This window comes from Amblyomma maculatum, chromosome 11 (genome assembly GCF_055883805.1).
Source record: "Amblyomma maculatum isolate TAMU_Amacu chromosome 11, ASM5588380v1, whole genome shotgun sequence".
Taxonomy (NCBI): Eukaryota; Metazoa; Arthropoda; class Arachnida; order Ixodida; family Ixodidae; genus Amblyomma; species Amblyomma maculatum.
The window spans coordinates 48,904,991-48,977,079 of NC_139354.1; the positions used below are offsets into that span (position 1 = coordinate 48,904,991).

Below are 72,089 nucleotides of genomic sequence, written 5' to 3' on the forward strand. Positions count from 1 at the left end.
ACTGTACCATTTTTATTTTGTGCGCCTTCGGATACTGTTTCGAAACATTTCTTCTACTAAAGCATCCCATGCCAAAAAAGAAGAAAAAGGATACATTCACTTGCAATTGTTTACTCGATTAACGGCGAAAGTTCTAACCATTATTCTTTATTTCTTTTTTAGAGAAATCTATTTACACTTAAAATTCCATAAATATTCTATTTATTGGACTTTGTAGTCGGCGTCCCTAACTTCGTTTAACAAGTATAAGGCGTGGAAAGAAGTAGCAAAGCTGTTTCATTGTTCATCATCATCATCATCATCAGCCTGACTATACCCACTGCAGGGCGAAGGCCTCTCGCATATTTCTCCAATTAACCCGGTTCTGTGCTAGCTTCATCCACTTGACCCCTGCGACCCCTGTTTCACTGTTAGCCATGTTTAACAACGTAAGCCCCCTTAAAGCTCGAAACGAATGAAACTGTAGAAGAATATCAATGCGCCTCTTCTGAGCAATATTTGTAATAAGGGGTGACATAAAAGCTAGATTACACTGCTGCAAAGAAAACGCGTCATCTGAATAATTCTGGCTGGAAAGGTACAAAATTTAGCATTTTTTACAGGAAAAGCTGTTCCACACACCACTCCGGTAACTAAATTAGGGCATGTTTGATCTGTTATCAGGTGATAAAAGCAAACACGCTTTTTCGGATATAATTTCAGCTCCTAAGGCAGCGTCGTTGGGATGTTAATAACGATGAGTATCGCTATGCCGTTGTCATCATAGATTGGTACTGAAAGCCACTCGCCCATAAAATAGGTCGGCGACATCCGGCTCAGTGATCTTGTCTGTGGACAAGACAATTTATTTTTTTACTGCAGAACATCTTTCGTGAACAGCATCTGTACCGAATAACGCATACATCCATCCTCTTCCATCCAGCGACTGAGTTTTCTGCAGTTTTCACATTTATGGCAGGCTCTCGCTCGCCACTTGCAGTGACTACGGCAGTTCTTCGTTCTTGAAGCTCATTTCGGCAGATCATCATCATCATCATTATCATCATCATCAGCCTGACAATACCCACTGCAGGGCGAAGGCCTCTCCCATATTTCTCCCCCTGACCCGGTTCTGTGCTAGCTGCATCCACTTGACCCCTGCGAACTTCTTAACCTCATCCGCCCCCCTAACTTTCTGCCGCCCCCTGCTACGCTTTCCTTCCCTTGGAATCCAGTTTGTTACCCTCAATGACAATCGGTTGGCAGATAGTCTAGAGCATATAGGGCTTGAAAAACACAGCCTCTGAAGCTTTGTGTGCGGCTCTGCGCTCAAAATTTTCCAGGCTTTGTTTTGAGAGTATGTGCCAACTCCACAAGTCAGCTTTTGCCCCAGTCTCGTCATCGAAGTGAAATCAACTAAAAGACCTAGTCAATAAGCGATGATCATTCTTTTCCGAAATGTTGAGGCACTGGCTACTTATTCAGCGTCAACTTCAGATGGAACTCAAGCGGCTTCATGAGCAAGGGACCGAACCACCCACCTTCTGTTTCATCTCCAAGTATATATATTTTTTTTCTGCGGGTAAGAGACTGTGTCACTAAGCACTACACGGTTTGAGTACCGCTCTAGGTTAACCGTCCTGTTTTTACAGAAGGGAGCACGCAGCGCTTTTCTTTTTTTACGAAGAATGGGAGGGTGCCTCGCCTTGAAGCTAGACGAATTCTTAGATTAGTTTGTTATATTATATCGCGGTTTTTATTTCCATTATCCCAGGTTATAGTTCTTGTCGCTTTTTTTTATTTCCTAGCCCCCATGCCCCAGGGTTAAAATTTTCTACGTGCGGTCAGCATAGCACACGGAGTTCGAGAGCCGTGCTCTGGGGTATCACGCTGCTCTGTGCGAGAGCAGTATATGCGGGATTGGAAGCAGTGATTTGGTTCTCTCCGTGACAAAGTGAAAGAATACCCGAATATGAATGTTTCGCTGTAGTATTTGAGTATTATTCATTAAGAGGCTATAATCTATTGTTCTAGAACGTAAGTATTTTCCCATATGCGTGCTCTTGCGATGTCAGTTTGACTGTTTCTGCACATTCCGCTGTGGGTGGGTGTAACGGTTCAGACAATGAACCTATTAACCATAGTGCCATCTAGGAGAGCATGAGGTATCTGAATTGCATCGCAATTCATTGTACCAAAGGGCTTATGTTATCTGAAGGGAAAACGACCAAGTAGATAACAAAGATTCTTCTTGTATTTTTGAACTAGAAAATGACACAATACCAGACTTGTTCAGGCTTTTTGTGCCCATATTGCTATGAACTGCTTCACTGCGGGTACTTGTCTTTATTTTGTTTTAGTTCTATGCGCATAAAGATAAGAAAAGAAGGCCCTGTCTCTCGGAATCTGTTCTGAGTAACAATCTTTAACGAAAAATTGTCTTCATGTAGTTCCGAAGAAAACTATGATGTGGGCTTTACGTGGCTGAACGCAAGATTTGAAGCAGGCTAGAAAAACAGCTCGCAATTTAAATGCAAGGACATATTGAAAAGATTTAGCCTTACTCGATCTGATTTAAATTCGGCTAGATATGCGTTAGCAAGGTCTGAGGAGAACGATTTTACATCAGGGCGGACATTATGTGCGTCATCCCGATCAAAATGATTATAAAGCTAAGGGAACTAACCAACATCTTACGTTTTGTGTTAGAAATACTGCTACATTGTTATATTGTGGGCGGGAAGAATGAGGGTTCATACTTATTTATATTTCATTAATTGCCATTGTGTCTCATAGCACCTAAAGTAAAAAAATGAAATACATCAGAAATCTCGTTTTGTTATCTTCACGAAATGTGTAATTTTTTAAATGACGTTGCTTTCATTTTTATGCATAAAATGCAAACGCTCTTTGTTTATGTTCTGTTAGGTGACACGTACTATAACACAAAATATTAGTTTTTTCAAAAGAAAGATATTTAGCATTTCACTTTCACAATGTGCGTCTTTTATTCTAGAATATTTTCATTCCCTCAATACTCTACTGCAAACATTTTATTAGATGCGCTTAGAGAACTTGTACTCATTGGAGATATTGAGAAAACGCAATGCCGGCCCTCAATTGATCACCCCTGCCTGGTGCGTAATTTTATTATATCTTGCTCAGTTACTTTGGCAGCACTAAAATACAAGCATCGATTATTTAGCCTACACATACAGTTTTCTATAGAGACGAACGTTGATGCTGGAGTCGTTGAGAAGAAATGACATCCCTTCCTAATGCACTTAGTTTTCCTGCGCAAATGTATAGCAATTTAGAAATAACATTGGAAGTTCAAACGGATCGATAGCGACATAAATTATTTGGCGCATGCCTTTGTTGATCTTCAAACTAAATCAGTGACGTTCCCAGCTAATTCATCTAGAGAATAGAAAGTTCCGGTTAGAATATCGGCGTAGGTTTAGAAAATATGACTCGATGTCATTGAAAACACAGGCTGCTCAATTCTTGAAGTGCTCTTACTGGTAAAAACACAAATTTCTGCTGTATGTAAATTATGAGAAGCTGCGTATACAACTTTTATGTTTAGATCGCACAAGCGCCTCTTGCAGTTCCTTCTGTAGTGGATATTTAGCATTTTCAGTTTAAACCAAAGCAACTGAAAGTTTTTTAGGGTATGATGCTTTTGTAATGATTACTACGAGGTATTCATATTAAACATGACTTTCGTTTTTCATTGTGCCTTTATTTTCCGCTTTGTTTTTCCACTAGGACAGCACTCCTGCCCAAGCCGTCCTGCGGGTCCATGGACCTTGGCCTTTGCGAACGGTGAACACTGGACCTGACGTTTTTGGGGCAAGCGATCTTCCAATCTTCGCATTCATTGTGGTGGCAAGCGTTTCATCTCCTAATTCTCACCCTGTGTTCATCGTCACATCAGACATTGGATTCCAAGCAATCGATCGGTACGATCGCTCAGTGACACGAGGTCATGCTAAGAAGACGACGAAGAGGGCAGGGTCGCGGGGCGGAGCGCTCGCACCCGGCCCTCTGGCCATAAAAGCATATTTCATTGTAATGCCTTCACGTCGTTCTGTCTCTGTAGTGTCGCCATGTTTCAACGCTTGACATATTCCACTACGTAAAAATATAACTCTAATAGCGTGCTTTAGGCATCCATGGGAAAGATATCACTTTCATGACTAGGGTTAGTTCTCTGTCGTCCACTGTTGTCACATGAGCATGTGAGGGAGAGTCGAGTTCGCGACAGCAACATTTTATTCAGCACTCAATTACTTGTGAAAAATTAAATAACGCAGCGGCCGCGCGACAATTTGTACACTGTACAGGAAGGATCCCGAAGTTGGCTCCTCTTCATTCTTCATTGTGTGAAATCACTGACATACGCCGTTAATGCATTTCTGCAAAGAAAAAAAATGAACCAAATAATTATTAATAAAACCATGCAAACAAGTAAAAAACGCTAGTTTAGGGACTAACGCCCCAAGATTTTACGAAGTGCGCGAGATTCTAGGGGCGCCGCTGATAACAAATAAGCAGAAGTTGAGACCGCCCAGGTTCTTAAACAAGCCCTTATAATGCGCAGACACGGCGTTTGATTTTCTACAGATCTTCATCGAAACACCGCCGTCACATCCTGGACTGAATCGCATTGCAGTGCGGAACACCATACTGCCGTAGCCATAGATCTTCCAAAATTGGTGCGCACTCAAATGGCAAGTTTCACCTTCAACTTTTACACCATGCAGAACCTAACAAGGAATAAGCTTACACGATTTCTCCCATAAGGTCTGGCAAACGCGAACTCAACTCCTACCTGCAATACGAGCGGAAATATTGGGAAAAATATTTTGCTCCTTCCCCTTGCTGAATATACAAATAAGCTCTTTAAGGGAAGAATATATATATAAAAAAATAATGATTACACGAAGTCTGAGTGCAATATTAGGTGTGATATCAAATATTTCTGCTGTTTAATGCAGGAGTAAAAAACTAAAACTTTCTGCCATGCAAGAACTGGTGGTGAGTTGCAGAAATTCTACTTGGTTTAAAATATTCATCTGATACAGCTTGTGAAGAAAATGTTACAAAGCTAAATGACCCTGGGGTGTATAGGGTGCAAGGCTTAAAAGAAGTGAAACTGACCCGGCCCTTGCCACGAACATTCAAGCATTGCTACCACTCTGCTCATATCAACGTCAAGCTGATGCAGAATGTAGCCGTCCTTCCTCCTCTGCTGATACTACTCATACAATGACCGTTGTTTCATTTGGATTAAACGTGTAGTTCAGACTAGTACATAATATGAAATTATGTTCCATGTTACATTAATTACTCTTTTGGTGCGCTTCGCCAAAGAATGCTTTCGGGTTTGTCTTATAGGGCCTGAATAAAAAAGGTTATCCATACTGAATTGCAATCAAGCACCATTAGTGTTAAAGAAATTAACAATCTGAAACATTCTATGGAGTCTGCATCTCACGAATGCCACACAGAGCTTTCTGCATTTTGTCTCATTGGGACATAAATATTTTGGTACTCTCTCCCTGCGCAGATATTTTAAAGCATGTTTCTTGCGTCACTGACATGCCGAACACAAAAAAATATTAAACGTATCAAGTGAGCTAAGAAAGTTTGAAGTTCTTTTTTTATAAGCCTCTTTTATTTTCGCAAATATTACCGCCATGCGTGAAGCCTCATGCTTCTTGATGAGTAATGCATTGTCTTTAGTACATATAGAACAAAGTCTTCAAGTGAAAATGAATACTTACTCTGCCTTCGGCGCAGGTCGTTCCGTCCAGTACGTTCGCTAGTCGGTATACGTAGAGGCCTGTGTACGGATTGACTGGGTAGCTGCATCGTATCTTGCAGGTCATCAAGTCTTCCTGATTCTGGAGCAAATGATAAAACAATCTCGAAAATCGTCGCAAATTAGCGATCATCTATCGGTACAAGTGTACTAGGTTTGTCTTCTTCTCTTTTTCTTATACTAGGTAAACCTATGCAAGATTCCTTAAATAATAAACATGGCTATAGTATTGCCGTCTTCCAGACTATGTACCACCTTCGCAAAGGCAAGAACCGAGTTTTTCTTTTTTTATATAACTTTTCATTGTTTCAGTGGATGAAATGCACAAAACTGATATAACACAGTGAAATGAGCAGTCAGTACGAGAACCGATATCAAGCCCTATGCTGCAATTATATGTTAATTGCGATTTTGACCTGGCTTGACAGTAATGAGCTAGCGCAGTTTCAAATTATATTTAGTGATCCTGAAACAGCACTGAACAAGTGTGGAAGGAATGCCTTAGTTCGCAACCCAAGCCAAAGTTGCGACAAGGAGACTTGTCAACGTTGTCCTGGCTTGCGAACTGAGGCTTTTTTCCTTCTACCCTTGTGCAGTGCTCGTTCATACTGTGCACCCAACTACTACCTCTTGTTTTAATTTCGTGATCCTGGTGTTGCGGGGCCAGCACATTCGACCCTGTATGTAAATATCCGGGCCGCTATTAGTAGGGCAGTAACAGAGCACTAGCACTCCTGAATTTGTCTCGCGTGCTCATGTTTTAAATAAAGAAAGCCCAGCATCAGCAGTTTTACAGGCCTAATTTTGCAACCATTTTTTTTTGCAAACCTGCACGTGGCTTGTGGCCGAAGCGACTTGCAAAAATAAAGTTCTTTGCTGAAAAACTCTTCCGTTACTCACTCCGTCAGTCCACACATATGGGATTTCGGGGAAACGTATCCGGCAGTAATCGATTGGTTGAAGTGCTTCCCCAGGAAGACGTTTGTCGAGCTTAAGTGGATAGTTGTACTCTTCCAACAGGCAGTTATGGCTTCCACGCCTAAACAAACGAGAAAGAAACAGCAATGTGTAATTGGAAAATAATTAGTATTGCTTTTATCAAAACATTCCTGCTCTAAATAACCACTTTGCCCAGTTGGCGCAACGTCAGCGTTTAAATCAAAACGTAACATATTCAAGACGTCTTAGTTAAAAGCATTGCTGAATTATTGAAAAAAAAAAACAAACGACAGAGTATTCCTTCCCATAAAAGCATCCTCCCAGATTGTGGCAACACTTCACTGAGAAATCAACCGTAGCAAGATATACGCTGATCACGGCCCTAAAAATTAAGCTTGGTTACTGGTTGGCGAAGCGTTACGAGCGCAGGTTATTCTAATAAACTGTTATTATCCTACATTCGTACCCTAGCATTTGATGATTGGCAGTTCCGACCATCTAATGAACTGAACTGTCTGTGATCCAATGTTTCCACTTTCAAAGGAGTCAGCTTTGCTTGTCCACTATAGCACTGTCGGGAAGGGCGCGCTGGCAACAATTCACTAGTACATGCATGCCTACCTAAGGACGTGCATGATTTGTCGAATGCAGCACTGGGAGAACATGTACTTGTTGAGACCTCCATCCTTGTAGCTCATTATGAATCCGTCATCCCACGGGCAGTCTGTGGCGCCTGGTGAATCCGCCAGGTAGTCGGGTGGCGGGTCTCCGTCGTGCACGCAGCCCATTCTGAAAACAGGCAAGATACGGCAATCGAGGTTATTATGTAATAATAATAATGTCGTCAGAAATAAACACTTCAAAATTTGTACAGTGTTTATGTCTCGCTCGTTCACGGTAATGCTAAGAGCAGACATGCGTAAGCTTAAGATTACTATTTTATAGTGGTAACAACTTACAAGTGAGCCAGTTCATGTGTAGCAACCTGCACGCCATCGTATGTCCCAGGAATGTCTTCGCCTAATCCCGCTCTTTGCGCAGTGCAGGCACCTCCAATATAGGCGACACCTGCAAGTACAGAAATTTTAATGTAACAAAGAAGCAATCTGCATCAATTGTTTTGAGTATTTCAGTGCGCACAATTACTACTATTTGCACTACTTTTTATCTAACATGCATTCCCTCCCCTCCCCCCCCCCCCAAGTATTATGAATATCATCAAAATGTTCACTTTTGCGATAGCAGAGAATGATAAAGAAATAATACAAATAGAAAAACAGCTTACCGGCAACAGCAACATGAAGGGAGTTTGATGGTGTCACCTGCGCAATGTCTCGCCTGGAAAGAGAAATCGTTTTTAGCGACGCTCAACATTTCACTGTTCGGCTAATTTTCCGGCGGAATCTGCGCATTCATTAGGCCATGTGGAAATGTCCGCTTTTGGTCACATGGTTGTGTCCCTCTGACATTGGGTGTTATGATGGACGGACGCAAGATGCCAACATACCAGTCATGGCGCAGCGATCAACTAGCCCCTAATTTTTATTTATATGCACAATGCTGGAAACTCCTACAGAAAGTGGGAACATTAAAATGAGTCCAGAAAGATGCATATTTTAAGGTTGCAAATGTACTAAAAGTATTCACGTATGTAACGACCAGTTAACCGCATTTTAGTACAACTCAAATCTTCTCGTTGAGCGCGTTCCAAAACTTGGCGCTCGCTGAGACCAGTTGGAAATCGAATAAAGAATATCTGTAAGCCTGCGGCAACTTGGCTACTTCTTTGTTTGGACGTCTCTTAGATGTGAATTCCAAAAGTGCAACTCTGTTTCCATTCGTTTCCTAGCTAAAAAGTGAAAAACCAAATTTGGCTTCAATGCACTCAAAACCGCGAGCAATTTCCTCTTCCCATCCATGCGTCGAGCCCAGCACACACGTAATAAACGCACCATGCGCGCAGGCATTCGCAGAATTTCTTAGAACGTGCTAGAGACGCCATAGCATCATTCACTGAAATCCACTAAGCGATATGTCCGAAATAAATCAAACGCTTCATTTTATAAGATAAATTAGAAATAAAAGAGCTCATTACTTTTTAAAGCAATAGACCTAAAAGAAGCCGTGTAACAATTAACCGTCATCGCATCGAGCAGCTTATCAACATGGTTTTGTTCAGGGGAGCGCGAGCTGCTCAGGTTACGTCGCCTTTTACAAGAACCGCTTGGGAAAGACGGCCGTTACAGGGTTCTGTACTGCGGCTCGTTATGCTTGGACAACTAACTTCTAGAAAGGTACGGAGGTTATTTCTTTTGTAGCCATTTGTGTGCTCTATATTAAGCTACAGGAGTAAGCATTTCTTTTTCGAGCCTAAAAGTTCTATCTTCTGTTCGGGAAACTGAAATTATAAATGAGACTTTTTCTGTTTGTTTGTATGATTATAGGTCACTAAATAAGCATTTTCTATATAACTCAGTAAACATTTATTATCACCAGGCTCAGCCATCTCTATATTACCATTTAAGAGCAGCTTTAATTGGATAGTATTCTACGTTTTTCAGTCCCATTGTAGATTGTGAAAAAGACCACAAGACTCTACTCGCGCTGATGTAAAATGACCTTATTAAAACTGTTGTGCATGAGAGAAGACCTACAATGGTGTCTTACCCTGTCAGCAGGTACGCCATGTCATAGTTTCCTGGAATATATCCTGAAGCCAGCCTTAGTGTCAGCCCTGCTATTGTCTGATCAGCGTTGACGTAGTTTCCAGCACTCTTGATGTAAGTCTCTTGATCTGGCTGAAGGGTAAGAAAAATATTTCCTGACGTTTCCAAAGAAGTGCTGCGAACGCTTCCATTTTCCTACTACAGACGTAAACCTACTCACCGTGCTTACAACAATGGCCGTCAACTTCATCTTGATGTCTAGTCCTGTTGCAGTTGCGTACCGAAGATTGACCTGCAAAAACGTTGCCAATCAAAATATCAGGTCATTTGCGACAGAGTTGTACAAAAGCAAAATGTTTAGTGAAATCAGTATACCATCTCTGTTAAATGAACTCTTTCACAACGAAATTGCTACTCACAGCATTCATGAAGATTCCTATGTAGCGGATAAGGTCCCCTCGGGTCTTGAAGTTCCGGTTGTGCATAGAGTCCGATATAATGACCACTTCTGGTCGAATCGTGAGAGTTTTGTTGTCTAAAAAACAGCAATGCACCACTTTTACATACTGCTTGAAGCTCTTACGGGACAATAATTAGTTTCATTTTCAGTCTGTCTAGCCGGAGAGCAATGATGCTAACAAGGTGTAGTAAGCCTTTAATGGTTCATGCTCAAGACCGCGATTTTGTCTGTCCGTGCGTCCACCTTAACGCGTTCTTTAAGTGAGAGGCGATAGCTTGCAGCTGACATGGCCGAGCACTGACTTGACATAGGGGTTCCTGACATTACGTTTGGCAGGAGCAGCCAACTCGGGCCTCTCCTTTCATATAGGAGGGTGATATAAAAATCAGCCTGCCAAGACCCTTGCATTCACGTTATCCCTAGGCCACGCTACCACGTTTACGCGGCTGGGTAAAAAGCAGGGCTTTATATGTTGGCTGGTAAACTGTGCTGTCGCGTCATACCAATCCAGGCGCTTTCTCGAACGCCGCACCACACAGCATACAAAACAGACACAGTGCATACAGCAGGCATCAATGGAGTTTCAAATCGATTAACAGCAAACAAAAGGCGCAGTATCTGTCACAATTTTCTGCAGACACCTTAACTGTACCATAAGGACAATGAGGAAAGTGGGAGTGAACAGAGAGAGAGAGATGCCGTAGTCGTGGTCATCGGACCACCGCGATATGCAGGCTTTCGCCTCATCGCACTTTTGTGATCCAAAATGTCCTTACAATTTTTTAGCTTAGTTTTGGATTGAGAAATAGTATTAGAACCAGTATCAATAACTCAAAATGCTTGAAGTAATTTTGTTCGGGATAATATTCATGCGCCTGTGGTATCGGTCCTCTGCATGTCGCGTGACTGCAATCACTGACATCCCGCTTGTTTTCTTCCTTCCCCCCATTCCTCACTACCTAAAAAAAGTTTGAAATCAGCAAGGTTTTATTTTAAGCTCTTCCGGCTCATTGTCTACGCCTTGAAAAAATATTATCCCTGCAAACATAATACATAGGCATTTGAAATGACTTACCCATCTCACGTTTAACGACTTCGTTTGTCTCGATGTCATCGGCTAACGTGGCGTTGTTGGAAAGAACTGGTTGGTTGGATTAAAAAGAAACAAAATATTAGAGACTCTTGCCAGACTAAAAAAATAACAGTGCGAGAACCGTGTGCGTTAAAAAAAGGGAAGTTGAGTTTTTAGTCAAAGAAGAAATCTTAAAATGGCTGAATAAAAAATTTATGATCATGCTTTTAACTTTTAAGTATCATTTCATAAGAACCATCAGTTACAAAAGATTGATTAGTTTATATTTTTACGTTACTATATAATGTGGGCCAAATAATATATAATCAACACTAGCGCTTCAGACATGAGCCGCTTAGAAAAAGTTGATTACCACTGAATCCCCTTTTATTCAAAACAAACAAACATCGACACACTTTTATTTCATCCATACGAGTTCGCAGAAATATATATATCTAAAGATATCTGAAGATGCGAAGCCGTACGCGTATTACCCATTGCAAATTCAAGCTTGAGGAGCATGTAGGGAGCCCTCGCTTAGGTTTTTGGGGTGAGTATCGATTGGAAGCTTAATACGAATAATATTTTTCTTTAATTCTGCGAGCCCTAAATTATTCGAAAATTTGAAATAAAATAACATATACTCACGCGAGTCTAAAACATGGGTTGACTTGTCCTTTACTCTGAAAATTTTGTGCGCATTCTCCTTTCCTTCTTCATTCAGTGGCACAATGCGGAGATCAGTATCGAGAATACCTTCCTGCAACGCACAAAGTGGACAAATGGGCCTTTTTTATCGAGCGTAGGATTTCTATTCTATTTTATTTCAATTTCTAATTAAATAAAAATAAAGTTATCTCGTTGCATGCAGGCAGTAATTCCTGTCCAAATTGTCACGATTTACTGGAAGATAAGGCTAGAATATAAGAAATCCTGCAACACCGGTACAGGTTTCTAAGACGACGCACTGACTGTCCCGATGTGAATCAATGGCCTGCATTTCGCAAAGCCTTAAAATGATAGATTCAAGACCATTTCAGTTTTACTCCGGTTATCGAAGTGAAGCCTGCGTTATTACTCCGTTGAAAATATAATCATACTTTATTCAAACACTTTCTAGGAGAGACCGCAAGCGGTTCTAGAAGCCAAGACCTCATTTAGTATGTGTCACAACAACTGCACTTTAGGCCTAGGCGCACAGCTGGACTTCGGCTGAAGAATTGCACGTTAATGAATTTTATACTCCGCCCTCTAGATAATTCGCGATATCAATCTACCGAAAGTTGCCGATTGGTTGAAATGACGGCTGAACCTGGAACTGCGTTACGGAACAAATTGTAAATTGCCGAATAGCAATTTTTCATGATTTCTGGCGCAATCAGTGAGCCTACACATTGAGCTCACACTCAGGGTTAGTTTTTATCACGCCTACTATGGACTGGAAGTGCACTGGCCTAGAAACTCTCCGACTCGTTTGAAGAGAAGTAAAAACTTAAAAACCGCACAGCGGGGCGCCACCGGAGAACAGGGTTGAAGGAGGACAATCTGTGGCCGCATCTCCCTTCAGCTTGCGAGAGGCGCATCAGGAAAGGTTAGATATGAGAGCCTTAATTAAAACTCCGTGCCGAATATTACGCCGCACGCTGGCGGACTCCGAATTTACCGTACTTTCCCTGCTTGCCGGCTTTTTTTCCATTTCGGTCGCTGCAAACAGCTTCCGGTGAAACTCAGTGGAGCCCGCTTGACTCGTATCGCAACCGAACGGGGCCATGGAAACTTCGTCTCCCGCAAGATCATAAAAACCGAACTGCTCCTGTGATTGGATCAATTTCACTTTTGTACTTTGCTTTCTACCCTATCCCCGCCAGGCAAGGAGCGACTTGAGAGGAAGAAGTGTCTGTTATTTATCACTTGTCTCGTTAGGTCCTTTTTTATGTTTGTTCAGTGTCGACGCCGCCGCTGCCTTACGTACCACGGTCGTGCGATTGGTATCTCGGTTCCGCCGGATCATGACGGTCGCCGCTCCGTGCTCGTCCGAGAAGATGGTTTTGCCGATTTTTGTGGTCCGCATCTGTGGAAGGAAAGCAGCATCGTAAAGGTTTAGTATTGCCGTTACGTGGGTACGACTGGAACCATAGCGAGAATCGCCACGCATTCGGCGAGGATTATCGCCGCGAGAAACTAAACACCCGTTATTTCCGAAGTGCCGCAGGTAGGATAATTTTGCCGCCATCAGGTGGGAACGTCGAGGAGTAAAGAAATAGTGCACTGTTAATCTACTTATAAACTTTTATTAATTACAACCTCGTATGAAATATGTAATGACTCGAACACGGAGTAAACGATCAAAACGCTGCGTTCAAACTTGTATGCCCGAATCAGCAGCAAGTTTAACCATGTAAGATCAGTACCAATTGGTGCAACGTTGCAGATTGTGTAGCTATTGAAACAATTAGTATCAGCAGTCAAAACACTTTAGCCACTAAGCTTCATTCTCGTTCATTGCCGCGTATCTTAATGATTACGTTTACCATTGACCAAACAGCACATCGCGGACACAATAATATCGACCCCATTTTATCCTTCCAGCTGCTCTTTTTTAGCAAGTAATAAAAACAGAAACTTTGTAATTTATAAACTAAAGCAAAAAGGTAGGAAGTGCAATCATTTTATGGCAACAAATTATAGCTACTTGACTCCCCACAGTCATGTGACTGCAGAATAAGGGCCCTTATTATTATGTTTGCGGCTTTATGTCGGAGGGGTAGGATTATTTTTCGACTGCTTGTATGTTGCACTTGATAGCATTTGAACTTAGTTCACGCCTTTATTTTTTGCTATTGTTGGAAATCAATAGCTGCATAATCTCACACTAGAGTCCACTCCTTTCAATCTATGCGCCTGCAAGCTAAACTTCTACTAAACAATAAACTTCATGACATCATACTAAGCGATTTACGTTTGATTTTGAAATTATAACATACTAAAACCTTGAAAGGCAAAATTAATAGTTTGTTACCCTGACCTTGCCTGCATAAAACTAGTTTGTTTTTTGCTTAACATTTACAGAGGTGCAAAGAAACAATACTTAAACTGATATGCACGGAAAGCGCTTCCATGCCTCCAAACTGTTTTTTTTTTTCACCCAACCGCAACAGAAAAAAGTAAGCCTCAGAGTTTAAAATCATAGAATTTCTTATATTTTGAACATGTGCATGCAAACAGCATCATTTTTGAAGTTTGAGTACTTTACGATACGCATCGACATGAAGCTTACTTTTTCTGTTTGAAATATAGGAGTCGAGTACGCTAACAGAGACCACGCTAGCTTGTTGGTAATTCATAGCGACATTCAATAGAAATAATGGCCCAACAACTAAAATAAAAAGGAAGAGGAAGAAATTTTATGACTGAGAGTAACTGTTCTTTGCTCCGTTAGGGCACTGTATGCATGTTATAAAGTGCATTGGAAGGATGAGCTTGTATTTAACTGCCTTGCCAAGACACAAAGACAGAAAGGAAGTGGCGGTAATAATAGGGCGTTCTGTGATAACAAATGTAATCAATAATTCCAGAGGCATAGGATAAAGCACGAATGATGTACAAGATCGAAAGGGCCAAGTAACTGAAAGGCTCTACACCTAATGCATAAAAATGTTAGACGCGATTAGTTTGTGTTGAAAATGAATACGTGACTGAACGAGTAACTCAATGTCACTGTGCCGTTTCATTCAATATTTGAGTACATACTCTATTTGGAGCAGCGTGATTGGTGTTTTCGAAATACTTGCCACAGTCATGCCTTTATTTGAGATTGTTGTGATTATAAATTATAACTAGGTCATTGTCAATTATTAGCAAATTTATGGACTATTTGTTTACTGAGCGGTTTAGGCACTTTAAACTCAATTTTAAGAAGTTCCTACCCACTTCATTGTAGATTGTTGCACTGCTCTAAGATTCTATTTTCTCTTCCCGTACTGGTCGTTCCGAAAGGTTAGATCAGTTTACTAGAGGGATCGTGCATGCGTGCTACAAATGCATGAGACTGACTTTTAACAAAATGTTTCAACAAAGGGATACTTAGCGGCAGCGGAAACTTCTTCTACACGGGTATTTTGCTTTCCTATTTGAACGTGGAGAGAACCACAACAACTAACGTGTCATTTAACGCAATTTGGTGACTATAGGTTAGCTCAGGAGAATATACAACAATTGTTACCGAAGGGGCATACTTATATATATATGCACTATTTAAGGTTCGAGCGGGCTGCGTTCTAACAATAACAGATGAATGAATTATCCTCATAGAGAATTCATAGTAATTGACCCGCACACACTCACTATTGCGAAGCAAACGCTTAAACTGTCCACCGACCACCTTTAAAAACCACGAATTAGTATACCTAAAAAAAATATATATATATATATATATATATATATATATATATATATATATATATATATATATATATATATATATATATATATATATATATATACACACACACCCCGCCGTGGTGGCGCAGTGGTTACGGCGCTCGACTACTGTTCCCAAGGACGCTGCATCGAATCCCGGCCTCACGGCCGCTTTTCGATTGAGGCGAAAAGCAAGGCACCCGTATGCTGTGCGATGTCAGTGCACGTGTTATATATATATAACGAAATCTGTTACTATGGCATCGCTGTTCGTATAGTAATTTGTATTCACAATTCGCTAAGCATAAGTTCGTTGATTTTATCGCTAGTAATTTGTAGCTTATTAAACGTTTCTCAGATTTACAGTTTTTATCATTTTACTTTATTGCCTTCGATGCGGCGACATTTATATAGTCGTTGTTGTTTTCAGTTTTTATGGTGGTTGACGTACTATTTCCGTCTCTGTGTTTTTCAGGTCCCGGAACTTTGTAAACAAAGGACACTGCGGTTCGTTGATCTTGATATATATAGTTTTTTTTTTACCTGTATGTTGCCGTAGTCAAAGTAAAAAAATTGTCGAAGAATGTAGCAGCAGTAGTGATTATCTATTATGGCTGTTAATGTGCTCGGCTCTGTTCTTTAAGGCGAAAACCTTTAATGGCTCATGCTGTCGGGAACAAAATGTGTCCTGCTTTTGCGGCGGCTCCGATTGGCCGAAGCGGAATGACGTCATATAGGTCTCAAATAATCACAGAGCACCACCACAGTATGCGCGAAGGCGTGCCTTATATAGCCATATGCCAATCAAATATCAATTACTAATTAGTGACTAATTACTTGAATACCTATATCTATATAATTACTACAGAAATAGTTCAATAAGTAACTAAATACTGGCTAATCTTTTATGTAATTAATTATTTATCCACCTAATTACTAACGCACTAAGTAATAAATAATGACTAATTAGTACTTAACATTTAAACAGTGTCAGCTAAGTAGCAGTATGCGGCACTCAGGCGCTCGCCTTTCACTTCTTTAGTCGCTAACATCCTTCATAATTTTGTTTACCTAAAGATTTATTGATTAGCTTAAATATTTATTGACAATGTTCAAGCAAATTTTGCTTTGATTGCTTCGACGAATCTTAGGCAACGGCTATTTCAGCGAAAGCTGCGGTTAATTTGGTTCGAATAGTACTTTCGCGCAGCCCTTGTCACCATCTATATTGTTTTCTTCCGGGAATAAAATTACGCATAAGGAAAATGCGAGGCGTTCGATGAAAGGAGGTTAAAAATACACCTCCAACACTTTTTCACTAGCACGTCCATACAGCAATGTTCTTGCAACTTGCAATTAATACTTTAGTGGCATTAGCATATAAGCTTGGCTGACACTTATTTCGTTTCGTCATTACATTTTGCTCAGTTAGGTCTCCACTCGGCTATAAATGAGACATTATTGCATACTTACAATTCTGTCCACAGGTTCGCCATTTTCAAATGTCCTGATGAGTACACGAGGAGCCAGAACGGAGTTATGGTGGAGCAACATTTCATACTGGTTGGTAATTGCGAGTAGCACCGATCCATCGTCGAAGTACTGTATTTCAGGGTACACCTCTGTTTCCGTGTCGAAAACTGGGATGTAGTATACATGGTCTGCGCAGAAAAAAAAAAAAAACGAGGAAATGTTATAATATCCAAAATATTGCAAACTGTTATATGCGATCTACAGTGGTTTATTCCCTTAAAGGTGTGAAACCCTACACAACACAAAAGGCGCCATATTGTGCTCTTAAAAACTGACGCGGATTGGTGTTCATAAATACAATCGGAGTAATAACCTCCGTTGGTTTTACAAAGAACCCTTATGGCTCATTTGGGGAGCGGTGAGGCATCTGCCTCTATTCGGACCACATGTAGAAGAAACAGAAGTTTCAGGTGTAATGTTGCGCCTATTTTGAAACTCAAATAAATGGCTTCTCATACTCCTGGCTACCTTAAATGAGAATCAACTACGATATGACTTCTTATCTCTGTTAAGGTTTGGTTATCACCGACCAATTTTGATTATTTTGGTTTATTTTTTTTTTACTTCTGCTTTTACGCAAACAATTCCCTTCCCATCGCCCGCCGCCGGCTGGAAGACGTCGCCATTCTTGCCGCTGATTTTGCGGAACTTGTTGCATGAAGGCTTCACCCGGATAAAAGGGCATATCTTTGTGACACTCCATTTCTTCTATATGTTTGCCTTTTACAACAGAAGAAAGCAAACAGCTCTGGAAGATGGAAGGAGCAAATGTTTCGCTTGTTCAGCCCTTTCCTGAGCATAGCGCACGAGCCTCGCGATGAGTAGGATTTAAGGCCTTGTGAACGAATGCACAATGGATTTCTTAAGCTGGCAAACAAGGTTTTTGCACAAGCGACCTAATTTACTAGAACCCATTAAAATACAAACACTGCCATTCGTGAAAAGTAATATTAGGCAAAATGTGTCCTCTATTGAAGTCATCATCACCAAAGCAAGATCAGGTTGCGGCCTGAAAAAGAAACATGCAAATGACCAATAGTTTATTGTAAATTCTAGTTTTAAGCTCTAAAATTGCTCAGGATCTGGCTGATGTCGTAATGGATCGGTCCGGATCATTTTAACCGCTGTTATTTACGATGCACTTCCATCACAGTCTTAAGAGGGGCATATCCTTTCGCCATTAACGAAACGCTGCCACCCTTCACAAGATTGAGCCAACATTAGGCTCAGTGGGGAAAGCACGATCCTACCATGACGCAGCTGAAAGCACATAGTAGAAACAAAAGGAAACGAAGCTCATTTTCAGCAACATCGGTTGTTAACGTAGCTTTTTTCATCGCCTTTGCGCGCAAGCGGTGAGAACTTTCCACAGCTGAGTGATAGGACGGTGGTTCGAGCATTAGCAAATATTTTTCACTTGCTCTTTTTTTAGACACTAAGGGCGTTTTTAGACCATTCTAATTTGCATAGACACGTGTGAAATCATCTACCGTTTTAAGCATAAGTTCTTTTAACGGCCGTTGTCTGCGCGCGGTTAAAGAAACGAGCGCCGTAACGGGGAAGAGCGGTGAGGTTGACCAGAGGTGCTCCTAAATGCTAAAAGGGGTTTTCAATTCATTTAAATTCAATTTTATTCGTTCAGCACCACTACTTGGTACTGAGAGTGCTACAAAAAGGTGAGAGAATCGTCGGTTCGCTGGGAACCGCACCCTTCTTACAAGCAGCATTGACAGCGGCCGCGGAGCAGCATTTAGTGCCTCTGTGGTTCAGCCATATGAAGAAATAAGCCAAGTTGAAAAGAACCAGAAAATGACAAGAAATATCGCCACAAAATTATGCGAGTAATAAAGACAATCACCATTCACATATTCTTTTTGTGGTGCCAGATAATTTCCGCCATCACAACTTGTGTCGCAAAAAAAAGAAGAATAAAATTAGACATCCGGAATTGCACGACAAAATGCAAGTATGATATCTGAAAATAAAACTCAAATAAAGCATATTTATACATGTGTGCGCGGGGAACATTCCGTCATGCCTAAAATTTGCGCCGAGCATGGAGCAAGGCATGCATCCACAAGTTTCTTCCTTTACTTCGCTCCGCTTTCAAGCCGAGAAACTGAAAAACTGAAAAGCATTCACCCTGTCCGGTGGCTCTGTGGTTAAAATGCACCGCTACAAAAACAGACAGCCTGTGTTCGACCCCGACCCCGCCCGTCGTATTACGATGCAGGCAAAACGCAAAGGCGTTCATAGGTCACCGTTAAAGATCCACATGTAGTCTAAACTATATATTCCACTACTGTTCCTTCTTTTCTGCTTTACTTCCCCTTCCTCTCTTCTTTTAGGTGTGGGACGGGTTTCCTTCAAAAGTAGGACAGATACTGCGCTTTTTCTTTTCGGTAAACCAATTTACAATTTACAATGCATACATTCCTGTACTCTGTGGTGAACCTTAAGCGCCGTATCGGAGATGACGCTTGCCGAAGCCCACACTACGAACTCTGCCTGCCACTCAATTTCTGACAATCCAATTATAGCTTCTTATTCAGCCAATTCGCCGTCCCACTTACTATTGATTACTTGGTATACTGACCAGCAACAAGCCTTCAATTTTCCTGCAACGTTCCGAACACTTCCGACAACTCACAACAATATTAACCGAAATAGGCGCACGGCGACGATTTTCGCCTTTACGAGCAGTAGATGCTTCGTGTAAAACACAAGCTGCGCAACAACATAACATATCGCATTTAGAACTTTCTGGCCTTCAAGTGTGTTATGAAGGTCAAGAGCTCGATTTATAGATCAAGCGAATTTAAAACTGCGCTATAATACGATAAGCAGACACACGGACGCACAAATACGAACCGCATATGTGTGTGCGTGTTCGCGCCCCTTTCCGTCCCGTCTTCTTTTGCCTCTGCTTGTGTTCCCCTTTGAAGAAAACAGTATATGCTGCGGTTTAGAGTCCGCATGAAGTTACCACGTCAAATCTAATGCTTTTCGCAATCTCATAGACTGGTGGCTGTTCCGAGTGCCAACGCACGAAGCATAACAACAATGGAATAAGTAAGCCTATAATTATTAGCCTGAAAACAGTAAACAAAAGACTGGACGTGCTAGCATAAAACGTCTATAAGGTTGGCAGCTGGCAAAATCGGCGGGCCGTGCAAACTCTTTCGATTTTCTCCCAAGGCGCTCTCAGGACCCTCATATAGAGCCACTGTGTTGTGGAAAAAATTTATTTTAGGCATTTAGTTTTAATTCTATTAAAACGAACATTGTCAACATATTGCTATGAGCATACATTTCCATTACCTTCTTTTTAATTCCTTTATTCCAGATCCTTTGTTCACGAAAACAAAAATTGAAAATTTAACCAGATATTGTTAACGAATTACGTAGCTTGGGATAAAGAATAAGTATTGTAGATTACACTAAACGATTATCAACCCTCCTCAGATGGTTTTGCTGTGATAAGTGTTTTTTTTTAGTCTTTATTAGCTTTAACTCATTTAGATGGGACACCCGGTACAATCCAAAGAATGAAATGTTTGACCCCTTATGTAATGCCCTCGGGCCTTTAAGGGAAAAATAAATGAAATGAAATGAAAAAGGTGCTTTTTTTGCGCACAACTGCCGCTGTCAGGCCTAAGCTGAGTTATTACCCCTCAGTATTTTAGACTAGGATTGAAATTATCGGTCTGCCAATTATATTGCTTGGCTGCAGGTATACTTAAAGGTCAACTCCGGTGGTTTTTCCATCATTCTTTGTTCTTGGTTGAATTAAAAGCCTCGGCACGTCCTGACTCGCACACAAAAAACCGCTTTTCGAAATTCCGATTAGAAGTATTTTTAAAAAGAAAAAACAGCAAATCGAAACCGAAACTGCTTTCACGGCCAGAAATGACGTCCCAGGTGGCGAAATGGTGACGTCACACTCAGTATTAGAGAAACACTCGTACGTGCGTTGGATGGTGAAAATAAAGCATAGAAATCATGAAGAATTGCATAAAATGTCTGAGGTAGTTCAATATAAGCCTCACAATTTCATAATCATGCGGGAAGTGGACAGTAACGCCGGTATACTGTTTGTGACGTCAGAGACTCAGTGTTGCCGGCAGAAATAGTCTCAACTTAAGCCATGAAAACAGCATATTTTAAAGTCGTGTTGCACGCCAACGGATTATCGTACGGCGCCCACATTTTGTAGAATGCGTCAGAACGGAGAGAAGAATCTACAGTAAAATTTTAATTAGAATATTCGAATGTCAGAAAAACCCCCGGAGTTGCCCTTTAAAGGAAGAACAGCTTCATTGAGAAACATTACTTGTTTATGCAATTACCACTTGCATGTGATATATGAATGAGAATAGAGAAAATGTCGAGATACTGGATTTGTCTTTTTTTCAAACCATGATTCCACTAAAGATGATTGTTCTTTAAAGCATCGTCTATATTGAGATCTAAAAATGGACTTTGACCGACATTTTCAATCAAGAAAAGTAGTTATTTGTATCATTAAGCTCAAGACGTGAAACGAGGCAAATCAAAATAGACTTTTATAAAAAAACCTGCAAGTCACTCTGTAGCCGATATCAGCAGTCCAATCAAAGATACTCATTTAATCTGCCCGCAAGAGTGGTAAAATGGTTAGGGCGCTCGACGGCTGTGCCTAAGGAGGCAGGATCGAATCTCGGCCGTGAAGGCCGCTTTTCGTCGACGGCGAAAAGCAAGGCGCCCATGGGCTCTGCGATGTCAGCGCACTTTAAAGAACCCCAGGTGACGGAAATTTCAGGCACCCTCTACTAAGGCGTCTCTCATAGTCTAAGTCGCTTTGGGACGTTAAACCGAACAAGCCAAGCAACTAACTCCTAGTAACAATCTTAAACGTGCATTTTTAAACGTGCACAAGTACAGTACGTAACGCGAAAAGGACGGTGTGAAGATGGCGCATTGTCCAGTTACGTTATCTTGTTACTTACACTGTTTTTGTGCCCGTAACATATACATCATAGCCAAATTCCCCAAAAGAAATTTTTCCGAAACGTGTTTCCAGATTCACATATTGTACAGCTCTATTTTCCGGTTACTAGTTTTCCAGAATAGTGAAAAACATCACACAGAGCAATGAAATGATGATCACGTTTTTTTTTCATTGATCCCCATCAGGAAAAGAAACTGCTACTTTTAAGGCTGTAATCCGTGTCCGCTAGAGTATGGGTTGACCGTTCATAACCCTCATAAATAGAGTGACAAATAAAACCTTGTCTCTTCCCATTTGACGACCGTATCGCAAGAAGTTTTCACCGTCATCGAACCTTTCTGCCCAATATATTTCCATTTTGCCATGACCAGCGTGAGTGTCTATTTCTGCAGCATAGGTGACTAAAACTAGGTTAATTCACTAGTACCTGCCATCATCCAAACCTAAATCTTCTAGAAACTAGCTGTCATCTTTTCAACGTGCGGTCTATCTGCGTGCGCATGAAACGCGTTCATGTTTACTCTCTCATGGCATTTAACGCTAGAATACGTGGCTACGAGTAGTTGTGTTGTCTGTGCTGTCAGAAATCCTTCCGTATATTGCTGCAAATCTCTAAATATATACCATTGGCGGTGGACTATGCTGTACGTTTTAACGTTCATTTTGAAGGTAGCGCGAAAAACGAGGACCAAGAGTAGAAGGACACAACACGAGCGCTTTGTCCTCTTGGTCCTCGTTTTTCGCGCTACCTTCAAAATGAACCAGATTCAACTCGCCCAACTTTCAACCTTACTACGTTTTAACGTCTCTGGAATACTCCCACTTGGTCCGCAGCCCAAGTAGATAAAGAAATAAAATAAATTACTACCAAACCTGGTCCCTTTTACAATGAAAAATGGCCATATTTCTGCAGAGGTTCTAGAACAAACTGAACCACGCACGAAGCTACTAACTTTCATTGTGAACTTAATATATAATCTTGCTAACAGACAAAGTACGGAAGGCGTACTGTAAAGCCTTTTTGATTTTGCAAATATTTGTCAGATCACATTTTCTGAATTCGTCACTTCATTCCAGCCTAAACATATGTCGCCAAAAAGCGGCCCCTGAAATATTCAATCATATATTATCTCTACTTTGCGCATTAATACCAAGGGTCCTCAAGAAACATCGCTACCTGTCTCGCTAGCTTGCGAGTCGATATTTGCATTTGACATGAAAACAGTGCCAGAAACTGGTTTACGATGATGTTTATCTTTTTCTGGCATGAGTACAGCGAAGAACGCTGCATGACTGTTCAAACTACGCGATTGCCCTTATATTTTTGGCATCGAGGGTCAGACCGTGACATTGAGCATCTCGCGCATAGCTGCCGTGCCACGTCTTAAGCTTCGAGAGAGCTGAAGATCCATAAACTGCATCCCTGACAGCAGAGCATAAATAGTTATTAGAGCTTCTGTTTTTGCGGTAAACCAAACCAAAGAACTATTTATTTCTCCCCTCATCATTGTCTCCTCTTTACAGGAACAGAGCTGTGATAATGACATCTACATGACGTTTTTATTGGGGATACGGCAAAAAAAAAAAAGTCTTGCTACATGCTCATATCGGGTGTGTGCATCTCTGGGAAAGTTACTAGGCAAATACGAATCCTTTGTTTGTTATCTTGCAGAAATTTTGCCTCGTTGGCACTCTTTAGTAAATAGTAACTGCTGACCTAAATTGAAAACTAGATAGCTTTGGAACTCTCCGCTCTACAATCGCTCACCACTCCTAGAAAGATCAAGCTTATTTTCTCGAGCACTAACTGCACCTAATTAAAAATTACGGAAACAGAAATTTACGTTCAGGGTATAAATGAGAGCACGAAGAATGTACAGAAAACCGGTTTAAAAAATGCATGTGAAAACAAAAAATATTTGTGCCTATGGAACCTCAAAATACATCTCGTCAAAGCTTTGTTTAAACTTTTTGGAGCATAAGTTCTCGCTAAGTCAATATTTTTCCTGTCAAAAGATCACTTCTACTTTACAAACCACTTGATACAGGAGTCCTTCATGAATTGACGATAATAAATTTATGAACCAACGAAGCTGTACAATGAAGCCTCGTTCCTGACCTGATGGGCAAAATCTTTGATTGGACAAATTTGCGGCATGCAGTTTGAAAAGACATATGAATAAACATCGAATCCAAATTTTCGCAACATAAACATCGAGCGGAACTGTCTTTCTCCTGCCTTTTTCGACATTCCTTACATTTAGCTGAAGGGAAGAAAAGATCAGCGCTTGTCGCAACAAAGCTTTTACCCCTTGCCGTATAGATATCGGCTCAGGCGTCACGTCTAGTCTTCGAGCGCTGTATTTCTTATTTGTTTCTTTTTCACGTGGCTGTGCATTCGTTATTAAGACTTGCCTTTCAGTTGTGATGCACTATACTGAGGCGGTCTTTATCACAAAAATGCAGTCAGTGGATTAGCGGGTTTCTCTGCCCCTACCTACAACAATGGGCGTGCCTCGGACGGGTCACATATCAGCGCCATGTGCAGGTAACGATGATCTGATATCGGAGTCTCAGAGTTAAATTGGGGCATGAGCAGCGGCTCAATTGTTTGCGAATCGCTGATCGCTCTGGCCGAAGTGCGCTAGGCGACGTCGCCGCTGGGACTTGAAGGTCTACTTTCACAGCCTCAGCTCTAAGTGGCGCGTGCTGGTTATAAGCCATAATGACCTTTTATCGTTGACAATCGCTTAGTGAAGAGTCAGCCGCAAACGCATTCATCGGCGGTTTTCTCGAACGCCCTTTTCTGCGCAGTATTTTCAGCTCTGCTCAATTATTCAGTCCTGGATCTTTTCGTTCTCTGGTCTCCATTAAATTCACAAGCAAGGCAAGAACAATCAATGGGTATACGTGTCAACAATGCTGTCTTCGAACGCACGCCACAAACTATTAGAAAAGAGCAGATACCATTTATGTGAAAGAATTCAGAATGCTTTTTAACATGCGTACAGAATGATGACCATACAGCAAGATTGTAATTATTGAGTTATATATTGCCCTAAGATTGCTTATTGATATTCCTCCTTTTCTTTTCCTTCTGAATTTCTTCTAATTTTACTGCTAAAAATAAGGATAAAATAATTAATCAAATCACTATACAGATCAAAGGGGATTACTCATAATATTATATCAAGGAAACACAAAGACAAATGAGGAAAACAAAGACAAGCGCTTGTCCTTGTTTTCGTCACATTTTTGTTTACACGCAAACTTTTCAGTATACAATGTTCGAAAGCACCGCATTTGGCAAAGAGTTGCACGTATTTACTGGTCGCAATTCATACAAGATTCTGCAATGAACAGTGATAGTTGCAAGCTGAACTTTTTATAAACACAGAAATCTATTACAATTATTTCATAAAAGGGAGCACTTTGGCTCGCTAAAGTGCTTCAAGGCGATAGCCTTTCCTGGCGCACTGTTATGCATTGACTGCGAGATGTTTGTGAGTGACTAGCGTAAACTTTCAGTAATCGCCAGTAACCAATTGCCTAATTAGCATGAGCACAATAATTAGCTAATTCGTTTATTGCACTCGTCAATTACCAGTACAAGGCATGCATATCAGTAAACCTTAGTTACTATTCAGCAAGCGCGAACTTACGCTAAGTGTCTGATTTGCGCTAATATGCTAATTAGCTAATTAGTGTATTTAACTCTACCTTGAATCAATTGTAAGTACACTCTTGCTTCACTACATCCACATTTAGGAAACTAATAATTATTTTGGAGCTTAATTAGGCTGCAAAGGCTAATTGGCTAATTAACTAAAATCAGTTCCACATACTTAGAGCATCACTATAGAATTCCTTTATATGGTTTGTTACGACCAAGCATCCGCATTTGCGCGCTCTATTGTTCGCCTGTGGGCATGGATAAGTGCTGTGAATATGTGGTGATGGTCCAATGGCTCTAAGTGAGCCTGTTTCCAGGAATCCTGTTTTGTAAGCCTGTTTTGCTTTGTGGACAACCTGCAAATGCCAAATTGACCCTGTCAAGAGAACGTCTGGAAAAACACAAAGAAACGTCCCCCTGCGGGAAAATGCAGGAAGTGCTTTCTTTCTTTTGTTCACCCTTCCAGTCGAGAAGCCCTATCGTCCAGTGAGGAATGTCTACTTTCCAAAGGAGACGACAGAGTGACATGTCCGCTGACGTGCAGGACAAGAAAGGAGCATGACGCATACAGCCATTAAGTGATTTCCCAGGAATGCAGGAAAGATTTGCAATTGTCGAAAACGGACAATGCTGGGAGCGTATGCGGCGCCCACGTGCACTTGGGTTTCTGAGAAGTAAACCCACTTGTCAGAACCAGCCTGTGGTTTCTTTGCTGAAGAATAGAAATGTACCTCCTCTCCTCGCCGTTCCCAAGCTTTTCCCGCCAACAAGTGATCACGCCCAACGAATTAATGCCGGACCAGTCAGTGCTTCAGACCATCAGTGCAGTGATGTGTTCGATTGGATGCCGATATCTGAGGGGCGTGCCCTGGATTTGGTTGGTCAGCATCTTCAGAGAGGGGCTGGACATAGGGGGTTTTAAGGACGCTGCAGAGCACGAAATGTCGCTCTGGGCCCTGGGTAAACGGCTCATCCAGTCGCTTCTCGCTATGAACTCTTAACGCTTGCCATTTTGCTGCTGTACCCTTCTTTTTCGTGTAAATAATCTTGTAAATAAGTTTCTCAAAGTGCCATTAAACCTGCTTGTACATATTCCACCAACTTCGAAGATTCAATCCTACTTCAACCCCGAGTCTCTGCACGCTACCAAGTGAAGGCCGGGTCGACGTAGCCCCAGCATCACGACAGGTTGCATGGTTATTAGCCAAAGTGCAACTAGCCCCGTTTGAAATTCGCGCACTGTGACGTCACGAGTATTTCGACCAATTGACAGGCGTAGCATTTCGGTCGACAACCCTGCTTACAACGAAGAGGCATTAAAGGCTTCCGCCTTAAAATTGGTATGGTGTGCTGGCGAAGACTTGAGAGTTCCTTGGACTGCCAGAAGATCAAATCAGTCAATATTGTCGACCATAAACCCTGACTGCTCATTGGAGGGTCAAATTCTAAAGTTAAAACTCAGCTACTTTGGCCATCTGATGAGAAGAGAGGAGTCGCCGGAGAAAGATTTGATGTCGGGAAAGGTTGAGGGTCGCCGGAGAAGGGGTAGGCAGCGAACGCGATGGTTAGATGGCATCCTCGAGGCACTGCAGATGAAGTTATGTGATGTTAGGAAGATAGTGAGAGACCGGAAAGCGTGGCGTGACATGGCCCATAGGGTCACGAAGAGTCGGACATGACTGAACGACTGAACTGAACTGATTGGCGTACCACTATACGGTGTACTACACCAAGCAAAGCGGAACATCGCATTTTGCATTCAGTCGCAAGGAGAGCCCTCATTGATGAGCAATTTTGACACGTCCGTAATGAGCACAAATATAACTAAAACAGGAATAACGTTGGTCGCACGAAGGGAAATAGATATTTTAATGCGTAGCTTTGTTTGTCTGATGCGAGCATTATACATAATCTCCGTACAAAAGTGTCCGCACTGGTTGTGCAGCTGATGTCACGTATAGTTGACACAAATGCTATATCGACTGATAGCGTATATTGACTATAATTGCACTAAACAAAATAAGTACCACTTCAGTTCTGTTAGATGTGAATATATTTATCATGACGTTAAAATATGATGTCATACATCCTTTAATATGTGTATAACCACACAGCTATAATAGCAGGTGCTAATATTATATATTTTAGGCCCCATCATCATGTCCTATAAAATTGTGAAGCTTATGTCGAGTGCAACTGCACTAGAGTAATTGAGGGTATTATTTAACTTCCGATAAATTAGTTGACTGTCTTACCGTAATTAAAAATTTATGCTACAACATCAATTGACATAGTGTTAAATAGCTAATATTGAGTACTTTTGTACTTCAGTAACCGTAGGCTTTTAATATTAGCTGTTAATTATTACTGTAAATAAATATTTAATTGTCCCCTACAACGTAAATTTACATGTCGTTTAAAAGATCTCTACGAGTACCATCCAATATTAAACGAAAAAAGAAAGCAAAACGGAGTGTTGTTAACCGACCTCGTCTAACTTAGGCCAAAAGCACGCAACAGACTCAAAACAAAAATCTTTGTAGCGACGCATTCTCTGCACGTAAACAGACCTAAGCGCAAACGTATTTTTTTTTAACCAGCTACTTTGATTCTTTGGGTTCTTCGGCCTTCTAAAAAACCAGTTTAGTCTAGCTTGGGAAACAAATAAATTATGTGAACGAGAAAGCTTGTTACAATATCTAACATTTAACTGGTTGAGTAATACAGCTAAACACTGGTTACAGCCTCACATATATACCCGGTTGTTCATATTGGCCATATCTCGGTTTTTAATTAGGACAGCGTCGATATCATGGTCCCCTCGTGCAACAAGTTTCTTGGTCGTGCGGGATTTTTTTTAATGTATGTAGGTGTGTAATAAGAAAAAACACCAATATACAGACATCATTTCACAGTCCACATACCATGCTGGAGAGGGAGGCGGGCCAAATAACGCGGGAAAGGAGAGCAGCGGTGGGTACCACAGTGAGGATTGGATGAAAGTTGAGGTAACATATGCGCCGCACACCTGCGCTAGAGGCCGACATAGCTAGACGTCTCGAATACGCGCGCTTTTCATATCGTTTTGTGCAGCCAGTAAAATTTTCTGCGTAACAGCGCCTAATCAAGTTTTTAAAAGTTTAAAAATGTAGATAATCGATAAAAGTAACCACCAGCTAGCAAATTTCAACTGCAGATATGCGCTAATAAAACGAATATGAACCGTAACAGGTTTATTACCCATCTTTATATTCGGCATTATTCGCACGTGTTTTATTGCGAAAGCTATATTATTCCAGGTTTCAGCCCCTCGCGTAGTCGGTGGCCGCAGTCACGAATGACCTTAAACAGCCGCGAAGGAGAAGAAGAAGGACATTCGGTCACTCGCAGCTAAAGCTTTCGCTCCATATTCGGTTCAGCAGCGTTAAACCCTTCTCACTATTTTTTTTTGTTTTTGATGACTGCAAGTACTACTTACAATGGGGCAAATTGTTATCACTATTTAAAGAAGATTATTTAATGCCTGGTTCAGCTTCGCTGAAGCAACTTTCATATGGACTAGTTAAAGTGCTCGCTAAGTCAAAAGGAAATAAGCATATTTGCATGTAGTGCATGTATAATGCGGAGAGGCACTGTAACATTTATTTCTATTTAAAATAATGCAAACTGCACCCACTACGCACCAGAAGAGTGCTACCGCTTTTGAAGTAAGGTGTTAAATCTTTATACAATAAGATCAAATGCTCGTATTAATTACCAATGTGTTGATCATACAGCACATCGTAATCCTACAACCTTCCTCCTTAAATAGCCTTTGCGTGTTTAATGAACAGAAAGGAGGAAGATTTTTTTGTCTCCCTAAACAATGTCTTAAGCGCTTGTTCCAGCTATGTAAATAAAAAATCCACTGCACTTTTTTCTCTTATAGTTATTTTAACCTTCATATATATGGCTCATACTACTATCCTTCCCTCTAGATACAACGAAAAACAATGATTTGTACAGTCGTCAGAAAAAGTGGCATACAACACGCAGCCTGTTGCGGATCTTGGGAAAAGTAGAGTCATTCGATAATTTTCAGAATACCGCGGAGGTCCCATCGCATGCGGGCAACCATGGGGAAAAGTAGTAATTCGATAATTTTCAGAGTACCGCGAAGGTCCCATCGCATGCTGGCAACCATGACCGGCGCGGCCATGAAGCTTCCAGCTTCTCGGGGCGCGCCTCTAGCGCAGCTATATTCAAGTCAAACGCAGAGGACATTTTGAAAGCAGCATGGGCATATGCCTGTTCATTGCCTTGAAGAGCACTGCAGCTACTTTAGTAACAGGAGATTTTGCGAACTGTGAGCGGTGAACTTGCCTTGAAGGCTTAGCAGCGATCTGCATGTGGATCCTTCCAGTCCTGCGAAAATGCTCTATCGATAATTCCGACACCTAGCTGTTGTGTTGTGATTTCGTGGTATTGTAATCACTTTCACTTTCGCGCCTTCCTCGATTACTACCGTAAGCAATCAGATTGAGTGATTCTTGATGGCGATGCAGATGCCAACTAACAGTTTTTCGCCGTAGATGCGTGCGCACACTTGCACTCGAGCTCACTCATTCTTAAATAATAAACATCTTTACTGAGGTAATCAAAATTATTATCATTATTCATTATCACTCATCGCTAAGCACTCTTACTGAGTTCTAGTCAGTTTCCTGTCATCAAGTCGCGATTTGACGTATTGGTCGTTTTGTAGTCATGATAAGTCAAGCCTAGTCATTTTAATGATTATAACTCATCCCTAAGTTTTACTCGTTTCCGGTCAGTTGCAGCCATTCAAATCGTCTTTTGATATATTTACTCTCTCGTAACCATGATGAGTCATGCATAGTCACTGCAGTCCTTACCACTCATTGCTAAGCATTTTTACTTATTTCCAATAAGCTGTAGTCAATTCAAGTCGTCGTATCGTAGTCGAGATGAGTCCCCCCAAGTGACTGTAGTCATTACCAGACTACGTTAAGCATTTTTACTCATTTTCAATCTGTTGAAGTCTTTTAAAGTCATCGTTTCGTATTTATGATGCGTCACCCCAAGTCACAGCAGTCATTACCAGACTAAGTTAATCATTTTTACTAATTTCCAATCAGTTGCGGTCATGACAAGTCATCGTTTGTCATATTGGCTGTTTCGTGCTCATCTGCATTAATGATGGGTCATGCATATTCATTGCATTCTTTAACTCTCGCTGCTAATCATTTTTACTCATTTCCAATCAGTTGCGGTCATTACAAGCCGGAATTTGACACATTGATCATTACAATTCATTGTAATGATCATTAGTTATTAGCACTAGCTGTTAACTGTATCAATGTCGATTTATGACGTTTATTCATTACCTGTCAGCATCAATCGTTTTCATTTTATCTCCCTCCTTACATGTCCGCTCTTTTCGAGCGATACATTAGCGCACAGATGCGACGCACAGATCACGCGCACACACTTTCGCTAACCTAGCTAACCCACAAAGGCTTTCGGCTTAAAATATTTTCGAACTTTATGCAGGTCGCTGCAGCTGAAGGTGCTGTAGCCCGGCAGTCTGCCGCTAAGTACTTCCCACAAGAAATAAAAAGGCCGAGCAACAAAATCCAGAGGCGAAATACAGCAATCTAAGCACACACTGCGGTGGAAGGCGTTCTCGCTGTGACTGTTTGGAAGCTGCATGACATAACCCACGCTGACCAATCAGTGGCGCAGTGGTGGGGGGAAAGGAATCGCAGTACTTTGAAAACTATCAAGTGATTCTAGAGAAAACTGCATCTAAATGCCATCTCATGACCACGACAGGGACAGCAACACAAGTATGGCAAAAAAATGGAGTAATCTCACAATTGTCTTCTCACAGATAGCTGTTGCTAGACGGCGTTGAAAATCAGTTTTCGTGCGCTCTGCCACAGGCTGCGTGCTGAATAACTGTGCACTTTCTAAATTCTACCTTTCATGAATTTCGAGTACACGATTTAACTTTATTCTTCACTAAACATTGCTTATCTTGCCGATTTTCGTTGAAAAATGAGTACCGATTTTCTTGGGGTGTTGAACGCAAAAGAATTATTCTTACAGACGCAAGGTCGGGACTGTCATCGCAGAGTTAACAATGAGACTTTTGAGGATGGTGTCTCTTCTCATATTCGCAACAGATATCGACATCAAAGGCCTCTAACTAGTACTGGAAGAAATATGCGTATACTTTCTCCACACAGACAGGTTGCAACCCAAAGCCTGTTGCTGAAAAACATTTATCAAGCATAAACAACATGATCTGAGCAAAAAAACAACTGCAGGAAATATACCATATATACAAAACTATGCATACAGTGCCTTATGAGCCTAGTATCCACACGAAAATAATCGCCATCAAAAATACCAAGGTGTAGTCCGCTAAAACACGGACGCCTCTAGCTCTGCCCTAGCTCGGCTTGCTACGCGCTTGCCATCGAGCAACTTGCCGAGCAAGTTTTGTCTTCTAATTTCTCCACCGACGCCCCTCAAATGCTAGTTTCTGTTTACCTCCTTTGCAATTGGGTTTACTGCAAGGAACTACTAATAATCGCTAAGATTGCCTGAATATTCCTAGACCAATTTATTACTCTTCATTTGTGATAATGTGTAAGTAACACGGATTTGTCTCCAAGACCATGCCTCAACTTGTCCTAAACGTCAAGTATTTCATTACCTCACTATTACAGGCGTACTTTCTTTTAACTTGTCTTCAATGCGAAAATTCGGGTGCCAAAAGTGCTTATGACCGGATGGGATAGTGAAGTATTGCATGTGTTCATTGGTAGCACGATGGGGTGATATGAATAAGTTGCAGTGATTTAAAAGCAAATCATCCTCATAAAGGAACTCTACCGGAAAAGTTTAAACATTCGCTTGGTTTCCATTCCTGGTTGGGAATTAGCCATTAAGTGCAAAGGAAGTACAAATGGGAGCCAGAAATGTTGAACGCCCAGTCGCAAAGATCGATCTTACCTGTAGGTGCCGATGCCGCGAGCGCCAGCAGGCAGCATACGGTGAAAGCGGCCAGAGCCGCCCGAGGACCCATAATCCCAGTGAGTACGCTTGGCTGGCTTCCTCGCGACTGAGAAGCTCGTCGTCGCCGGCTCTGCAGGCTCGGCTTGAGGGCGGCTTAGCGCAACGTCGGCTTCGTCGATTCCGCCGGGGCTCTTCGCAGGAGGGAGATGGCGGAGTCGGCAGTGGGGGGAGGACAAGGACAGCCGAGGTCGTCCCCTTTGCGAGCGGCTCTTAGAGAGGCGCGTGCGAGACAAAATCACCCCAGTTCGATTTCAAACAAATATGCCGAGCAAAAGGGGCAAATAAACCCAAGAGGTGCGCGATACTGGAGCAGTGATTTCGAGAAACCAGGAGCGCTGCGGGCTCAGAGATCTTGCGCGGATGCTGCTGCTTAGCTTGCCGTTGAGGGCGGCGAGCGTTAACATTGGGGAAGGTCGATCACTCGAATCTGGGGGGTCACCGGTTGGACAGGGAGCTTTTATGCATCGCCGCCGATTTCGCAGGTTCTTGCGAAAACATAAAAGGAACGCTGCGTCGCCGGCCAGGGCACGCGCTTCTGCGTTTTCTTTTTTCTTTATTGCAATTTGTTTGATCGAAAACCCTTGTCACCTTGTGACCACACGGGGCTGGGCGACTGAATGTGGAAAGGGGAATCGGGAGGAGGCTGTAAGAGAAACACCACGTAATAGAGTCACAAGACAAGGAATGTTCGCAACAAGGGTTGCGACACGGTCCCTGCGAGCTTCCGCGGCCGCTTGCGGAAGGTGATTCTCCTCGGACTAGTCGCTGACGCACCATGCGTAAACATATAAACGGTCAATCATACGTTCTTTACTGAACGTCATATTCTCAACGGTCTCTTAAGCTGTATTCCTTGCTAGCTTTCTGGTGGCCTTCCACGTGAGTTACTTATGCATAAACTGTGCCTTACTTCATCTCTAAGTGAAAGGTGGTTGGGTGACACATACACCGGTTGCGAATTATTTTGTTACTTAGCTACTCTCTGATTTCTACATTTTAAGCCTAATGCATCGTATTTCGGAATTGCAATATTAGGACGTCATATCTGTGAACTGCATATTACATGGCGCATTGCGAACTTTTGAGCAAGGCAAAATGTTTCATTTTCTACCACTCATCTCACTAAGAGTTTCAGTGTTTTTAAGACTATACGCAGAAATGGCACACCTAGAGTTGAGGAAGGTGCGCAGACTTCAGTCTTCTTTGCTTTTTTTCCTCGACTATGGCGTTCAGGTATTGCTTCTTACAGGTCTCCGGAAGGAGCATTGCGACCTTCCCGCGAAACAAGACGTACAGCTTTGCCAAGTGTACTCGTAAGAGCGTAGTTTGCGTGCTACTAGTCAGGAAAGCCAAGCAAGCGATTATTGATTGCTGGAAAACAAATCCCTTATTTCTTATGGTCATCGCCAACAGTTTCTGGAATTCGAAACAACCTATTGCTTTATCGCGGAGTGCTTTCTCTAGACACAAAATATATAGATGTCTCTGTAAATAACCTATTCGCGTCAATTACAAAAAGCACCAAATATTTCCTCGAAAGGGAATACTAGCCATAATGACAAAAATCATTGCTTTACTCCACTCCAAGGAGGCAAGAAGCGAGAACGACGCTAGACTTCCAAGCCTTGTATGCTCGACAATAAAGCTTTTCACCTGAATTCTAGGAAAGCAGACTTGGAGACTTTAGTTGATACTAAATCAACACTTTATAACAAATTTACGATGCTATAGTTCTAAACATACTGTAGCTTTTGAAGAAAATGTAAATAACGAGATGTCACCGACCCCGAACATATGCATTCTCTGGAGTTCATATTGTCGTATTTAGGGTACCTTTTAGCAATAAAAACGCTCACTTAAATTATCACTATCACAATCGATTACACCTTAAGTCATTAAGTTTAGATGGAAATCCGTTAAACAGGTGCGTCAGTCGAATATAGCCAACGTTTCAATTTTTCAACGCATTATATTTATGTCACGTACCTTGAATATTGTAACATGCATTCAGACAATAAACTTTCTTTTTTTGTTATCTTTATACTGCCTTAATTTTCTATTTTACGTTCATAATTGTGTGACTATACATCTCTCTGCTAGCTGAAATCACAATGATTTTTATTAGGCATGAAGAAATATGGTAATCATAATAACTGAGTCAAAGCTCTTCCAGCTGACTGATTGCACTCCTCCAAATTCCACCACAGCTTCATCCCAAGGCCGATCACCGAAGTTTTACTATGTCGCACTGGTCCTCCTTTATCGCCTTTCAGACAATTTGGACTTTCAGGGAAAGGCGTGGCTCGATTCGATAAGAAATAAAGCGACCACATGAAGCGCAAGCGGCCCTATTAGACGCTGAGCACGGCCACCCTGGTGTTCTTCTTCCGATGAGACGTAAAGAACATCAAAGAGTGTTTCGAAACCTCCTGACACTACCGGCGACAAAGCGGACGCATCGCCGAGCATACCAACGTGGAGTACGCGCTAGCGCCCTCTTTTATTGAGCCACCGGCAGTGTTGATGCAGTGCGCGCAATCGCTCACATCAATTGCCCGACTGACTGTGGACCATGCCTGATAACAACTGAACGGGTTGGGCCCAAGACTCGTTCATCCCGGCCTGCCTGCATTAAAAGAGCTCGCACCCCATCAGTCGCCGGGATCAGCTTCTCTCCTTCCCATCATCGCCTCAGACCGCGGACTCCCTCTTCTCTTAGCGAGCGACGTACCGTTTTCATTGGGGGCTGCGCACTAATTTGTATTCAAGTGATCGAGCAGAGATCCTCCGGTACCGCCGCACTCACTCCAGCATTTCACGTGCCGGGCGTATCTGTAGAGCAGCCTCGGGAAGTCGAATTCCTTGGAAACGAGGCTCGCCGACGGCTTCGGACGATCTAATGAACGTGCTTCGCCGACGGCGAACTTAAAGCGAAGGAATACCGCACCTCGCTGGAACGAGAGAGTGGCTACAAAAGCAAGGCGAGGGCCGTTGCGGTAACCGCTTCCTCTATTGCGCACGTGTTGGTTCTGATCGGACTCGCGCGGCGGGTGGTCTAAGCGCTGTGAGAGTAAAAGCAGGCAGCGGGCAGAACGAAAGAGGGGAGGAGTGAGGGTGTGTTGCAGGAAGACTGGTGACTGCGAGAGTGTTGCAGGAAGATGGGTGACGTGTCGCATGTGACTTCCTCGAACGTCACGAGATTAGGCGCCCTGCAAACAGCTTCAGGTGCACTTGTGTAATTGACGCCGCAACAACAACGGGGTGAAAGTCAAAGGACGTTAATCTCTGCGCATCTTTCGTACGAGTTTATTTCTTGGGATTGCCTGGAGACTGGCTCGTGACGGAGTCGTCATATGCATGCTGCCTCGTGTTGGCTAGCGTGTTTACCGTGTTTTGATAGAGGAATAAAGAATGTGCTCGTTAATCGTTTCTAAACGCACCCATTTGAAGGTATGAGAATGATACATGTTTCATCTTTTATCGCTTCAGGGTAAACCGTTCCAGAAGACCCTGGCATTTTCGGCGACATTAGATTTATTGACTGCAGGAAAATACTTAGCACTTTCCACCCAAAATATTGCTGCTGACAAAGCAGTCTTTCAAACAGCCATAGTTTGCTTTCCACTATTGGGGCAGGGAAATTCAATACGGATGCCACACAGTTTTCACGATTACGCTATTTATTTTACCGATAGCTTCGAAAGGTAGAACTCCCTTCATGATTGTCAGGGTAAATTATTTCCATCTCATTATTATGCTTATGAAGGACGGTCCACTCTCCTAAACTGACCTATATATATTTCAGTATGTGTGACTTTATAAAATTAGCCCTCTAATAAGCAAGAACACCATTAGTCGCCGCAGGGCAAGCCATCGCGTGTATTGAAAACACATTAAAATTACGTACGTGCGGAATATTCTTACGTTTCTGTTTCAGATCATCCCAACAAAAACTGGACAGCATATATTGCAATGATTTATTTACTGCGACTAAGCCACAGCCTTTGGGTCGCATATTACATAAAGGGCGCCCAGGTATAATTAAAGTTGCGTGGATCAGCTTTCTTAGTTGGCGGTTGGTTGATCGGTGGTACCATCTTCTTTCTGTAGTGCTTCATTCTAAGCTGCAGAAAATCGAGAACCTGCAAAAAATGAAGCTGTATTACCCCTTAATTGCAGCAAACTTTTTGAAAATGTGAATTTCCGGACAAAAAACTGCATTCCTGCGCACATCAATCGGTGAAGACCTAAAGGCGAGAATGCAAACGTGTTTCAGAAAGCACAGTGATAGCTAGCAGAGCAGTGTTCTGCGAATGGGCACCATTGCCGGTACTAAGTAAAAGAAGTGGTGACCCCGCAGCTATAAAAGTGATTAGAAAGAACCAAATATCCAGCCCCATGACAAAAAGTGGTCGGTATTTGTACAAAATTGTAAAATAATACATGATCGACTACGTGATTAACTCAAGGCTATTGTATAGATGTCTGAACAAATAATTTAAATCCATTAGTAATAGGTGAAGGCGCTTTGTGCAACGAATTGGAACACTATCCACTTCCCAGGTATTTAAACACGTAAAATGTGCACCATTTAATTTTATTGCGAGGAAATAAAACATCGCAGGCTCAGCTATAGAATAGCTCTCCAGTGTGCTTCCACACGAGGCAAATAAATGCAGTTTTTGTTTTTATAACATGGAGCTCAATTTATTTGGGCTGAAATGGTGCATACCAGACATCTCAGGGAAGCCTGAAGATATTAAATAAACATGGTCTTTGCGATGTCATCCTGTGACTTTTGTGGGATAGAATTATATTGCCGCGGGGCATCAGGAAACATGCAATTACGTTATCTGGACAGCTAGTTTGGTAAACCTTAAAGACAGATAGTCTTACGGACATAGCTAAGCGCCCTCTACGGTCGCGTAATTTTGAAAAGCCACTTATGGTGCTGCAAAATTCGTCCAGCAACGAGACAAAGGCAGTTGGTACTCGTCGTTCTAAAAGTTGAAATGGTCAATACTAGTCAGCCCCAATTCCAATTAACCACCAGTTTATGCGTAATAGGTAAAAAATAAACCGCAAGAATTTATTACATAATGGACGTGGTTTTCATGCGTAAACTTAATGTCCTCTAGAACTGGTATTATTTTACTAAAACGCAGTTATGCCACAAACAATATCTTTTTCTTAATGCTTATCAGCTAGCGTTACTTAAACGGCTCACTCCTTCTTAAACTTTTTTTTTTTTTGTGTGCAAGGGCACGGAACTTCAGCATAAACGCTGCGAGTATTATTGCAGATCCTTTTTTTACATTTGTAATTACGTTCAGATCCGAGGCGGTAGAAGATAAGCTATCATGGCTCAAACAAAATCAGGAGGCATAGCCTTTGATGATAAAGAGTTTGCGCTATGCCCCCGTTCGTATACAGAGAAAGTTAAAAGGCCCGATTGTTCTTTCGTGGTAAACTGTTATTAAGTAACTCACGTCAGGGTGCTCCTTGGCAATGTTGTCAAGCTCACAAGGGTCTGAGTCGATGTTGAACAAACAGGGGTTTCTCATTGGGTGGCAGCTGGTGCCATTGTTTTGTCCACACATCACGAACAGCTCGTCCGGCCTATTTGTCGGCATGCTGCGCCCCATGGCACGGATGGTTCTGGCCGCGGCGCACTTTGAGTTGAATACTCCGCTTTTGTCGAAGAACTGTGAGCTGTGTGAGGAATTGCCATTCGTTTTTACATCGTCACGCGTCTGCATCCGCTAACTGCTGACAGTGAATGCCTAAGGATGTGTCAAGCGAATTCACGCTCTTGGGAGCCACTCTACTAGACAGTTTGTCCTATCAGCACTTAAGTAGTCATGCGGTAATGGTTTATTTGTGCTTTTGTGCATCGCCTGCTTAATCATTCAAAAGCATTAGAAGTACAGTGTTTTCCCGAGAAGTACCATTTATTGGTTTAAAGTTAAATTGCTTCTTTTTAGCTCTCTGCGAGGCTTTGCATTATGTAGCACTGATCCGACTGCGCACAATGTCCCCCCTTTGTCCTACAGTGTACCTTGCTACTAGAACAGAAAATGAATAAACGGGTCGACTAGTTTTTATTTTTGCCTTATAAAGCGTTATTTTTTCCCTAAAATACATATATTAAATAGCCTACCGCTAAGTGACACTCAGGAACGCATAGGAGAATTCTTTACTTTCCTTGATGATGGTGGAGGACCTTATTGTGATAACAGCTTTGATCACAATTTAACAAAGACCAAAATGAAATACTTCTGTATGTTTTACATATTTACAGTGCCAGTTACATTTCTTGGTATTTATATCACACGGGACCATTTGCTTAACCAACGTCTCTCTTTTGAAAACTACAGCCACGTATGCAATGTAATCACGTCGAGGTAAAGAGGTCGTACATCTGTGAACTATTCACTTTATCTTCTAATTGCAAAAATCAGTTGGCCCTACAGTTAGGCAGTTAGGAGAGCTAAATTCTATAGATGGTTAACTATTTTGAAACATAAAAAATAATAAAATAAAAATACCAATAAACACTTATGCCTCCTTACATGCTCTGAAAGGGTAAGCAATAAGTGCTACTGTTCTACTTCTGCCGCGGACTTTTTGATCCGTATTAGATGGCCTTTGGCTCGGTGTTATATAATATGGCTCAATTTAGTGTCTGATATTTTTTTTTACTTGCCGAGACCTGTGATTGTCGTAAGACGGCACTGTAGTGCAAGATTACAATTTTAGTCACATATAACGAATTTACAATAATCGGTAAAGATCTGCAATTACTTCAATGCAATTACACTCGAATTAAGCTTCAAACATTATGAAAGTTGCGGCTAATATACTTAAAATAAGCTACATAGCCACAGCGAATACATACCGTACACACACTTTGCACCCACCACGCATAAGCCATGTACGCATTATGTACGCATCAAAAATCCTCTATTTCTAGATTTACAATAGGCCTGTAACCGTGGACAGAACTTATTGTTTTCCTAGTAAAGGTAATGTCACATTTGCTTTCAATGCAGAAGCTTGGAACCACCCCTCCGCACGACTGCATATTACACCACTTACAGTATTTAGTGATGCGTTTCGTATTTCCATCCAGGTTTTGATGACCTAACAAATCTGCTGTGATCTGAAGCTATGTGACGCACCTGTCCTTAAATAAACCATAGCTCTGCTAGATCTAGTCTGCTCTCTGCAAACCTGTAAGCACGTTTCACTAGCACCAAAGTTGCAAGTTGCATCCAGTGCTTTCCGAAATATTCTGAGTAAAATTTCAAATTCCATACTTTGAGGGCCTTTAAAGTTTCATATCTTCCACGATAATAAATTGTTACCATATTTTCTGTTCTAGCAAATGCCAGAAGATACTATTCTTTACATCCCAATTGTCGCGATCGAAGTCGGCGTTGTCTGTGAAACCATATTATCTCCCCATCTTTTAGAGCGCAGCTCTTTGGCGCCCGTCGCTGCGTTTCACGCAGTCGCCTTTGTCCCTCGTTACCAGTTCCGCAACCGGGCCTGCGCGTCCCCCCTTTCCCCCTCCCTTTTCCTCCGTGGTGGCAACCGCACGTCTGCTCCGATTCCAACGCACGCGCTCCTGCCGCCACTGTTCGCCGCTGCTGTACCCTCCCCCCCCCCCTCCCTTGCCTGCTTGGCGGCGCCGGTGTTCTCCGATTGCCGAAGCGCCGGCTCGGTATCAGCGTATCACGGTGCGTGTATCCCAAGCCGAAACACACAGCCACGTTGACTTGACTCGCCAGCGGCGTCAGTGATATCAGTCAGTCGCTGTTATCTCTCCGCACGCGCTGCCTCCCGCTGTTTCCCGATAACTTAAGTGCTCGCTTCATTTCTCCCACCACAAAGCTTCCTTCATGACAGTCAGGACCTGTTGGTGGAGCGTTTCTTGAAGGAATATGTGTGAAAAATAGAATACAGTTGTCTGTAATTGTACATAACGTCTTGCTCGAAATCTTTGCCTCAATCTTCCGAGAAGGTGAAACAGCTGATGACCTGCGCTCAAATTTCGCATTGACAACTAATCTAATCATTGGCAATTTTTTTGTTGCACTAGCAGCTTGTCCAAAATATGCACTGAGAATGCTCTAATGTATACGTATACTATGCGATGTTCCTTAGAGAGATGAACTCCGTATTACCGAATGCGATTTATATTGGAGGACTGCGTCGCTGGCTCCATAGCGAGGTACCATCCATCGTAGCGTCCCCTGGCCAACGAACCCTGGATCAACTTGTATCCATGATAGCGAAGCGCTGACATATTCCAGACGGGGTCGATGTTGAGCAAAATTTCTGTGCGTGGAGACACGCGGTCTGCAATAAGGGTGTCCCACATGTTGATCCCGTCGATGTCGCCAAGGTCCTCCACTTTGCCCCCTGTGCGTCAAGATAACGAAAAACATGCTTCATGATCCGCAATGAATATTAACGTAGTAATACAATACGCAGGAAAATAAGTAAGCATTCAATTTTGTTACCAGTGGCGCTTTCCCCCGAATAAATAAATTGCCTAGCAGCTATACAAGCGCCAGGTTTCTTTCCCCGATCTAGCATTCGCATAGTAGTTTTTTTAGTACGAGAAGTAATGGCACCGAAAAGTTATAGTTGCGTGGCAAGTAAGTAATGCTAACGACTGGTAGTTTGGAATTACTTCTTGTTAAGAGAATTGGTACATACTGTTGAAGGAACAAGGACACACACAAAAAAAAAAACAGAAAGTAGACAAAAAGAGTGCAAGCGTTAAACTAAGACACACACAGGAACAAAGCAGAAGGAATAAAGAAAGAGCGCTGACTATCAATTATGTTGACTTCTTGCTAGTCAATATTTTGCGCTCTTTCTGTCTTCCATGTGTTTTTTTTTCCTGCGTGTCTTCCTGTGCGCAACTGGTTCCTGTAAACTCGACGATTGTTTTGCCATCTCCTTTTAAATACACGTTCTAGATTACTTCTCCGAACAATGTGCACTTACGTTTATTATATAAACCATAGACTGACTTTGCAGATATGAGAGTCTGTGGCGCTTCATTCTGAACATTCCTACGCAGTTAATAACTCCACTTCCCTGCTTAGCGAAATTAATTTAATATGAGAGCTCCTTATAAATTTCTGCGTGCCAAGCAAAAGTTAATAAACTTATTTTTTATTAACACAAAAAAAATTTTTTCGCAGACGCCCTGAAAAATACTTAAGCAAATTCCCAAGCAATATTCGCCAAACTCATGGCTTTGCTTGACCGAGCAATTTCAAACGTCTCTCAGGTGTAGTGCTGATGATACCCGGAGCGATAAATCATAAACTATTAACCGGCGCGGCACTATTATTTTTTTCTTGCTTTTCTTATATTCCTCGCTCTTCTGGCTATATATTCGGGGAATAAAGTCGGCAATATTTGCTATGGCTACTTTGTTTGATGCATCAGCCGGGTGCGCAGTGTCCACTGACAACCTCTACACAACATGTAGCATCACTATTTGTCTGTTCTCGTATTGCAAGCTTTTTCCGTGACGCGGAGCTAAATATAAAGGTGAACGAAATGTGGCTCTTGCGTTGAGTATATGTTACATCATATTTTTCCTACTCGCATATATTCCTATACGTAGTACCACATAAATTTCGTTGTGACTCTTAAAAAGCGGAAAACTGTGCTCATGGGCTCCTCAGTTGCTGTTATTTCATCAGCAAGTGCCAATATGCTAGCGAATCAATGCACTGCTTGTAGAGTGCTTTGATTATCTGGCATTATCTTCTACCATAACGTACCTGCTGCTACATACAGCGTTGGCAGCCAATCAGTGATGTGCATCAGCTGATGAGCCACGTGAGGTCTCCGGATGAAAGTGCTCCACACAAAGGCCACGCCTCTGACTCCGCCCTCCCACAGGGTTCCCTTGGTACCACGAAGCGGCCAGTTCGAACCCGCACTGTTATCCACTCCACCAGCGGCCGCTCCATTGTCCGTGGTCACTACAAGTATTGTGTCCTTGATTGCATTTGTGAAGAGGAGGGCCTTCATGATCTCGCCAATACTGTCATCAAGGGCCGTCACCATTGCTGGAAAGGAACACCGTTAACATGAGCAAATCTTCCGTCTTTGATTTGATGTTCAAACGGCATTTAAAATTATTTTCCTAATCAAACTGAGGTATGCGGTATGGTCTGAGAGGAGGTGCATTATTCACAAGTGCACAAGTCTTATTATTAATTATAGAACGTTTAGGTATGTCTCTGCTCCAAATTCCGCCATTATTTTTCTTGTTTACGGATACTGTCAGCTCTTCGGAAGAATGACTGGAGAAGCGGTAATAACACAAGGGTACCTAGACCTCTGAAGGAAACAAACAAAATACCTTAAGGTGCAGAATGTTTATTGGACAGTTAACGGTACCGAATTATTTATATTTTGTGTTAGAAATCCACAATATAAAATGTAGTGCAAAGAGCGAGGTAATTTACCTGCGGCTATATTTCGTAATTTTCCGCCAGCAATTTGTCTGGCAGATTACGTTAAAAGATATTAAGCCAAGTTACCAGTCCTATAAACAACCTTGAACAGAAGTTAATTAAATTGTGGTATTTGACACATACAGTGGCTTATGAGGGTACAAATAGGAAGGAGATTGAGCTTCGCATTATTGGTAGACAATAAAGTGCTCTGAAGTGTCCACTTTATCTTTATATCAAGATGCATGTACGTCAGAGCCGCAAGCGGAGGCTTCTAACGGGTTCCATTAAATATGTTCTTTCATGCACATGATTGCAGAACTTTTCTACCCAGCCTAGATTTTTCGAACCCCTCTTTCGGGGCGCAGCTTTCAGTGGAACGAGTAGTACATGTTATCGCTTGATAACGCCGCCATAATTGAGTATAGGAAGGAGTACGAGGCGGGATGTTTTTACTGACGTTCAAGCGTATAAGCAAACACACCCCAAATAAAAAAAAATACTAAAATGCCGACTCCTCTAGGCTAATATCTTGCGTATCAGGTAGCATTGTCATAGCCACCGGCTAACGAAGGAGCCTGCTAGGAAGTATGCGTCCCTGCTTTACCTCATCCGGTGTTTTCCTGTGTTACAGAACCATGCGAAAAGAGGGAATGCATCTCTATTTCCATTGACGATATATTGCAGATAGTGCTCCTACACACATACGTAAAACACCGAACGGCTCATATGCTTCCACGACCATTGAGTGTTAGCTACATGACCCTAATTGAGCTGTAAATGAGGCACTGAAATTGGCAAGCATTATATTTGTGAATATGCATCCCTTGGTGCCTATGCTTGAATGTGCACTAGATAAAAAGAAACATTTCTCGCAAGTAAATCTGAAATTAACCCGATTGAAAATTCCAATGACAAATGCCTAAAGTGGAACCAATGATTAAATGGCATGCTATTAACAATATAAGAATATCCAAAATTTAAATACTTCAACTCCTATGTTTTTTTTGTTTTTTTTTTACTATCGGATGTCTTGCCTTTACTTAGTTTCGTAGAAAACTGTAACCATAATATTTAGCAAGGTGCTGCTACACGAAATCTAGGTGGATAATAAAGTTTCGCCATTACAAATAAAAAAATATCAAAATTGACTGAATCCAAATACACTATAATTCAGCATCTCTCTTAATTGAAGCACACAACGACAAGAAGCCTGTAATAATGCCATTATGTACATTTATTGTGTAGGTCAGCTGCATATAGGATTCCGGTTGTGCTTAAGGACGTCATCAGAGCTGTTAGAGGTTCTATGATTCATTTGTAGGAACAAAGTTTTGAAATGGCCTTGCTGAGGCCTGTAGAAAATAATAGTTTTTTGTAAACAGAACAAGAGCGAACTAAGAAAAGCTCTCCTCCCCTCCGAATTTTTGACAAGCCTCTTAACTTCACAATTAAGTATCGCGGCATGATATGCCATTTAATTTGCTAAGACGTCCCTCTACATGATGCACGGCTCGCTATATGTTTGATTTTTATTCTGTCCATTAACAACGTACATAAAATGGTTGGAATGGTCTGTTAACCTGCATATTCTTTACGCTTGCGGTTAGTAATGTGGTTGTATTTGAGAAGATCTTCGTCCGGAGCTTGAAGCAGTGAGTAGGAGTTGCCCACGTGTACAGCAGAGTAGCAGAGATAGAGGAAGATCGGCTGGATGGAAAAGCAAAAGAACGTATTATTCTCATAAAGACTTGACCTGTTATCATAAAAAAAAATGGTTCATGTTTAAAATTTATTAGGGGCCTGAGAATCCAAAGGCGTCCTTCGTAGATATAATATGTGCTTTTATTATGAATCACTCAAACAACAGCACACTGCTTCAGTAAGCTATTTTAAAGTTTTACTGCTTTGGCCACGACGTATAGTGCTGACATTATCAAAAGCACATCACCTGCTTTTTGTAACAAAATTTGCACGATCGAAGTAGTGATGATAAGAGCGAAAAAAGAAAACAAATTCAAGTTATCAATTGATTAATCACATGAAAATTAGCTGGACAGCTCTACAATTCTGTCTACGTTCGGCCGATGATGGGAGAGCCAGTCTAAAGCGTTTAACCTAGAAGCCAATAGAAAGCGGCTAAGAAAATAAAAATCGGCGCTTCAGTCGCTTTCGATCTCTTTGACTATGTATCATTCACGCTGCTAAGAGGTTTATACACGGTAATTAAATTACAGAAATTGGTATTATAAAATAAGATAAATGGCGTAAAAACTGTACCAGCGTATCAAGAGTGCACCTTATTTATGAAATAAACTTCAATACAAATGTGAAACTTTGTGTTAATAATCCAAACTGCAATAGAGATATTGTGAAAAAATTGCAGAAACACGAAACGCACAAAAACCGTATCCGTCTTCCTAAATGCAACGTACCTTATTTTGGTTTCTCTTCTTCAGCACTTCGACAGCCTTCTCAGTGAAAAGGCTGGTCGAATATTCACCTGAAGACTCTTCATCAGCATTCATGTTGTCCCACATGTCAAGGCCCCAGCCTGTCCACGTGTCGTTTTCTGTGCTGAAAAGCTTTTGATAAGAACAAGAAACTGATTAGTTTTTTTTTTTGCTCCTGACATTAGATTATTGTCCTGAGTATTCGAGCGCTTTATGCTATGAAGAATAAAATTGACATTTGTCGTTCGTTTTTAACATCTTATGGTCAATACTTTGGCTCTAGGGCATTGTTGTAAGTCGAAGCACTGATTGTCATAAAAGATATTACAATAGCGCAGTTGTATATTTAGGTCATCTTTTTGTTAATCCTTCTTTTTATTGAACTTAATTTGCGACTACTGACCTAATAACTTGAAATTCCGGGAAAACGTTAGAGGAGGAAGAGTAAGATGAGGAGGAAAGGCACGGAGGTTAACCAGTAAAAGCAACCGGTTTGCTACCCTGCACTGGGGGAAGGGGATGAATGGATATAAAAGTTGTGGGGGAGGGATAGTTGAAGTTATTACAGTCACATAACAGACGCGCCACATCACATCACGTTACAGTCATGTCATAGCGTTAAAGACACTCCATTAAGGTAGCACTGAGGAAACTTTTTAAACTTTACGCTAGCCCCATTGCACATTCGTAAGAATAAAAGCATAGGTATGACGAAGGCAGGGACGAAGGCAGGCTTCCAACGGTCTCAGTTATTATATAAAGGCGCTGTTTGTTTCTAAGCAATGATATACACGCTGATGCAAAAGAGGCGCTACAGCGTGGAACAGCTGCAAAAAGCTTCATTTGTGCTATGAAGCTTTTTTTTTAATTAGATGCAGGCGTGGCTGAAGCACCTCGCCGATGAAAATTACAATTTTTTTCAGTTTCATTTTCTTTGCTCCTATGAAAACATTCGTCAGTACGACTACTTCTGAGAAAAAGTTACTTTCTGTCAGTGATATGCCGAATAACATGTATTCTGTGATAGCAAAACCTTGGTATCACTTTGACATTGGTTGGTACAAGACAGTAATGATGAAGGAATATTTCTAGCAGTTTTCTTCCAGTCTGGCCACTTTTGTTGTCACTTTTGTTGAATAGGTCCTGGTTATCAATATCTTGTAACAAAAGCCGATATGTGCCTACCTTGCAGAAATATTTGCGCTTTTGGGCTCCAGGCAACTATAACCGAAGGATTCATCTTACCGAGAAGGATGTGTGATCCGTGTAGTCCTGATGGTCCGTGTAAGAGCCGTAAAATGTATCAAATCCCCTGAAGGTTGGTGTGTAATTCGCAGTCATGTGCCCAAGATGCCACTGAAAGAAAAATATCAACGCATATTGCGATAAACGGTTGCTTTACTGCCGTGAATACAAAATAAAGCTTTTGTATCTTTCGATAACCAGCTAGAGTTGAGGAAAACATGGTAGAGGCAAGCTTCCTATTTTAGATCATATGGCTAGCATGGTATAAACTACTCACTCAACCAAGAAGATACATTTATTCGTTTTGTTCTCTGTGAAGTGTTCTTTGCGCTTTGTTTGAGGAAAGATTTTTTGCTTGTGGAAACTCACTCTATACCACTCTAGTAATAAATAGCTTGTGCATTTTCACTCGTTGTTTTGAATTTCTGAGGCGTCATTGTGTGTATTTTAGGCGGTATCATTTTTTATGTAATAAAATAAACGTAATTGTGGCTTACTTATTCGCAGAATATTCAACGTGGATGTTCATCTCAAGAACTGCGTAGCAAAAAGATGCACGCAGAGTTACGAAGCGGGCCTGATACGAATTTTTTCCTGTGGCTTTGGTGTGTCTTTAATTGCTGCCGCCGTAATGTAACGTATAATCACCTTCAGAGAGAAGCAGCTTCGATTTAGAACTTCTTTGATGCTAACGATCCTCTTTTTTGGCGGCCGCGAATGACGCCTCATCCCCGCTTGGAAAAGGCTGCAGGGAGATAGCAGAAACTTTATCGCTATGAGTTTAGAAAATCAATGAGGACAATTTTTTTCGCACACAGCAGCTCATCGGTGCTTTTTGCAAAAGCAGCTATAGCTGAGTTGAACCTAGAATCTGACGCCTATGATGCAGGAAGGCAGATTTTGCCAAGATTTGCGCAAGTGCCTCTCTATCTCGGGCTCAGAGTCTGCACAGATACGCGCTCAAATGATGTCATCTGTGGAATGTGGAATGATGAAATGTGACCACGCATATCTCAATGATATTGCACAAAGCTGATCCACCGTATACAACGAATGCTTTACCTTTCCGACAGCATGTGTTTCGTAACCCAACTCCTTCAGGTACTCTGGCAGTAGTTTGAAGTCAAGGGGAAGACCGAACGGTTCCGCTGCACGAATCTCGTCGTGCTGAAGGCCTACAAAAAAAAAGGGGGATTAATGCCAGTTTGTGCATGCATGTCGCACTGAAGGCCTTCACCAATGTGTCTACTGAAATGCCCAAAACTTATTTACGGATATATTTTATACATCCGTGGTCGCAAAGCAAACCTATTGTTGTTACAGTGGTTCTTTAATCCTGCCTGGGTATAATTTCTTTTATCATTCTCCCAGCCTCTTTTACTGCTTCACGGTTGGCTTCTTGCTTGTTACAAGCGCCTATTACATGGCATGCATGAGGTTTCACTTTGAGCATTGCTAACGAGTCACGTAATTGTCTTGACATATCAACTCTCTTTGTTATTCAACTTGGTAGCCTTGAGCACAGGTAAACCTTTTCAAGATTACAATGCTATTGCGGTGCTCTCAGTTCAGTTCAGTTCAGTCGTTCAGTCGTGTCCGACTCTTCGTGATCCTATGGACCATGTCACGCCACGCTTTGCGGTCTCTCACTATCTTCCTAACATCACATCTTCTGCAGCGCCTCGAGGATGCCATTTAACCATCGCGTCCGCTGCCTACGCCCCTTCTCCGGCGACCCTCAACCTTTCCCAACATCGAATTTTTCTCCAGCGACTCCTCTCTTCTCATCAGATGACCAAAGTAGCTGAGCTTTAACTTTAGAATTTGACCCTCCAATGAGCAGTCGGGGTTTATGGTCGACAATATCGACTGATTTGATCTTCTGGCAGTCCAAGGAACTCTGAAGAGTCTCCGCCAGCACCACAATTCAAATGCGTCAATTCTTCGGTGGTCAGGCTCCTTCCCAGTCCAACTCTCGCATCCATACATTACAACTGGAAAGACTATAGCACGAGTTATACGGATCTTGGTTGGCAGATTAATGTCCCTGCTCTTTACCAGGCGGTCAAGGCTAACCATGGCTCTCTAACAGTCATCAATTGCAGCGAGCTCCCTCTAAAACAAGTCGTTTTACCCATGGCGCGTTTCGCAAAAAGAAAAAAAAAACAGGGTAAATCTGTCGGCACACGGCAGACAGATACAACTCGACCACATATCAATGGGAGCTCATTCTTTTCAATATTTTCCTAGCTAAGCAAGGCACTGTAAGCTAAGTATTGCATTATAACATTTAGGCGAAAAACAACTAGCTTAATTGGATACTGAGACACAAGGCGACCGTGGCAATCCCACGCAAAACAGCTTCCATGCCGAAACGCTAATAATCTGAGAATTACATTTGGAGGCAAGCAGTGGGAATTTAGGCCAAGGGATCTACCGAATAATAATTCGTTTTCTCCCGCCGAGCACTTCACCGGTAAAGAATAGCACTTTAAGGACGGCTCAAGTTATCGTCATCATCAGCAGCATCAGCCTGATTATACCGACTGCAGGGCGAAGGCCTTTCCCATATTTCTCCACTTAACCCGGTTCTGTGCTAGCTGCATCCACTTGACCCCTGCGAACTTCTTAATCTCATCCGCCCACCTAACTTTCTGCCGCCCCCTGCTACGCTTTCCTTCCCTTGGAATCCAGTTTGTTACCCTCAGAGACCATCGGTTATCCTCTCTTCGCACTACATGTCCTGCCCATGTCCATTTCTTCTTCTTAATTTCTACTTGAATGTCGGTAACATGAGTTATTTCTCTGACCCACTCTGCACGCTTTCTATCTCTTAATGGTACGCTACCATTTTTCGTTCCATAGCCCTCTGGGTTGTCCTCAACTTAAGTAGAACTCTCTTGGTTAGCCTCCACGTTTCAGCCTCATAGGTGAGTACAGACAAGATGCAACAGTTGTATACTTTCCTCTTCAGCGATACCGGTAAGCTGCTAGTCATAATCTGCGAGTGCTTGCCATATGCGCTCCATCCCAATCTTATTCTTCTTGTTATTTTCTTTTCATGGTCCGGATCTGCTGTTACTACCTGTCCTAAGTAGACATATTCGCCTACTACATCCAGTATTTCGTTAACTAATGTAAACTGCAGTTTCTTCCCGAGGCTGTTGAACATTACTTTAGTCTTCTGCATATTGATTTTCAAGCCTACCTTTCTACTTTTCCTGTCTAGGTCATCGATCATTATTTGCAGTTCATCCCCCGAGTTGCTTAGCAAGACAATGCCATCGGCAAATCGCAGATTACTGAGGTATTCTCCATCTACCCTTATCCCTAACTGCTCCCATTCCAAGTCTCTGAATACTTCCTCTAAACAAGCTGTGAATAGTACTCGGGAGATTGTGTCTCCTTGCCTAACACCTTTCTTTATGGGAATTTGTTACTTCCTTTATGAAGAACTATGCTTGCTGTGCAGCCACTATATATATCTTCCAGCACTTTCACGTACGGCTCGTCTACCCCCTGAATTCGCAATGCCTGCATCACCGCCGAGGTTTCAACTGAGTCAAATGCTTTTTCGTAATCAATGAATGCTATGTATAAGGGCTGGCTATATTCCGAGCATTTTTCTATCACCTGATTGATGGTATGGATATGATGGATAGTAGAGTACCGTTTCCGAAACCCTGCTTGATCCTTTGCTTGATTGCTGTCTAAGGTTGTTCTGATTCTATTAGCGATTACCTTAGTAAATGCCTTATACGTAACAGACAGTAAACTGATTGGTCTGTAATTTTTAGGGTCCTTAGAGTCCCCTTTCTTGTGAATGAGGATAATGTTTGCATTCTTCTATGGTTCCGGTACCGTCGATGACACCATGTACTGTGTATACAGGGTGGCCAGTTTTTCTAGCACGATATTACCCCCGTCCTTCAGCAAATCTGTAGTTATCTGATCCTCTCCAGCTGATTGCCCCCTTTTCATTGTTTCGAGTGCTTTCTTGACCTCGTCCTTCGTCACTGGTGGAACGTCGGACTGTTTTTCCCTACCGCCAATCTCATACGGTCCTGACTACTTTGACTACTGTAGAGATCTGTATAGAACTCCTCGGCTACTTTGACTATCTTTTCCATATTAGTGATGACGTTGCCCGCTTTGTCCCTTAGCGCATACATCTGGTTTTTGCCTATGCCCAATTTCTTCTTTACCGCTTTAAGGCTTCCCCCGTTCTTTACAGCATGCTCAATTTTCTCCATGTTATACTTCCTTATATCGGACATCTTGCGCTTATTGATTAGCTTTGATATCTCGGCCAATTCGATCTGGTCTGTTGGATTGGAAGCTTTCATACTCTGGCGTTCCTTAATCAAATCTTTCGTCTCCTTAGACAGCTTACCGGTATCCTCTCTAACTATCCTACCGCCTACTTCTACCGCGCACTCAGTAATGATATCTCTAAAATTATTGTTCCTTGCCTCTAGGGTAATGTCGCCATCCTCCGTTAGAGCTGAATACCTATTCTGTAGCGAGATCCTGAACTCAGCTGCCCTCCCCCTAACCGCTAATTCGTTGATGGGTTTCTTTCTTACTAATCTGTAGCGTTCCTTCTTCAGATTTAGGCTAATTCGGGACCTCTTCATCCTGTGGTCACTGCATCGCACTTTCCCGATTACCTCTACATCTTGCATAATGGCGGGGGTTGAACACATTATGAAGTTGATTTCATGTTTAGTCTCTCCGTTAGGACTTTTCCATGTCCATTTCCGGTTCTTCCGTTTGCTGAAGAAGGTATTCATGATTCGTAAGTTATTTCGCTCTGCAAACTCAACTAGTAATTCCCCCCTGCTATTCCTAGAACCAATGCCATAGTCACCTACTGCCTTGTCTCCTGCCTGTTTTTTTCCTACCTTGGCATTGAAGTCGCCCATTAGTACAGTATACTGCGTCTTTACTTTTCGCATTGCCGATTCTACATCTTCATAGAAGCTTTCAACTGCCTGGTCATCATAACTACATGTAGGTGCATAGGCCTGAACAATCTTCAGTTTATATTGTTCAAGTTATGAATCTGTTTAAAGAATGAAGCCCGAAAGTACTTATACGTTCGTCTGTTGAAAACGCGACCCTCCTTTTCAGCATAACACGCTCGATTCGTTTAGCACGTCAGGGGAAACATGGCCGATCATTTTTACACCTTCATGTAAAAAACGCTATGTGCAGTTTTCATTTTTTAAAGTCGGATAGAAATCCTGTCCATCATACATACAAAAGGGAGGCATATCGGGCACTTGTCAGCAAATTTGGCCTGCTAAAAGAGCTCCATACACTGTTCTCGCGAAACTCTGGCAAAACGGTGCGTCATTTATAATATGCATGAAGTGGTTTGTTTTGAAATGTGGCCAGAACACAAAGATTAATAAAGTTGAGAGAAAGATACCAAGGTTCTGGTTGGTTGGTTTGTGGGGTTTAACGTCCCGAAGCAACTCAGGCTATGAGAGACGCCGTACTGGAGGACTCCGGAAATTTCGACCACCTGGTGTTCTGTAGCGTACACTGATATACCTATAGGTTCTGTTTCAACTCTTTTTTTAAATATATTCTACAGAAAATGATCGTTTTGTGTAAAACGTGTGATACCTATTATGTTTGGTTCTATTCCTAATTGTGCAGAAGAGCTTCACCTTGCACTGTAATTATTGTTTATTTTTGCCTGTTTTGTTAAGCTGCTTAGTTTGTATTCCCACCCTGCTAAAATCCCGACCGTGGGATTGCAGTTTCAATAAATAAATAAATAAAACTCGAACATTTGAAACGAATTTAAATATCTGCATTTTACACCAGTTTGCTCAGCCTAGGTTGAAAGCGATATTTATACAGAATGTCGCTCTGTCCACTGCAGTACTGTAACGAGAATTCTATGCACAGAAAGAGAACAAATGATTTTTTAGGCATTGTTGGCTTATGATTGCCCACATTTCTAGTTCAGTGAAGTATATCTTACTGCGTCGTTTTTTTTTTCTTTTTTGCTTTTGAGCAAAGCGAGTGGCTCTCTTTTTCACTCCCTGTGCTGACCAATGTTTACCGTCTTCATACGTTGTAATGTACTCTCGTCACTGCTTTCTGACGTAGATGTAGACATTCATGTGCAAATGGGGCACCATTTTTATTTGAGCGTCATGTGGGCGTAAAACGTGTCAGGGTGCGCTAGTTAATTTGCACCGTATTGACTCAACATATATAATATTATATAATTATCAGCTGCAGCTTTACCTAGGCGGATCGGATAAGTCCCCGTAAGGAGAGCAGCCCTGGATGGTGTGCACAGAGGAGTGACGTAGTAATTGTGCAATATGACACCGTCTGCAGCAATTACGTCCAAGTTAGGTGTTCTGACCTGCGTTGACTCGTGGAAGCTCACGTCATTCCAGCCCTGAAAAAGAACTGCAGGGAATCACTAAAATGCAGTGATCAACCGGATACTAAAACAATGTGGATGACGCGGATAATAGAAGTATATATGGCGCAGCAGCAAGTAAGTGAGAAAATATGAATATTTTATAGTACTACAATTAGCATTTCCAATTTTTACTACAGAATGTCAACTTTACTACGAGTTTTTGTGGTGCTTGAACAGCTGCACAACACTGTAGTAAAAATTAAAAAAACGTTAGCTGTTGCGTAAGCAAAGCCGACGAAGTTCTTTCTGTTCTTTCTTCTTCTTCTTCTTCATGGTGCCTTCATTTAGTGGTCATCATTGTCAAATTATAGGCTTTTACGCGCTGCTTTTAGTTACTACAGAAGAAATGCTAAATAAAAGGTTATACATTTGATGCGGGTGTATGCGAGACCCCTTTAATCTAGGTAAGTTATTCTCAAGGTAGATTTCAATTCATTATCTGCAGCGCACAACGTTTTTCTATAGAACAAAATCTCCTGCATTTTTTTTTTTTGCTGTACAGGTTTTGAACCGATCTATAACGCAATGCTAGTAGATCTGTACATTATGTAACTGTTTACATAACTGGGTTAATCCCGTATTATTTGCCTCAGTATATTGGTAGCTCCTAGATATGGCTATTGCATCAATGAAGAGCAGCCGACTACATTTTAACACTTGTTTATAACTACAATACGCGTATTTCGAACTCAAGCTCCTCATTACAAAGGCTGTTCTTGTTGCGCCTGATAATAATAATAGTACTCAAAGTTAAAACAATACATTATCAAACTCCACTTTTTAAATTATAACAAGTGTGCATTGTCTGGGATAATATTAATATAATAGTTGTCTTCACTGACATTCTTCAGTACATTCTTGCTGTTTAGCCATATATATAATATGCTGAAAGTTGCTCCTGTCATTGCAATCATAGCGGAAATTCCCGCGACTTGAATTTCTTATTTCGAAATTAATTCACTATAATTAATATAAAATGATGCACCACTTGAGAGAGTTTTTGAGATACCGAGCCACATGACATGACATACTCTTTTCGCTTTGGCTCCATCTATATCAAGAACAGCTTTATTTCGACAATATATATTTGCACAAATTCAATAACTGATTATATAAACATGCTGCGTAATATGTCAATTTCCCTACCATGAAAGAAATACGTTGAATATTGTTGGTTCTTACTCCCATGTTTGCTCGGGTATTCCAGTATATCATTGTACAATCTGTTTTTGTGCGGAATTCCTGCATGGGCTCTGCGCTGTGCAGGGTGTCACCAAATGAAAATATTCACCATGCCTGCCGTATAGCTTTCCAACCTTTCGAGCTTTGTTGGACTCACTATAAAATTACTTTCGCTGCATTGTTCGCCTCATATACAAAAAGGTAGAGTTAAAATTTTGCCGGAAACCTCTACATGAGGTTAATGTTTTTATTCATTTGTATGCATATCTTTACTAGCAATATTGCAAAAAGTTACGCCTCAACTGTAAAATACTGCCCTTTCTTACACATTCATATTATTTCACTTGTTGATCCTAGTAGCATTTTGGCGAAAAAATTTGTATGTCTTAACATAGAGATTGCGGCTTGTATAGGAAATCAATAGAAAATTAGCTGCTTTCAGTTATTTGTTCTTATTATGGAAACATATTCATATATCATAACAGTCGCTAGAACAATTATTTTAGAAGCAAATCCTTTAGTTTCATCTCCTATGCAATACAAAGCTCAGCAGAGAAGGCTCACCAAGTCATCCACCACAACGAAGACGATATTCGGCTGGCTTTGCGCAGCAGCACGTTGATATGTCGGCGCCATTATCACAGAATAGGCAACCAAAGTAACCAGGGCCGTTATGCACGATGAAACCTCCAACGACATGGGAAACATTGGAAACATTATATATTGAAGAGTAAATTCAGGTTAGGATGTAAGCATTGCTAGAGGATTCTACTTGGAGACAGACATGCCACATATGTACGCCGCAGACAACCAACAGACCCCGCAACGTGACGTCTGGAAAATGGCCGGATGCCGCACGCCGGTCTGCAACACTAGCCGCCTTCTAGTGTTGCAGAATGCAGAGTAGGTGATGCGGAGCTTTGCGTCGATATGCGCAGTGGAAGGACTTTCTTCGCGCACAATAATCTGAAGAAAATGCGCACTGGCATTACAGGACATTAGAATATTGAACAGCAAAGCAATTTACAGCAATACGCTAATTCAAGCGACAGGGGTATCATATAAATTCTAAATATTTGAATAAACAAAAGAGGACAACGACTGAAAATTACCTACCTCTAACTTATTTGTTCTTTCAACTATATCGTTATGTTCAAAAGCTGGAGAAAAGTATCTAGTAGAAACGTTACTTAGTTCACTTAGGTTTTTGCTTGAAGACGGACGTTATAAGCTATCAAAATGGAGTGCGCATTAGGATCTATTTGTCTTAATTGTGACATCTGGTTTTCTTCCAATTATCCTTTGATAAACCAGCAGAGCACTACACTAGTATCTCATCGAAATCTTTTAAAGAGGACTGTGTTCAATGAATGTATTTTTATGCACCGTCGGTGCGATCTAGGTTGTCAATGCACTCGTAGAAAATGTTCCCCGCGTAAAATATATATTTTTAAACAGATATCTTTGGCACAGACACATGGTACATTTTTATAGCAGATTACGAAGCGCTGCATAGTTTTTATTTACTAAGAAATCTCGTCTTCCTTTTAAAATTAAAAAAAGAGTAACCATGACCGCCCTTGATCACCTTGTTTGCACAATGCTCTCAAAGTTGGCATGATCAGGTCGATGTTTTGTCGAAAAGCGAGTTGAAAAGCGTTTCCTATGAGCTTTTATCTCCGTCTAAAAAATATTTTATTCCCTCAGTTTCTTTTGGTTTCCCGTCATTTGCGTATTTATATATAAACAAACAGTTGTTCTCCAACAACTTTGGAGTCCTGCCTTAAAGATTAAATAAGTTTCGTATCAGATCTTCGCGAAAATGTAAACGGTAAACGTTGCCAAGATCCTCAACAAGATATGGAGCTGTGTATATGTGTATACAGCACTGAACAGTCTTCCTTATCATATGTATTATGCGCTACCTGAAAACAAGCATTTTATGAATATTTTTAGCATGTTTCCAGCTATCACCGCTCATACCGAATCTAATTCTTCAAGCCTCCTTTTGGCTTTGACTGACCCGAGTCTGTATATTTGCTAATGTGTTTGGCAATAATACCTCACTATTATAAACATTTTAGTAGCACACAGGCCGTTTAAAATAGCAACACGCGTCGTACTTTGAGCTCCAGCAGTGTAGTGTAAAAATTGTTTATTCAATCCCTCCAACCTTTCAGATGTTGAACACAGAGTCATCTGAATATACGTGGCAAAGGGAAAGATCGTTACCCCAGCGGTAAGCTGGACATTTAGTAGATAAGAAGCGGACAAGAAAAACGATTCGATCGCCGTGGGCTCGCTTGTACAGCCTGTGCAAAGAAGGTTAGTTGGGTACAACTCACTGGCGCGAAGTAAAGAAGAGTTTTTTGTTGTTAGAATGCTATTAAAACACTAATAATTATTACAGATTAAAGGAGAAGTCTGGCTTTTTACCACGGTTGGTGGTACGAACGACCCAATACAGGGCGAATAAGTTTAAAATTCATATATTTATATCCGATAGACATGCAACGACAACGAAAGCTACGCCACATGCAGCAAAACCAAAGATTACTCTTTTTTACTATACTCCTAATTACCCTATATATAAATATATAGCGCTATTGTAGCCTCAGCCTTCTGCGGATCGGAGACGTAGATGTGATGTCATATCAACAGATATAAGAGGAGCAGCCTCACTTCTTTTGTAGCAGGGGAATGGGAAGGCTTCGCCTGCACCTACTTCTTTAATAGTGCGATGGATGAGGCGCTTTGACCACGAAAGCAGTCAACTCTCAGGCGTAAGCGTCAGGCTTCGTCTGACGATTGAGGAAGTCTAGCTCACTACGAGGAAGCGCAGCAGATTGGCATGGGAAAATGACGAAGAGCAAGAAGCTCGCCTGGAGGCGCAACAGATGTATGCCCGTGAACCACTGCAGAAGAATATATCAGAGAGGGCTTCCGCTCCTCAAATTCAGCGTCAAAGCCATGCCTAATAGAGATTCTGTTCGTATACCTCAGTTAGAATATCCCAAGTAGCACAAAGTGGGCTATGAAGTGGGGGCCCGCGTTGGGCCCGTTAGGGCAGCCCATACGGGCCCCGTGCGGGATTTGCAACACGTACCCAGAGGGGCCCCGCGTGGGCTGCCCAATTTTGCCGCGATCGGTCCCAATCTGTATCCGTGTGGGCAGCCCAAATAGGGCTGCCCGCATTCAGCCCAGGTAGACGAATGTGGGCAGCACATCAGAATCATTAATGGGTCCCACATTTGTGCAGGCAATGTCATCCCATTGATCAAGGTTTTAATTTTTAAGTCGATTAATTATATATACGCGGGATTTGCGAAAGCCAGTCCGTTTTGAGCTGGCCCACGTGCTGCCCTGATGGGTTGAATCTGGCATTTCCGGGGCTGCCCAAATTCCAGTAATCATCAATTGCGAAACATTATGCGCTATTTTTTTGCTTGTATGCGACACTCAGTAACATGAGAGAAATTTATTCCCAACACTACAATAATGTGGGCTGGCCCACATCAACCCCAACATGTTGGTCTGAATATTTATTTCGGTGGTGCGTGTAGAATAGTAATGCCGCAGGAAACATTTGGAGGTCGTCAAGTGCATACTCGTAAAGCGGAACAGTTATACTGTTGCATATTTTCTGTCGACACTGCATAATTAACGTAGTTGTTAGAGTAAAAATAAATAGTCTTTATTCATAGCAGAGATATGCTTAGGACAGTTATGTGAAACCTCCAGAAGAGGCAATTAGTAGCCGGTATAACATGATTTACATAATCAAAATGGTGCCTTAAAGATAGGGTGGAGACGTTTTAGAGCGGTAAGCCCGCCTACGGCCAATTTGGGGCCCACTGCGGCATTTCATGGGCCGCCCCAATTGGGCTGATCTTGATTTTACCGCATGGACTACGAATATATATTGCATTTTCCCGCAAGTACCCAAAGAAATACCCGTGTGGGCAGCGTGGCGGTGTGGTCGCTTTTCAGCCCGGCCGCAAACCATGCGGGACCTATTCGGTTTTTGCGTGGGCAGCCCCAATCGGACTAGCCCGTCTTCTATTTGCTTTAGGCCCACATTTGCATCGCGTCTGCCCTAAATTGCCCCGAAAGAGACCGATGCGGGCAGAAGTGGGAAGGAGCAATTGCCTGCCCCGCTACCGCACACGCGGAAATTATCTAGGTTTTTGGTGGGCAAACCTATATGGGGCAGCCCAGGAAGTTTCTGCATGAATTCCAGATTGTCGTCTGACCTTCCCTCAAGGGTCCCATGTAGGCAATGTGCGGGCATACCCGTATTTAGCCCCGCCGCGGCCCATGCGGGACCTATTCGGCTTTTGAGTGGGCAGCCCCAATTAGATCAGCCCATGCGTTTCCTACACAAAGCCCAAATTTCATTTGCATCGGCCCTAAAATTTCCCAAACGGGACCCTGGAGGGCCAGATGTGGGAATATGTACTTAGTTAGCCCTTCCCACGCCTATATAATGCCCAAATGGAAAAAACAGGGGCAAGCCCAATTTGGGCTTGCCCGCTTGATACCTAAAGCGGGCCCTCGTGGGTGTTATTGTGGTTGCCCAAGCCCAACTTGCCCATACGGGCCCCCGGTGGGCCATGTAATGTGTGCTACTTGGGATGCTTTACCAGTGAATTTCTTTTCTTCTAGAAATTTCGTGAGTTCGTTTCAGTATGTGTAATGTGTAAGACGGGGGACTTCTATAGATGATCCACGATCTAAACCTAAAAATGTTAGCCTGCACCACTTTACGGCATGACTCAAAAGCGGTAAAGGTAAAAATTGAATGCCCAGGGGTGCTTTTTTGGTATCCGCTCACATACCGCGGCAAAGCTCAATATTGTTCTTTTACCCGTACCTTCTGGTTTACCAAAAAAGCACAAGTAAAAAGTCCGCTCCTAAATGTGCACAAAAAACGCACCTCGACGATCGTTTTCATTTATTTCGTCTGACTATCCACTCAAACACCACAGTTTCAACACCAACGTAGCTATCCATTCTTACATCGCGAAATAGCGTTAATGGGTATACATCATATTAAATGTCAGATACATCAGAACGTATCTGATATTTAATTACTCTCCCTTCCGGCTGGCATCAAGGCTTTCTAGAATTGTCCTGACTTCCACAAAAAACGACGTTAAGAAGAGTGTTTTTTCATGAAAGGGACAATAACGTTGTTAAGGTAATGTAAATTAAATCACCTGACTCAGTTCTCAGCGCACCACAGTGCACCGCAGATGTAGAGCTCTCATTTTCTTCGGCTCATCAATGTTTCTTGGAGTCCAACCCAAAGCGCCAACTGCGTCTGCTTGAGCAGCCCCTGGAGCTTATCCGAGAGCTTCGAGCAGCTCAAAACTTCTTACTGGGCAGCGCAGAATTCACGAAAGTGGCTGTGGTTTACACATCATTGAATGACAGACTCTTATTCACGGGGCGAATCGGAGTAGAAGGCATGAGTGTCGTTGATACACTCTTAATTTTGGGAGCGTCCTAGGTAATGCGTTATATACATTTGCAATCAACGTCAGAGCTCTCAGAGGTAAACTCGAAAGCCTAATTTTAATGGCATAGAACAAATTAGCGTAGGTACCAAACCTGAAATAGCATATTCATCATCATCATCATCATCAATATCAGCCGGACTATACCCACTTCATGGCGAAGGCCTCTCCCATACTCCTCCAATTAACCCGGTCTCGTGCTTGTTGAATGGATCCACTTCACTCCTGCAAATTTCTTAATCTCATCCAGCCACCTAATATTCTGCCGCCCCCTACCACGCTTACCTCCCCTTAGAATCCAATAGGCCACTCTTAGAGACCATCCGTCATCCTCTCTTCGACATCTCCTGCCCATGCCCATTAATTCTTCTAGATTACCACTAGAATGTCAGTAACTTCAGTTATCTCTCTGGCCCACTCTGCACGCTTCCTCAACCTTAAACCTATTATTTTTCGTTCCATGGCCCTCTGCGTTGGCCTAAACTTAAGTAGAACGTTTTACATACGTTATAGCATATCGTACGTTAAATAACTTGTGAAATCATTTTGGTAATTTCACGCGAGAAAAACGCTGGATTTTTAATCAGCGTTTTAGGCGTGGACAACCTTTATAAACACTGCTGCATGCTCTCGTTCTTTGTTGAGCCTTTCTACTGAACTTGGAGCCGAGAAAGTACTTCCCGTTGTGAACCATTGGCATCTAAACAAATCAAAGAATTATAAAGGCTGTTTTACGCTTAGGGAAGGATCTGACAGAGCATTGCCGTCGCGCTCAAGCGGCACCTGATTGCGAAAACCTTTAAGAATAATGCCAACAGGGGTATGCGCGGAAAGAGCAGCTAACCGTTATTGTGGTTCATGATTTATTGCCGAATGTTTTCCAGTCTGTCTTCAGCAAAACTTCACGGAATTCAGCGGTCACGCGTCTTCAATAGCCCTCTAAGTGTCATCGGCATGTACACAGCTGGGCACTCTGTGTCATGCTGTTTGTTATTGGGTGTCCAATGTTGTTTCAAATGCTTCATGATGAATAATCACCTTAGCCAAAAAAGGTGGGGAAGCTTATGTTGCAACCTAAGCTTCTGAGGGGCCACGACGAAGGATCCCAAAAGTGGCAAGAGGTCTTTTGCATTTCCTTTGGCCGACACTGACACTTCATTTGTTGATGGTTTAAAAAAAAAGACAAATGAACTTGCCTCTATGATCTTGCTGTAACGTGCACAACTGGGTCGTAGATAAGAATTATATATTTACTTCTAATTACCTCAATTTCCTTTACTTTGTAAACATTTGTCTTGTTGTTTTAGATTCCACAATGACGTTTAAGTTATCATTCCGTCGTATTATAATTTGGCTATTGTTTAAACTTCTTTTAGTTCACTCATCTATGTCATTCTTTCGATGAATTCAGACTGAACTGACTGGACACACTACTGGCATCAACTACGACTCCGAATAACTGCACAGAAAAGGACTCGTAACGCCGTCAATTTAGAACAGTGAAAAGTGGCAATAGAGGCAACGGACTACTCGAAGCTGTACCCATCATCCAGTTTTCTTGTTTCTCGGTGCATTAACAGTTCCCAGTTTGTTGTAATAGCTCTAAGATCAATACTTCAATTAAAATGCATTTTATATCTTCCGCGTAATAAAAAAGACCTCCCTAAAATTTAAAAGCACATGGAAGAACAAAGACAACAGATGTGCAGAGGAGGGTAGCACTTGTCTCGTATACTTTTCTAGCCTCTGTTTATCCAAGAGATTTCAAATTTTAGGAGGCCCAGCATCCCAGCCCAGCAGGCAACATCATTAGGCAGCCCGAACTATTTTTATGATACTTTGTTTTCGGGAACTTCCTCTCAACCACATGGCTTGTTTCCTACTTTACATTCTATGCTTTCTACAAGAATCCCTTGTTCGTTTATTACATATCGCAAAGGTGTGGCAAAACGCTTTCGCGCTGTGGGTGCCGCGTATGTTATCTGTCCGTGTCTGTGTTATTATCTTTGTCGTAGGGCGCTGAAACCAAAAAGTCAGGTAGTTTTTAACGACTCTAATTACAATGTTCCTAAACTCTAGTTCTGCAGCGAGAAAATATTAGTGTGAACACATTTTTGCAAGTGCTTTTTAAGGTTTACCACAATGCTTAGTTTGCCGCATATTAGTACGCTTAGTGGGCTGGTACGCTTAGTGGGCTGAAATTAAGATATGATTAGAATAACGCCTCTATCTCGAATCAATAAAACATGAAGACCTATGTTCAATTCTGAAGCGTACCTAAATCCTTGACGCGAGGAAAAATATAGTTCCCAAAACTTTCATTCAAAGAGAGTTTGTTGCTGGAAAAATATGTATTCCCACTGGTTTCAACTTTCCTCAGCTCTATGACCAAGTGATAAGGCATAAGAAGTTTATAAGTGGATTGATATAAATAAGTCAACAATTAAGCACGACTGCTGCTTTTGTCTTGGATCAATTCCAAAAAACCTTCTTCTTTATCAGTGAGCACAAGGCAAAAGCCTATTGACGGAACATAGGGATTCACGAAGTTGTCAACAAGTAAGGCTCATTAATCTCTCGCTAACCGTAAACAGCCTCTAGAAAGAGCGCGTGATTGCGGAAGCTAATCGCTTTCGCCATGCGTTATAATAAGCCCGCCGCAGCAAACCTTTGTTTCGGTAGGAATGGAAGCTGCTGCTCCTGTAAATATGTTTGTTAAACGCATTCGTTCTTTTCCTGGCATTTTCGTCTACAGCATTATGTCCGTCCTGGTTTCCTTCAAATAACACAGCAGTCTCTGAGGATGATATGCCATCTTTTGAACTCCCGTTGGTCGTGGCGGTATTTAATATCGTTGGAAGCATATGAATCAAATATTTATTTCCCGATAGTTCCTCTTTGCTTTGTCCATTTGGTAAAATATACACAAACGTTTTGCGTAGTATCTATGAGAAAAAGCTTGTTGTTTTGTGACTCTGGGCCCCGCGCATGAATTTATGAAAGCTTCCATTATCTAGTGCTCCATAGAGCACATGACGAAAACTCCAGTCCCCGCATATCCCCCTAAACGACGTCGAATAGTATAGGAAGAGCTATGACCGATGAACGACACAATAACCACAATGCAGCACGCGAAGGAGTTGTACGAAACTAAAAATTTCATTTCAAACCACGTATGCGCCATAACGATGTATATACGGTTGCATATATCAGATGTTACAGTTGTGCATTAATTTCTGCCCATGGCATGCTTTCCTCATTGCGGTGTGCCCATTGTGCCCATAGCAGTTGTGCCCATGACATGTTAGTGTAAAAGAGATTTATCTCTAGTTGAAGGCGCGAAATTTCACTCGGTCACAAAGAAAGTAAGGGAAATGGATGCTCAGTCCTTTTACCCTCCTTGTATCGGTGGTAGGGTTCATGCCTTTATCCAAATATAACTGCCATCAACTAGCCAGAAAGAAATTTTTTAGTGTAAAAAAGGTTTTGGCGAAGCATTCGATGAATCGCATATATATGCGAGTTTTTCGTCGTCCTAAGATCGTCCCTGCGTCAACAATCGTGTGAAAAAAATTGGAGAGATATTTTGTTCCCCTATAGACTGATGATATGTCATGTGTTATACAATGTTGTGCCCTGGAAAAAGCTGTTATGCAAAATTTCTATATTTATATACCATATTGCTGGCAAAACTTCTAAGGTTGTTTTTCCTTTCTTCGGATATAGAAAAGACACCTCTGTTTGTAATTGGGCCTACTGCGATGAAGCGAAACTATACACGTAGAAACCGTTAGAGAAAATACTGATATAAGAGTCAGCCTACACATTATTTTTATTTTTTTCTGTTCTGTTTAGCGCTGCCTCCTGACCTTTTTGAATTAGACCTGCAGTTCTGCTACGAATTCTTAATAGCTGCATTGGGTTGCCTAGCTCTTAAGTGCAAATTTATTTGCTACGATATTTTCTGTGAGAAGGATAGACGAGTCTTTTCCGAATTAAACGTGATTGAGTTTTGAGGTAGTGAAACCGAGAAGCCTTTGTGAACTTTGCGTGGATGAACCTTTATAGAGGTTTATGTATGGTTGACGGGGCGAAATCGCACTCGGTCACACATCACACAGCTCTAGAGTGTGTTTCAATCTGCACGCGGGATAGCCCGCTGCAGCCAAAGCTGCGAAGTTCCTTATTCCCTTACCACGACAAATTCCTGGGTTCGAATTCACCCTGGTCTAATTATTTCACTTTGAAACTGCCACGTGTGGACACGCAGGCGTAGGTGATTTTGCTATGTTGTGAAATTCCGCGTTAGATCTTCCGTGCCAACAACGTCCGTGAAAATGAAGTCGCCGTTTTCAGAACTTGTAGTCATAGGAATGCGCTCGCCACTGTCTGGGAAGCGTCAGAGATGTGCCAACACTCTTCACGGGAACCTCATGTCTGTCAGAGCTCAATATCTCGTCTACGACATCACCGCTCCGAGACGCCGCTTCGTCTAGCACACCTTTGTTTCCTCAAGGCCGCCTGAGCCAACGGTTTAGCCGGTGCTTGGACAGGAAAACACTCGTTCTTCCTGCAGTGGTGCCCTCCGGCAGAACACGTTCTCGGACTAGAGACGCACGTTGAAGTCAAAACACGATTGCTAACATCGGAAATGCCTTCTCAGATTACCACAGGTGCGAACAGTGAGCTCACAGCTATACCATGCCTTTATGTCTCGTGGTTGTCGTCAAGCGAGTGGGGTTTCCATCTGAAAGAAAGAACTTTATCGCAATTTATACTTTTGATTAGCGCAGGTCGAGAGCGCGTGCATCTGAGAGCTGGCTCATAAATGTTTTGGGTGGTTGCCCAGATTCAGCGTTCTGATAAAGGTATCACATTCTATAGCAAAGGTTGGGCGCGATTTGGGCGACCGTCACCAGTTAACGTTTCACCTCTTGCCTTGCGTGGAAGCAGCTCTAAAATTGTCCTGAGGCATAAATGCGCAAGTGAAGGAGTGTGCAACGGTAATTATGCAACCGACATGAGAAGAACGAATTTCTTTTTTTCTATTTCTCAAGAGCAACTTTGAAAGTATAGCTGAAATCAATACTGAAGTACACTATAATGTCTTTAATCGCTACTATTTGTCCATTGCATGTAGAGAGTACTGAAATTATCAGACAGGTCATCTCAGTGCTTCATGTTTTTTTCCCGCAACGCTTTATATGAAACAAATTGTAGTTTCAATACTTGGTTGGTTTTCCCGTATTTTGTACTAAAATAGCAATCGTCGAGCTGCATTTTGTTGCTGCTTTATTGCTGTATTGATTCAGCAAGCAGGGTTAGTACTAAATATCGAAAGAAATATGCGCCGAAGAAGTCGGGAAGGAAAGTAGTTTTAGGAAAATATTTCGTGACACATGAATATCCTGCACTGAGGTCTGTACAAAAAGGAAAAAAGAAAAATTAGAATCGCAAAGGCGGCGCAGAGAAAATAATAGCTGCCTGTTTAGAGCACCCTTTCTTAGTGGAGCGGTGGCTACTACCCGGAGCAAAATGATCTCTTTCTTTTTGTGTATTAGCTGCACAGTCACGCTATATAGCAATAGTTCAGAATCTATGCTCATACATAATATCCATTGCCCGGGTGAGTCATTGCCAGACTGGTTTGACTGCTGACCTTGTTTCATCTTGTCGATCGCTTTGACAGTTCAAGCAAACTTTTTTTGGATGCTAGCACCTGCAGCGAGGCAATGACGTGTCACACAGGACAGCACTGTAGTCGAGCAGCTAGATAAGAGGCAGCCAGGCAAATTAAATAAATTGTTACTCCTAAAACGCATTGATTCAAAATGTGAGAAAGGAGATTGAAAATAGAGAGTAATTGTGCAAAACGCAAGCACTGAGAAATAAAAGGCCTCAAACAACCGGTAGAAAAGACAGAATGTAAAGATTGGATGGATTTAAGGCAAAGTGTGTACAATGCAAACCTATACCGAAATTGAAAAAAGTAGTCTAAGAAGAAATCGTTCTATGACAACTCAAGAGGTAGGGTCCTGTCCCTTGACACTAGATCCAGGTGCGTTAGAGCGTGCAGCTGTAAAACAATTGACGCAGATGACACATGTGCCGAGTGTGATAAATCCATGAATAAAGTCAGTATCTGATATTCTAGAGTGGTAATTATTCATTGGGATGTGGATACAAGCACATTTACTGTATGGGATGCCTTAAGGTTCCAAAATAGCAGTGCTGAGATAAAAGATTCTGCAGTGGATGTCAACAAAATGCGATTCAGAAATTTGTCGCTGAAAAACAGGTAGTTGGCATATCGGTAGAAATGCAGGAGATGTGTTATGAAGAAAATTAAGAACTTATTTTTGCCGATTTAGAACAACAATAAATTAATGAAGGGAAAAAAGCCTACCGTGGAGAGCAATAGCACAACCCCCTTTTAAATGGTGTGCTCCGTTATTTCGTTCATCCAATCAATAAAGGTTGGGATGTAATTGATGACAAATGAGCCTCTCATTTTGGTCAACTTCACAAAGCTAGGCGGCAGCACACGAGCACCTTTGTAGCACCGCTTTCACAAAATCTGAGAATCTTATCCAAAATTATGAGCAGTTTTAATTTTCTGTTTTCGTAAGTTCGATGTGCTATTTTTTTTTATTTTGTTAGGAATCTGTCTGCAATTGGATGAACTCTACAAAGAAATTACAACAATTTGATTTGTTGCATGTGCTTCCTGTTCCAAATTGTAGGACTATGAATTCGACTCATATAGACCAAACTAACAGTAAGCTATTGTTGAGCATTTCATGTTCGGGTTAAAACCATTGTAATTTAACTTCCGCGGTGACTTGTACCTAAAGCTATAGCCTTATTTTAGCATTTGTGGTTCTGCTGGCTTTGTATCAAAAGACATGTGCACTTATTTATTGATTTTTTTTAAGAAGAACATTCCTTACATTATCAATTCTGAATTAGTATTAACATCTTTATAGAGGAGGAGATTAGGGACTATGAGGTTCAAAACTCAACACCAAATAGGGGTCAGGTTGAGGCTGCGGTGGCCTCGGACAAAAGCACAGCTTAAAAAAATGCTGTATATTCTGAAATGTTGACTAGCGTTTAGCTCAAGTGGTTTTATTATTTATTTAAAGTATGCTGTCAGTAGCAGTGAATATGTAAGTTTGGAATAGTAAACGAGTCTACTATGCCAAAATTTACCTCCTACTTTTTTTCTTTGCAGGCCTTGCCATGGACGAAGAACTAGGACATGAGGTTTGAAACTTATGATGGGAAGAAAGAAAAAGTTAAGATACGACACATTATAAACATCAATGTTTTCTTACTTCCTTGCGAAAGTTTTCTCCGAGGTAATCTGCGCCGTTGTTTCACTATCTTCAGGTAGACGTCATTCGCACGCGCTTGTTTTTGCCATCCCTCAAGAGATCATTCCAGCCTGTCACATGGTGCCTCTTACCGGAACACCTGCGGAGATAACCTTAATTGCTTTCTAATTACCTAAGCCTAATATTCAAGGATGTGTTTACTACTTTGTGGTCACGAGTTCATTGTTACTCAGAAGTTCATTTCTCTCTGAGAAACATTAAGCCTCTCACATTAAAACGCCTGGAGCGCTAAATCTAGTGCGATCGAAACAGTTGTGGGGATCGTTCTCACCTTTATCCGGTTTCGTAATGGCATGCCAACTATTCCGCCTGAAGGTGTTCATAGCAGGCTTCGCCATTATTGCCACAATAATAAACATGGGGTGGCGTGTTTTGACGTGTTTTTTTTAAGCGATCCTTATGTAGCTTTGTGGCCTACCTAAGATTTCACAGGAAAGGGAAGTATTTACCAACAGCATGGATACTACCTCGCGAACGACATTCACACGTTGGGGCCAGAAAAATTTAGCAAACCTTCAAAGATGTTTTTCCTCACAAATAAAAAATGCGCAGAACTTTCATTGGTGTAAGAGAAGGAAATGAATTGTGATTTGCTTATGTGTCATAAATGGAAGTGGAACATGCTATCTGCTCTCCGAACAAAGGTTATTCATGAAGTATTAAGGAGACCGAACAGGTTTTTACCACCTGTTTATATGTGCGCTACAAATGGTGTCATTCCCCTGCAGGTTTATGAACAATGGGTACATGTTCTGGCAGTAAAAAGTCCTAGATATAGGCTCTAAACATTCGTTATATCTTTGGTAAGTACTTCTGCCAGCTTTCACTTTATTGCCAAAAATATGCAAACTAACATCCTGTTCATGTGTTCAGGCGGTTCATATTCTAGACATTTTACTGCTTGCTAAAAAGAGAAAAGAATAATTTCCACATTGTCAGCACTCAATACATAACGTCCGAACCTAGGGCATGTAATTCGTGTCATTCTAGTTTACTAGCTTTCTTATCTGTTTCCGTCTTCTTGGACCTATCTGCTGGTTATATAATTTTGTATAGATATTCTTGACGCACCAGAAAACCTGTTTATGCAATTCCATCGACACGCGGATTCTTTTTTTTTCCCGGTGGAGAATTGCGCGGCATCGGGATTCGAACCATGATCCTCTTGCATGCGAAGAGGATGCTCTACCTCTACGCCACCGCTGCAGCAAAGTAACCGAATGGGGCTACAAATCGTGGTTGCTCGCCGACACACGATCCGGAAAGAAGTTCATCAACGAATTAGCGGTGAGGGGGAGGGCAGAAGAGTTCAGGATCTCGCTACAGAGTAGATATTCAGCTCTAACCGAGGATGGATGGCGACATTACCCTAGCAGCAATGAACAATTATTTCAGAGATATCATTACTCAGTGCGCTGTAGAAGTAGGCGGTAGGATAGTTAGAGAGGATACCGGTAAGCTGTCTAAGGATACGAAGCATTTGATTAAGAAAGGCCAAATTATGAACTTTCCTATTACAATAGACCAGATAGAAGTAGGATGGTCAGTTAGGCGAGTTGATACAATTGCACATTGGGTAGAACAGCCACCAGATAGAATTGGCAGCGATATCGAAGCTAATCAATAAGCGCAATGTGGCCGATATAATAAAGTATAACATGAAAAAAAATTGAGGAAGCGGTAAAGAAGGGGGACGCCTTAAAGCGAGGAAGAAGAAATGGGGTATAGGCAAAAGTCAGATGTGTGTGCTAAGAGAATATGGATAAAATAGTCAAAGTAGCTGTGCAGTTATATACTAATCTCTACTGTAGCCAAAAAAGTGAGGACAATAATGAGATTGGCGGTAGGGAAATGCAGTCAGAGGTTCCGCCAGTAGCGAAGGACAAAGTTAAGTAAGCATTAGAAACTATGAAAAGGGGGGAAGCAGTTGGAGAGGATCAGATAACTATAGATCTGTTGATTGACGGTGGGATATCGTACTAGAAAAACTGGCCACCCTGTATATGCAGTCCCTGGTATCACTGACAGTACCGGAACCATGGAAGGACGCATACATTATCCTTATTCATAGGAACGGGGACGCTAAGGACTTTACAGACCAATCAGCTTACTGTCTGTTATGTATAAGGTATTTACCAAAGATATCGCTAATAGAATTAGGACAACTTTAGACTGCAAGCATGCGAAAGATCAAGCAAGTTTTCGGAAAGGATACTCTACTATGGTTCATATCCATACCATCAACCATGTGATAGAAAAATGTTCGGAATATAACCAGCCCTTATACATATCATTCATTGATTACGAAAAAGTATTTGACTCAGTAGAAACCTGGCGGTCATGCAGGCATTGCGAAATCAGTGTGTAGACGAGTGGTACGTGAAAGTGATGGAAGATATATATAGGGGGGGGGGGGGCACAGCAACCATAGTTCTCCATAAAAAAGTAAAAAAAATTCTATAAAGAAAGGGGTCAGGCAAGCAGACACGATCTCTCCAGTACTATTCACAGCTTGCTTAAAAGAAGTATTCAGATACCTGGAATGGGAGCAGTTAGGGATAAGGGTAGATGGAGAATATCTCAGTAATCTGAGATTTGCTGATGATATTGCCTTGCTAAGCAACTCGGGGATGAACTGCAAATAATGATTGATGACCTAGACAGGAAAAGTAGAAAGGTAGGTTTGAAAATCAATATGCAGAAGAATAAGATAATGTTCAACAGCCTCGGAAGGAACAGCAGGTTACATTAGGTAGCGAAATACTGGAAGTAGTAGACGAATATGTCTACTTAGGACCGGTAGCAGCCGCAGATCCGGACCATGAATTGGAAATAACAAGGAGAATAAGATTGGAATGGAGGAAATTCGGCAAGCACTCCTAGATCATGACTAGCAGCTTACCGGTACCTCTCAAGATGAAAGTATACAACAGCTGCATCTTACTTGTATTTACCTATGGGGCTGAAGCATGGAGGCTAACAAAGTGGGTTCTATTTAAGTCTAGGACAACGCAGAGGGCTATTGAAGGAAAAATGATAGGGATACCCTTAAGAGGTATGAAACATGCAGAGTGGGTCAGAGAAATAACTCAAGCCACTGACATTCTAGTGGATATCAAGAAGAAATGGGCGTGGGCAGGACATGTAGCGCGAAGAATGGATAACCGATGGTCGCTTAGGTTAACAAACTGCATTACAAACGAAGGAAAGCGTAGCAGGGGCCGGCAGAAAGTTAGGTGGGCAGATGAGGTTAGGAAGTTTGCAAGCGAGAGGTCTTCGATCTGCAGAGAGTATAGTCAGGCTGATGATGATGATGATAGTGATGATTCTTGATGAGCTAAATAAATGGTATCATCAGTATTTTATGATGCAAACTCGGCTACGTTATTACGTTTTAAAATTTCGTTTCTTGTATTCGGTCTTAATAATGTTCGATTCAGTTGCACTGTGCATGCCGTCCATATAGATGACTAGTGCGTTAGGGGTAAGTGTAATTTAAAAATTGGAAAATTTTTCAAAGCTGCGAATTTGCTTCACACTTGTGTCCGTATAGGGATAGCTTCTAATGCCAGTAGAACTGAAATTATAGTTTTGGATTTATAAAATTTCGGTAGTATACAGCGGCATTGAAGGACAAAACATTTAAATGCCGATTATGTTCACTCTACCATGGACGACAAATTGTATTCGCTCCCTCTTGTTCTTTTGAATAATTCGCCAATCACACTTTTGAATTCTTGCGTCACTTAGGAGAGGTTGAAAACTTTGATTCAAAGGTGAGAAATTTATCATAACTGCGTTTTAATAAATTTGCTAATCTTAAAATAGCCTGGGTTTGATACCTATTTAAGGTACGCTGCAGTTCGTCAACAGCGTTCTGTGACCAATTCTGCTAAAAAAAAGCTTTCAGATATGATTACCACTCAGACTATCAGAAAGGATGATGCAAATTCTGCAAACGTTTTCCAAAGCTCTTCAGCCACTTTTTGAAATCATGATTTTTCCTTTGATCAATGTCAGACAAAGGCCCTGAAATTTTGTGCAATATTTCGTAAGTGGCTATTTCTTGCAGCTAGCCTAAAGAAGAGAATACATAAAAAGACGCAGGTAGGTTTATTAGTGTCGCGTCGTATAAATACTGATAGTATGGTTACAAATTCTGTAAGCGCGTGTTCATAATTACGTGGCAAATTGTATACCAGATAAAACCATTTGGTTGCGATAACACCCAGTAATCGCCGCAAATAATCCCTAGTACTAGCTCTATGCATACTGTATGTATTAAATATGTATATTATTTGTGCCGTCCTATATTTTCTGTGTCTTAAAGATTTAGAGGCTGACTGGAGATTAAATGTTTCATCAAACTTATGACCGATCTGTTTGAAATGCAAGGAAACTGCTTTCGAGGGATGTTTGCCTGTCTGCCCAATGACCATTTAGCCTTATGCTCAGTTTTTGCCCTGACTCACCAGACGAATTTCAATCACTTTAATAATACGCCTAGCGGCATCCTTAATATGAGCGTGGTAGGGCATTTTAAATTGCTTTGCGAGGTCAAGGGATTGGAAGCAGTGGTACAGTACACCAGTGAGGTTCTTACGATCACTACCAAATACACACAATTGAACCTTTACATTGTCGCCTAAATCGTGTATTGATTGTCGAGTGCAGCTGTGCTGAAAAGTTATAGCGAATT

At 41.7% G+C, this 72,089-nt stretch overlaps 2 protein-coding genes across 2 annotated transcripts; both read right to left on the reverse strand.

Annotated features, from left to right (window-relative positions):
- Positions 1 to 4,373: 4,373 nt before the first annotated feature.
- Positions 4,374 to 32,657, reverse strand: LOC146173774 (A disintegrin and metalloproteinase with thrombospondin motifs like). Its single transcript, XM_084585269.1, has 14 exons — positions 32,585 to 32,657; positions 16,839 to 17,026; positions 12,919 to 13,017; positions 11,595 to 11,706; positions 10,950 to 11,015; positions 9,834 to 9,949; positions 9,635 to 9,706; positions 9,416 to 9,546; positions 8,034 to 8,086; positions 7,708 to 7,816; positions 7,370 to 7,537; positions 6,710 to 6,848; positions 5,772 to 5,891; positions 4,374 to 4,400 (listed from the first exon to the last, which is right to left on the reverse strand). Exons 1-14 carry the CDS (start codon positions 32,655 to 32,657, stop codon positions 4,374 to 4,376), a joined length of 1,473 nt encoding a protein of 490 aa, XP_084441395.1.
- Positions 32,658 to 36,643: 3,986 nt separating this feature from the next.
- Positions 36,644 to 55,110, reverse strand: LOC146173775 (arylsulfatase B-like). The gene is made up of 10 exons (XM_084585270.1): positions 55,039 to 55,110; positions 53,106 to 53,265; positions 47,901 to 48,013; positions 46,839 to 46,949; positions 45,576 to 45,725; positions 44,724 to 44,850; positions 42,460 to 42,750; positions 40,837 to 41,074; positions 38,137 to 38,359; positions 36,644 to 36,789 (listed from the first exon to the last, which is right to left on the reverse strand). The coding sequence occupies exons 1-10, from the start codon at positions 55,108 to 55,110 to the stop codon at positions 36,664 to 36,666; spliced, it is 1,611 nt and encodes a 536-aa protein (XP_084441396.1). The 3' UTR covers positions 36,644 to 36,663.
- Between the last annotated feature and the right edge of the window lie 16,979 nt (positions 55,111 to 72,089).

Coding starts and splice junctions, on each gene's coding strand:
- LOC146173774 (XM_084585269.1), bottom strand. CDS start 32,657: ATGGGTCCTCGGGCGGCTCTGGCCGCTTTCACCGTATGCTGCCTGCTG. Junction 13,018..16,838: donor GCGAACCTGTGGACAGAATT/GTAAGTATGCAA, acceptor TTCCTTCCACAG/ATGCGGACCACAAAAATCGG. Junction 9,950..10,949: donor AGTCGTTAAACGTGAGATGG/GTAAGTCATTTC, acceptor GCTGTTTTTTAG/ACAACAAAACTCTCACGATT.
- LOC146173775 (XM_084585270.1), bottom strand. CDS start 55,110: ATGGCGCCGACATATCAACGTGCTGCTGCGCAAAGCCAGCCGAATATC. Junction 46,950..47,900: donor AAACACATGCTGTCGGAAAG/GTAAAGCATTCG, acceptor TTTTTCTTTCAG/TGGCATCTTGGGCACATGAC. Junction 42,751..44,723: donor CAAGCGTAAAGAATATGCAG/GTTAACAGACCA, acceptor GTTCCTTTCCAG/CAATGGTGACGGCCCTTGAT.